The 60,754-nt window shown below is 37.7% G+C and overlaps 3 protein-coding genes across 3 annotated transcripts; all 3 read left to right on the plus strand.

The window, feature by feature from the left end:
• Positions 1-13,491: 13,491 nt before the first annotated feature.
• On the plus strand, positions 13,492-14,076 carry LOC115971712. The gene is made up of 2 exons (XM_031091728.1): positions 13,492-13,813; positions 13,919-14,076. Exons 1-2 carry the CDS (start codon positions 13,492-13,494, stop codon positions 14,074-14,076), a joined length of 480 nt encoding a protein of 159 aa, XP_030947588.1.
• Positions 14,077-28,133: 14,057 nt separating this feature from the next.
• On the plus strand, positions 28,134-47,745 carry LOC115971298 (arabinosyltransferase XEG113). The gene is made up of 13 exons (XM_031091131.1): positions 28,134-28,735; positions 30,156-30,440; positions 30,592-30,797; positions 31,471-31,576; positions 32,404-32,660; positions 33,594-33,729; positions 37,918-38,012; positions 38,175-38,228; positions 42,443-42,556; positions 44,709-44,807; positions 44,899-45,018; positions 47,061-47,147; positions 47,266-47,745. Exons 1-13 carry the CDS (start codon positions 28,543-28,545, stop codon positions 47,431-47,433), a joined length of 1,920 nt encoding a protein of 639 aa, XP_030946991.1. The 5' UTR covers positions 28,134-28,542; the 3' UTR covers positions 47,434-47,745.
• A 3,045-nt stretch (positions 47,746-50,790) lies between these two features.
• Positions 50,791-53,817, plus strand: LOC115970865 (pentatricopeptide repeat-containing protein At4g19220, mitochondrial). Its single transcript, XM_031090484.1, has one exon. The coding sequence runs from the start codon at positions 50,830-50,832 to the stop codon at positions 53,650-53,652; it is 2,823 nt and encodes a 940-aa protein (XP_030946344.1). The 5' UTR covers positions 50,791-50,829; the 3' UTR covers positions 53,653-53,817.
• The last annotated feature ends 6,937 nt before the right edge of the window (positions 53,818-60,754 follow it).

Here is a 60,754-nt window from a genome sequence, read left to right on the forward strand (position 1 = left end):
TCACTCCTCAGAACTATCATTTACTTTAATCTTTTGCAACAATTCTTCTTTTTAGCCCAAGGGGGCAGGATTTGCTTTTAATTACTTTTATTTGAATGCGTGGCAATAAGAGGAGTTTTTCAGAAATTACTGAAGTGTATTTTTTCTACGGTCTAGTAAGTTTGCAACCAAAACCGCTAAGTCCATAACATATGGACCAAAAAGATGTCGAAGACATCAAGGCTAAGGCTGACGGTCCGGATAAGCTAAAAAAAGCCGACGGTCAAAAAAAATGACGGACTAACAAAGGTGTTAAATACATCAAGGCTTAAAAAGCTGACGGGCCAGGAAAGATGTCGAAGACATCAAGGCTAAAGCTGACGGTCCGGATAAGCTAAAAAGCCGACGGTCCAAAAAAAAAAATGACGGACTAACAAAGGTGTTAAATACATCAAGGCTTAAAAAGCTGACGGGCCAAAAAGGGATGTTAAATACATCAAGGCCTAAAAAACTGACGGAGCTTGGAACCTTGGCAAGATGTCAGGCCAACGGGGGCCTCCAACAGTTCAAAGAACTGATGCGGTCCAACAAAACGGAAATATTTACCAAAATTTTCATCTAGGACCACCGTCAACAAAGAGATATAAAGGCTATGGAAATTAAACACAACTGTACATAAACCAAAGCCCGAAGGTAACAAAGAAAGCACTTGAACATTGTTTAAAATTACAAAAAAAAACTGTTCTCCAAAACAACTGTTTTACACATGATCGAAATACAAAACAAAAGTTAAGGGGCAGGAACGTCAGCATCCTTGCCGTCGGTTTTATGGCCTTCAACATCCACAATCACAGCAAGAGAATCAGAAGCGACAGGATTGGCAGCAGGCTGAGCAAGGACCACACTGTCGTCACGTCTCGGAGTAGGCTGACGGAGGCTGTCGTCTCCGTCATCCATGGTGATCCTGGACAAATCCAACTCCGGGTAGGCCAACGCAACTTGCTGGAGGCAGTCTTCAAACCCGGTGCCATAATATTCACCACACGAGTCAAAGAATGACTGCGACACTTTGAAATCTCTAATCGCGTCAGCCCCTGCCGTCTGCAACTTTTCACCCAGACCCGTCACCTCTTCCTGCAGTTTCTCATTCTGACCGCTAACCTCCGCCAATTTCTCCTTAACTTCCTGCAGCTCCTTATTGAGGATGCGGACGGCTTCCTTGTACTGAGCTTGCTAGTTCAACAGGTTCGTATTATGATTGCGAACTCGAGTGACGACTCCCTCCTTCGCCACACAACGGTCTTGAAGGGCTTTGACGCGCACCAAGGCCTAAGAAAACATATCTGTCAGTTGAAAAATATACAAAGCAAAACAAAGCTCCCCAAAACGAAATTGTAGTAAACATACCCTGGTAAGGTCAAAGAGGGCAGACGCCCCTAGATCCTCCGTCCCCACCTGGTCACAAGGTTCGATATCCGTCGGTTTGATCAGGGACCCAACCTCCCCAACGGCATAATCCTTGTGAGTCAGGAGACGGCAGGGGCCCTCGCTGACGGGACCGGTAGAGGTCATCACTCCCTTGCCCGTGCCATGGCTAGGCTTGGGAGGAGACTTCTCCTTCGGTGGCTCGTCCCTAGGAGTGATGGCAACCTTCTTTGTGGGACGGCTATCACCACCGTCAGGCTTCCTCTTCGTCACCTTAGCGACGACCTTTGGAGTTGATGAGGCCTCCCCTGCCGCCTCCTTATTTTTTCTCTCCTCCTTCTGACGGGCCGTAGCAGCCCTTATCCTCTGCTTCGCAGAGTCCATTTCTACAACACAAAGAACACCGTTGGGGCAAGTAACGGAGGAATAAAACTGACGGGATAGGTAAAAGTTTACTCACGTCGGCGTGCAAACTCTTCCAACCTTCGAGTTTCTGCTGACGGATCTGGACCTCCACAGTATAAGTGAAGGGTGTCAAGGGTGATCAAATCCCTGCACTTGCGTTCTTCCAAAGGGATTTCCAGAATCCGTTGGATAAACTCCTCCTGCTCGTCAGTTATGTACGGACGGGTATAAGCTGAAAGAAATAAAAAGTGTTATTAGCGTCGCCTTAAAAGACACACGAGCCTCATAGTTGACGGGATTAACCTGAATCCCTGACGAAGGCCCAGGTGTTGTCAAAATAACCACGGGGCATCGTCGCCCACTCCTCCTGACGGCAAACCCAATCCATCCCCTCAACAAAGAAATACCGACTCTTCCAGTTCCTATTTGAGTCTGGCATATCGGACACTAGACGTAGACCTTTCTCCCGGGCATTAAAGTGATACGTCCCCTTGGACGAGGCGATATGGTGAGGTCTATAGCAATAAAAGAATTCTCCTAACGTGAGCTGACGGTGACCCCCACTGAGACTGCCCCAAAGGATTTCAGCTCCTATAAAAGTCCTCCAGGCGTTTGGGGCAATCTGGGTGACGGATATTCCCAGGAAGTCAGCAAGTTGACGGTGGAGAGCCGTCAACGGCAACCTCAGACCCGCAGCAAACATGGCATCATACATGCCAACGTCAGCTGTCCTCCCGGAATAACACCTCTCCCCCTCTGTAGGGAGACGGAGGGGGATGTGGTCTGGAATTTGATAACAAACCCGTAACTCCCTAAAGACTTTGTCACTCATCCCAGGCGAAAATTTGTTGACGGCCCAATCTTCAGGAAGAATGAAGGGACGATTATCTCCGGGACCCTCCGAGGTCTCTTCACTGGATCTCTCATCCCCGTCACTATCCTCCCCGTCAACATCCCTTCCATCCCCGTCGTTTCCATCCCCTCTTCCCTCTTCCTCATCTCCCTCGGCAAAACTCTCATCACCGTCAGGAGATTGGGCTGACGACCCTCTCTCTGACGGAAGGGAGAAGTCTGACTCATCTCCAGAACCAAGGGTTTCGCCGTAGCCCGCTCCTTCGCGGACTGACGACTCCTCACAAGACGCAGTACTTGACATCTGACTACCTACAAGAGATGGGTTCAGGCTAAGTACCTAGGCTGACGGCCTCACTAACGAGGCAAAGGTAAAAAAGGGGAGAATAGAAGGAAGGAGAGAGAAGGCGAAAACTTACCAGTATGGGGGCCTTCCTGACGACTCTAGAAGACAGCGACGGATAAGCCGACGGAAGTGAAGCTGACGAAAGGAGGGCGACGGACGTTCTCTCTACTAGATCAGCAAGAATGAAATAGTGAAATATGAGGGGGAGTGCTGTTTATATATGGAAAAAATGGCACGGAAGTCGAAGCGACGTCTCGTCGAAAGCAGAACGAATAGGAGCAAGCCACTTGTCCAAGGCATTAATTGCACAGATCCATGAACGATGTCCCTGCAAAATCAACTCCACAACCCGTCAGTATATAGTCTGACGGAGATATGGAGTAGGGGGCAAGTGATGAGGATGAAATTAGTTAGACAAGAGTGACGGGCCAAGCTTGACAAAGGTGACGAGGTGATTTTGCCGTCGGCATCCCCTCAAGGCTGACGGGGTTTCTATGGAAGAGAACCCCACTTGAAACTCGACATCTTGAAGCTGACGGAATACACTTAAGCTGACGGCGTCGTTCTATGTATTGATTAATCTGCATATTTACGTATATAAAATAACTTGCTCCCCGCGCTTCAAGGAATCTACGGACCCCTATATGGAAAGAATCCCGTAAAATACGCCCAAGAAGACTCCTATAAGAAAAGACTTCTACTCCAAGGAAAAGAGGTCAACCATCTACTACTATAAAAACCCAAGCGCCCTCACAAACCAAGGTACGCATAATTTACCCTCTCTAGCACTCTAGAGCAGTGAGAATAGTTTTAACTTGACCTTCGGAGGGTGTTTGGCCGATACCACACCGGTACTCTCTGCTAGGTTATTCCTTTTCGTTGTGCAGGTGCCATTTGATCGTACGAGGAACGTGTGAATCATTGGTGGTACTATTTCCGGCATCATCAATATATATATATATATAAATATATACACAATTTGCCAGCCATTGATAGATTGGGTTCTTGGTGTCTTAAAAAAAATTGAGAGTAGATTTTGTGTTTTTTTTTTTGTATAAATTCCTCGTAGTTTACTGTTGCAATCTTAAAATCCATTGAGTTTACTGTAATATTCAGATTAGATTGGACTCTATTCAGAAGTCCCTTGTAACCAAGAAATCTACTGTTGCAATACTGATGAGTTTCACATGTAACGATATATACAACTTCATAAATCGAAGGCTTTACAATCAAGTTTTGTGAGCTATTAGTTCTACTTGACAACAAAAAAAGAATCATAATACAAAATAGTATTACATTGAAGTTTGTGAACCATCAATTATGGTCCATACATATCGATGCTATGATATAGTTCCGAATCTCTTTCATCTCATCTGAATCCAAGTAAGAGACAACATTTGTCACTCCATCATAATGACCTCCCTCACTACCTCCATATGTGCCCCGTGCAGAACGCGAATGTGGAACGTCATTGTGGTCATGTGCTCTAATAAAGTTGTGAAAAACCATTGTAGCAACAATGATGTAATTTTGAGTGCGTATATGGAATCCTAGCATACATCTCAAAATTTTCCATCTATTCTTCTAAACTCCAAAAGTTCGTTCTATGACCGAACGAAGTGAGGAATGGAGATAATTAAATCTCTCCTCTGGACGATGCAATTGTGAACTTCTTTGAAAATTGGGGATGTGGCACCGCTCCCTCTTATATGGTGTAAGGAACCCTGTCTTCATCGGGTACCCTGAATCAACAAGATAATATTTTCCTACAAACGAACATGTTTATTATATTAGCATTTTCACTACGTAATATATACTTTAATACTGTAATTAAACTACATATTTACAAATCAGGTGGAGGTTTTGGGAAGTTATCACTCTCATTATTGAGGCAATTTAAAAAGATCCTGGTGTCGTGTGCTGACCCTTCCCATTCCACACATGCGAATATGAATTTCATGTCAAAATCACATGCGCACATGCAGTTTACTATTGTGACCCCTTTCCTTCCTCTATATGGGTGTTGCTCCTCTTCTGGTAAGACCATGGGAACGTGAACCCCATCAATCGCACTAATACAACCCTAATAATTGCCACAAAAATACCATGTGAAAATGAAATACGTGGTATGACCATAAAGATAACAAGAATACAATTAAGTCAAGATACCAAATTCATAAAGTACCTTGAAATGTGGCCAATATTGATCTAACCCCTGAATATGTGATGGCACGGTACGAAATGTAGGATCAACAGGCCTAATAATGTCTGGTGCCATAACCGTGGCTAACAAGGTAATTACCGTGGCCACATGTCAATGCACTATCTCATTGGAATGTTGAAATCTATCCTGCATCATTCGGTTACCCATGGCATTACCAAGTACCACCAATGCCATTGCCACTAACTCCTCCAAGCAAACTCTTTTGGTATCGTCATATTTATACCGAGTGCGCAATGTATTACACAATTGTCGAAACACATGACTTGACATTCTAAACACATTGTGACATTTGTTCTCATTTCCATTTAATGTATATTGTACCCATTCATACCCTGTTTGTATATTTGTATGCATTGGTACTTTGGTCATATAGGTCTCTATGTAAGCTATGACACTTGCACACCTAGCTATATATGCTGCAAGTACAATGTCCTCGCTAACCTCAAAGTCTGCATCCCTGCATATGTTACCAACTTTAATTGCATGTACAAAATCTGGAGTGATACTATAATATGTAGGCTAAAAGCAAGTTATTAGTATAGAAACTTACTGGTGCTGGGAATCAGATGAGTCGTTTAGCAAATCCATCCTTTTGAATACCTTGAGACTTCTTTCTTTTTATGTCTGTGGAAAGCCAATACACACATATTCAGCAGTCACCTAGAGAATATAGTCCATACCACAGCAATATCTAATAACCTATCCAAAACTTCTACAATGATCATAGTAATGATATTGATCTCTAGTGCTATCATAATCTCAAAGAAACCTCAAAACCATGCAATTTCTTCATGAAATGTTAGTACACATAAAACACTGAAGGAACTAAATACTACATAAAACCACTAGACAAACTTTGTTGGGCCAACATTCATCATCTAGTGGCAACATTCACTGTTCACGGGTTGTGTGAACAGTACCTATGAACAATACTCGAGAAGGCAATGTGCACAACAGTACCCAAAAATTATGTCTATTTCCTCTCCTGCCTCAAAGCTGGTTATCATATCCTACTTCTGAGTTGACAAACACACAAATGAATATAATTGCTGTGAGTACTTATTCTCTTCTACTTTCATAATGCCTATTGTTATTTTTTGTTTCTAGTCTAAATTCTAAAGAGCCCCAATTTAAGTCTTCCATGCTACATGTCAAATGACAAAGTGGGATTATAAGTGTTATACATATATCAATAGAAAATTAGGTTGGCTGATCCTTTTCTACACATGTTTAGAAGAAAGAAGCACTAAGTTGACATGATTTCATATAGACACTGACACTACACAGGTACAGCTACTTCATTTTGGTAACAAATAAAAGAAGAAAATATTAGCAATAGAATAAATCAATAGCTACACGTGATCCTAATTAATTATCAGCATACCCCTATAATTAATCAACTGTAAGACTCGTTATCATTAATCAATGGCTACATGTGATCTTAAAACACACGTACCATTGTATACCATAAAAAATTAAAAATAAAAAAAAAAATAAAAAAAAGCAACTAATGACAACCCTTGTTCACCTTCACAACATTTAAAACTACTACTATAAAAGATCTACATGCAATTCCTTAAAAAAAAAAAATGACGAAAACAATTAAAAGAAAGGCATGAAAATGAAACCCATCATCTAGTGGCATCTGGTACTGTTCATAGGCTGTGTGAACAATACCAAAGAAGATCTAGGGTGCTTTTGTACCCAAAAAGAAAAGGAAAAAAAAAAAGAAAAAAAAAAGAGGAAAAGTATACATTAAATTTTTTTTGTACCCATTGCTAAAGTTGTCATGTAGTTGTTGGAATTAAATTAGTTTCTTTGTACCCATTGTTATGATGGCCAACAGACTATGCATTCCTTTTCCAAGAACAGCACTTCTAAAAGAAAAAAATTGTGAACCTGTCAGCAATGAGAAGGAATTATTACCCCATTTCTCCTGCACATGCTCAATTTATGAGAAAAGGGATGCCTTTAAAACAATCTAGTTTGTTTGTGGTTTTAGTTTGAAACTTGTCATTCTTATTAGTAAGTTACCACACACTTAATGGGTTTTACATTCATGACCTCACCCTCCATGCAATATTGTGGGAGGAAATCCTATTTGAGCTAGAGCTCATTAGCAGTTTGTTCACATTTTTCATGAATAAAACTCCATCAAAACTGCTACACATACCTCGATAGTTAACAAAACACAAACACACACACACACACACACACACACACAGAGGACTAACAATCCTCAGGCAATAGAAAGCAGTTTTCAGCAAAGAGGGAAAGCTTGATATATAATTATAAACACACACACACACACACAGGACTAACAATCCGCAGGCATCACTATGTATTTGAGTTAATCATCTAATAGGTAGAGGTAAAATTAAGTATGATATATAATTAATTTATTATGATATGACCAATTAGAAGTCCTTCATTTTTACCCAGACATCACATCTTTGGCTTGGGTTTCTCTCAGTCTAGTAGTTAGGATATTGTTTTTTTGGCTATTTGTTTATGGCAGCACAGCAACACTTGCACCTGTTTACTACCCCAATTTCCCCTCTCTATAAACCCTTCCAAAAATATATTTTAAAAACACAAATATCACACAAAGCCAGTAGCAAAGTCTGGATAATTCTTAACACAATATTTTCTAAACAAAGAATTTCATACTTTTGTTCAGATATTCAAACAATCAAGCAGCTCACAATAAATCTATGTGGTTCTTCAAATCCACCTTTTTAGGATTACATAATTGAATCACAAATTTTCTAATGAAACCTGATAGCATCAACCGATCTTGATATTAGAGCAAGAACTAACAATTTTCTGATACCCCTTCCAAGAAACACACAGCACCAGAAAGACACTTTGAAAAGTAAATAAATTTGAAATGATTTCCATCATTAAACAATTGAAATCAAAAACAATTGAAAAAATAAATGAATTCTCACCACCAAGTCTAGCTTTGACGTGAGATTGGAAAGTGCTCACCAGAAATGAATTCTCACCAAAAAATAAAAATAATCCTGTTAACGTAAACAGTAAATATTTCAAAAAATAATGTTAGGCAGTTTTATATTCAAACTATGGAGTAGAAATTGATGCAATTAGAACTATGGTTTAATTAGTGACAAATCTCTTACTTACATATGACAATTATAAACACTAGCATAAGAAAAAGGAACAAGTATGCATACAGAAGATGACAATTAGTAACCATTGTTTTACATACACACCCATGGCAAGCATATAGTTTGTGCCAATACAAAAAAAAAAAAAAAAAAAAAAAAAAAAAAAGGAGTGCTAGAGGTACATAAAAATAATCCGATCACTACAACACTAAGAGGTACATAAAGATAAACAACCCGAGCTATAGACAAGCCCCTTTCCTTCAGAGAACATGAAACTAAGGGTTCATTTCGTACTGCTTCTCTAGCCACCTTAGCTGGACCTCCTTCCTCTGAACATTAGCTGCAAACATGTTCCTACAGTCTACGTTATTCACAAAGAAGAAGATGCTAAACATATGAAGGCGATCACTCACTTGCACCCCAGGAAGACTCAACACCATGTCCATAATTGCTTGCATCTCATTAGCTGCTGTGGTGCGAAATGGTGTATTATGAGTACTTACACTTCTACTTTCAACAATAACATCTGACATGCTCTTCAAAGAGTCAGACATCTCTTGAATGGTTGAACGCTTCTTTCTTGGTTTCTTGCAAATTCTCCTGAAAAGCTGGACACTACTTGCCAAGCCTTTCCCCTTATTCACTGCCGGTCTTGCTCTGGACGATGCTGGGCCTTCAACCTCCATTGGGTCAACTGAGTTCGCAGAGGGTTCACATTGGGGGTCAACAAATTCCTTGCTATCAGTGGAGTCCCCAGACCCTTTGATGCAGTCATTTGGTATTTCACCACTTGTGCAGAATGCATTTTTTCCCATTGCAACCGTGCCTTCAAACATGATTTCCATGGACTTAACATTTGGCAAAGGTTTGTTTTTAAAGGTTAACGCCTTGGGACATGCCTACATGTGGACAACCAGTAGTTAGAACACAATATTAGTTGTAGATAGCTGAGTTTTTCACAATTATGTAAAGTGAACTAACCTGAATCTTTCGGGTCCACCACTTATCAGTGGCTTGAATAACCCCAGTTACAGGATCATAACCTAACCCAGTCTCACCAAAACACTCCTTCCAAGCCTTCCACTATTTTCTCAGATGATCTCATTTGTTTTTAAACTGTGTGTGAGTCACCACTTTTCCCATTTTACCAAATTGCTTAATCACTGCATCAACCCCTTCCTTTCTCAAAAATCCTTGAAGCTTCTTGCCGTCTAGGACTTGAGCAGCAGACAAATCACAATAAGTTTTTAGTTCCTAAGGATCTTTCCACCCAGTTCTCACTTCATTACCATCGGCCTTCGATTTCCCCTTACCCATTTTTGCTACAACTTCCTTCTATACTCATTGAGGCATTTCAACGAACAATTTATATGCATATCATAATTAGTTACGCATGCCCACATGAAAAATGCAAAGTAAACTCACATATATAGTCCAAATACAACATAGGTAGGAAGAGAAACACCCAAAATTACATGAAGGAGAGAGAAATCTATATACTAATGTCATGGAAAACACAAAAACCACACACAAACGTTTAACACAAAACCACAGATTGAAGTGTGTTCATGGAAAACAATATAACTAGACAGCAATAGATCAGAGAGTATGAAAAGTTAGACAGAACAGTACCCGTGAATGCAGAGACCCACAGTGGTGGCAATGACATCCCAAGCGAAGAGAAGGTGAGCTCGAGTGAAGCACGAAGGGATGGGTTCGTTTGTTCCGTGTGGGATTGCAATTACAGTATTTCAGCTCTTGTTTTGATGGTTTATTGCAGGATGGTGGGTAGGTGCATTTCATTGAAGAAGAAGAGGACAAGGCATTAAGGAAAATTGAAGACATCTCTGCACGGTAGTTGAGAGGAAGAAAGGGAATGCAAAAATTTAGCTGTTGGAGAGAATGCAACGTTTTGTCCTTTTGCTTCGTGGGTCAGAGAGTGTTGTGAACAGTACAGATTAGATTCAACGCGTTTTGTGTTTATGCTCACCAAAAAAGTGGAGTACCTACACGCACAAACGTTTTAATGAAATGGTGCGTATTGGAGTTTCATTTTGCGTTTCAGCATGGAGGTTTTGCGCGTTACTTGCTACCACTATAGCTGGGTCCCACGCCTATCAAAAACGCAAACGTGAAACGCTCACAGTAAACACCCAATCCAAACGTAACCTTAGGTTCTCAATAATTCTTAGGTTCTAGATGGTTCTTTTGCTTTTCTTCTTCTTTTTTCTCGCAAACCAAACGAGAGGGGATTGATTTGATATATATTATTTTGGTAGTGGAATTGAAGATCTATTTATTTGTTTGTATGATTGGTTTGTATATTGTTTGCTATGGTTGCTGAGAGAATTAAGAAAAAAGGTATGTGAATGGTAATTTGGATGATTAGATTGTATGTGGATTGCTGCTTAGGTTTTTTAGTTTATATGAATTTTGTAGTTGCAGAGAAAAACCCAAGAAAAGAATAGAAATTGAATTTTAATTTTGTCAGGTCACGATTTTTAAGTTTTCTATAGTTCCAATGTTTAGCTTAATGAAGAAGTTGGTTTAGGATGAAAAACAGTTGTTAAAAACCCAGGAAAAGAATAGAAAATTGAATTTTAATTTTGTCAGGTCACGATTTTTGAGTTTTCTAAAGTTCTACTGTTTAGCTTAATGAAGAAGTCGGTTTAGGATGAAAAACAGTTGTTAGAGTGTTAACTTAGGTACTCAATAATTCTTAGGTTCTAGATGGTTCTTTTGCTTTTCTTCTTCTTTTTTCTCACAAACCAAACGAGAGGAGATTGATTTGATATATATTATTTTGGTAGTGGAATTTGAAGATCTATTTATTTGTTTGTATGATTGGTTTGTATATTGTTTGCTATGGTTACTGAGAGAATTAAGAAAAAATGTATGTAAATGGTAATTTGGATGATTAGATTGTATGTGGATTGCTGCTTAGGTTTTTTAGTTTATTTGAATTTTGTGGTTGCAGAGAAAACCCAAGAAAATAATAGAAAATTGAATTTTTATTTTGTCAGATCACGATTTTTGAGTTTTCTACAGTTCCATTGTTTAGCTTCGTGAAGAAGTTGGTTTAGGATGAAAAACAGTTGTTAGAAACCCAGGAAAAGAATAGAAAATTAAATTTTAATTTTGTCAGGTCATGATTTTTGAGTTTTCTGAAGTTCCATTGTTTAGCTTAGTGGAGAAGTTGGTTTAGGATGAAAAACAGTTGTTAGAGTGTTAACATAGGTACTCAAAAATTCTTAGGTTCTAGATGGTTCTTTTGCTTTTCTTCTTTTTTCTAGCAGACCAAACAAGAGGGGATTGATTTGAAATATATTATTTTGGTAGTGGAATTTGAAGATCTATTTATTTGTTTGTATGATTGGTTTGTATATTGTATGCTATGGTTACTGAGAGAATTAAGAAAAAAGGTATGTAAATGTTAATTTGGATGATTAGATTGTATGTGGATTGCTACTTAGGTTTTTTAGTTTATTTGAATTTTGTGGTTGCAGAGAAAAACCCAGGAAAAGAATAGAAAATTGAATTTTAATTTTGTCAGGTCAAAATTTTTGAGTTTTCTAAAGTTCCACTGTTTAGTTTAGTGAAGAAGTTAGTTTAGGATGAAAAACAGTTATTAGAAACCCAGGAAAATTGAATTTTAATTTTGTCAGGTCACAATTTTTGAGTTTTCTGAAGTTCCACTGTTTAGCTTAGCGAAGAAATTGGTTTAGGATGAAAAATAGTTGTAAGAGTGTTAACTTAGGTACTAAAAAATTCTTAGGTTCTAGATGGTTCTTTTGCTTTTTTTTTTTTCTTTCCTCGCAAAACCAAACGAGAGGGGATTGATTTGATATATATTATTTTGGTAGTGGAACTTGAAGATCTATTTATTTGTCTGTATGATTGGTTTTGTAGGGATAAGGGCCCAAAATTGTATATTGGGTTTTGGGCTTTGGCCGAGGGTGTTGATTAGTCCGAGGACAAATAAATAATAGTAAGGCTGTTAAGTTCAGAGTCCCATAAGTAACATGCAAGTGAAAAGGTTGGGGAAGGTGGTCCGAGAAGGATTATCTCATCGGATAAACGATGCACAGATCAAACGTATATTCTACCACTTAGAGTGACCTTCCAGGAGATTTCACTGAGAATGACGTGCGTTATGAACATATTAGAAGAAGGGGAGCTAGGAAATATCTAAGGAAAAGTTGCTGCCACCGCGTTGAATGCCTTGCAGCTAACTTTTTGGCCGCATTTATGTGAAGAAGACTCCTGAATAGTGCTGCCTTAGTTACCACAACTCATAGAATGCCAAAAAGGGTGTCTGATGGGACAAGCACTCAAGTAGTGGCTCAAATGATCAACAAGTGTAGAATCAAGATCGTCGAAAGGGAACTATATAATGTAAGAGATACTCCATGGATAGGGGATCCAAAAATAACAAGAGAAACACTATAGTAATTAAGAACCAACTCTGTAACCAAACTTATAAGGAATTTATAAGAACTGATCTCCTCGAACTGTGCCGAGGACGATTTTCTCTAATTTAATTCAATCTGTGTCTTTGTTTTTGTCTACTGAGCTCACTTTATTCGTGATCCAACTCATTTTAACCCAGTTTTTCAACCCACTCTCTACAAATTCATTGTTTTGGACTTTTTGGACTTTGGTCCATCCATTGTTTGGGCTCGAGACTTAAATCTGGTCCTTATAATTGGCGCCGTCTATGGGAATTTCTAGTGTTATAGTGAGTTTAATGTTTAGATATGGTAGGTTTAGGTCTACACCAGACAGAATCTATGGGGTCTCAACGTGTAAACCATTTTGTCAATCTTGAGTGAAGAAGGGACTGGAAAGGGAGTGTGCATACTACATAAACCAATAGGAGCCAGTCTCGGGGGAAGAGCCATCTCTCTTATGAGGAAGATACCAGAGCCTTGCAACTAGAGATTAACCATCTAAAGAGAAAGCTGCGCCACAAACGACAAAAGCGAACTCCTTCCAGTTTTAACTCTTCTTCTGACAATGAGAGGGATGGTAGCTATAGGCGCAGATCGAGAACCCCTCCCAGTGAGTCTTTCTCATACGTCGAAGATCACCACCCTAAGCACAGAAACAGGAGTTCATTCTCTAAAAACATGGGGAATGATGCGATGAGTAAGGCGCTCAACCAGATCTCTAGGTCACCCTTCACACACAAAATAAAGGAAGGGGTGCTTCTTCGGCGGTTCACCCAGCCCACATTCACCATGTACAATGGTCAAACTGACCCTGTGGAAAATGTGAGCCACTTCAATCAGAGGATGGCTGTGTACTCCAAAAATGAGGCCTTAATGTGTAAGATGTTCCTTTTCAGTCTGAGGTCTGTGGCGATGAGGTGGTTCAATGGCCTAGCTGTAGGTTCCGTTAATTCCTTTAGAGAGCTCACCCAAGCATTTGGGTCTTATTTCATCACCTGCAGTAGGTTCCTTCAGCCTCTAGATTCCCTATTGTCCATGTCCATGCAAGAAGGGGAGACCCTGAAAGTGTACTCAGACAGATACTAGGAAATGTTCAATAAGATAGACGGTGACTTTGATGATGTGGCCATCAAAACCTTCAAGGTCGGCCTGCCTACAGAGCATGGGTTGAGGAAGTCCTTGATTGAGAAGCCTACCACCAATGTACGCAAGCTTATGGAGCAGATTGATAAGTATAAGAGGGTCGAGGAGGACCAACAGTAAGGTAAGGGGAAAGGTAAGGTTATCCCTTAAGAGAGGGGGGGATTTCAGGTGGGACCGATACAACCATAACAGACCCCAGAAGGATTTTGCTAGGCAGTCTGGGTCCACGGCTCCCAGGTGGTTAACATGGTGTTTCGAGAACTAGTGCATAAAATCTTGGAGAAGGTCAAGAACTAGCCATACTTCAAATGGCCGAACAAAATGGGAGGAGACCTCTCGAGGTGCAACCAGAGCCTCCACTGCCAATATCACCAGGAGCGGGGACATACCACCGAGAACTGCAGAACTCTGTGGAATCATCTGGAGTAGCTTGTCAAAGAATGAAGATTACAACAGTTTCTGTACCGGCCCAATGGGCAGGGGGACCAATCAAGGTCAGGGGCTTAAGTGAACACTTCTTTAAGGCCCTCGTTAGGCACAATCAACGTCATCTTCACTGCTCCCGGGAGAACTGGGTCATAGCTCTCTAGGGTGATGTCTGTAACTTAGCTACCTGTCGAGGAATCTAACAAAATACCGAAGAGGGCAAGAATGGAGGCCCGACCATCGATAAGATTTTCGAATGAGGACAAGGTGAGAACCATACAGCCACACAATGATGCTCTAGTGATCACCCTCAGGATAGGAGGGTACGATGTGAAGAAAGTGATGGTGGACCAAGTCAGTGGGGCAGAGATCATGTACCCTGACTTGTACAAAAGGCTGAACCTAAGGTCCGAGGATTTAGCAGCCTATGATTCGCCCTTGGTAAGCTTTGATAGAAAGGTTATCATTCCAAAGGGTCAAATTAGACTACCCATGCAGGCAGGGTCAAAAGTGGTGGAGGTGAATTTTTATTGTGATGAATGCCTATTCCCCCTACATGGCCATCGTGGGAAAACCTTGGCTTCTCGCCTTGGGGGCTGTTTCCTCCACTCTGCATCAGAAGGTGAAATACTTGTCTGGGTACCAGATCGGAGAGCTCGTTGGGAATCAATTCATGGCTAGGCAATGCCTAGTGGTCGCCATTTTGCATCAACTTGGGGCCGAGTCCTCAGCCTCTGCTGAGGGGGGCTCATAGTAATCAAAGACCTCGATCCTGTCTATTGATGGGCTAACCGAGGAAGCGAAATGTGAAGATTTAGAAAAGATTGTTGTAGGGGATGATCCTAATAAGTTTTTTCAGATTGGGGCCCAGTTGCCTCCTTAGGAGAAGGCAGAGTTGTTAGTGTTTCTTAGGGGGAACATAGACGTGTTTGCATGGAGTGCTTACGAAGCTCCTAGGGTGGATCCGAGCTTCATATGTCACCACTTGAATGTCAACCCCTCTGTCATCCCCAAAAAGCAACCGCCTCGGCGTTTATCTAAGGACCACTCTGATACTGTAAGAGATGAGGTGGTGAAGCTTAAGTAGGCTAGGGCTATCAAGGAGGTGTTCTACTCTGAGTGGCTAGCCAACATAATGGTAGTGAAGAAAAAAAGCAGAAAATGGTGAATGTGCGTGGATTTCACAGATCTAAATAAGGCTTGTCCAAAGGACCCTTTCCCTATGTCTCGGATAGACCAACTGGTGGATGCAACTGTAGACCATCCTCGGATGAGTTTCTTGGATGCCTTCCAAGGCTACCACCAAATACCGCTAGCCTTGGACGATCGGGAAAAGACAGCTTTCGTCACTCCTATCGGGAATTACCATTACAAAGTGATGCCTTTTGGTTTAAAAAATGCAGGAGCTACCTACCAAAGGATGATGACCAGGATGTCTGAGTCACAATTAGGAAAGAACATTAAAGTCTACATAAACGACATGGTGGCAAGAGTAAGCTGGAGTCCGAGCACTTTAATGACCTCAGAAGTATCTTTGAAATCTTATGGAGGCACAAGCTGCGACTTAATGCTTTCAAGTGTTCATTTGGTGTCGGATCAGGGAAGTTCTTAGGCTACATGGTCACACACCACGAAATTGAAGTCAACCCTGACCAGATTAAAGCAATAAAACAACCTGTAACCACCACGGAATCCTAAAGAGGTTTAGAAGCTAACAGGGATGATCGCTGCTTTAAACCGATTCATCTCTCGGTCAGCAAACATGTGCCGACCTTTCTTCCAGTCATTAAACAAGTGGAAGGGATTTGAATGGACCGAGGAGTGCGCCTGACCTTTCGACAATTAAAGGAATACCTTTCTCGGTCGCCCATTATGTCAAGGCCCGAGGTGGATGAAGTTTTGTTTGCCTATGTTGTTGTGGCCTCTCATGCGGTGAGCTTAGTGCTAATACGGGTTGATAATGGGGTATAGAGGCTGGTTTATTATGTAAGCAAGTCACTACATGAGGCCAAGGTCCACTACCTATCACTGGAGAAAGCCATTTTGGTAGTGGTGCATGGCCGGGATGACCATGGTTCAGAAGATGGGTGGAAAAGCTGTGCAAATGTTCTCAAATTCAAGACTGGTTGTAGGCCAAGTTCAAGGAGAGTTAAAAGCAAAAGATCTCAGAAAGTAGGAGTATTTGAGCCAGGTTAGACATTTACAGTCAAAATTTGAATCTTTTAACTTGTCACAAATCCCTAGAAGTAGGAATACATATTCTGACTCTCTTGCCATGTTGGCAACCTCCTTAGCACAAAGTTTGCCTCGGGTGATTCTTATGGAAGACTTGTATAAGCCTACTGAGGTAGGGAGCAATGTCGTTCACATTCAGCAAGTTAGGGTAGGACCTAGCTGGATGGATTCCATAGTACTGTTCCTTAAGGAGAATGTCCTACTCAAGGAGAAGACCGAGGCTGAAAAAGTACGAAAGAAGGCTCCTCGGTTTTGGTTGTCTAAGGACCAAAAGCTGTACAAGAAATCATTTTCTAACCCATACCTGCTATGCATACACCCTGAAGCAGTTGAGTTACTCCTAGAAAAATTACACGAAGGGATTTATAGGACCCATACAAGGGGTAGGTCTTTGTCTTACAGGGCCCTCACACAAGGCTATTGGTGACTAAATATGTAGAAAGAAGCACAAGAATATATGAAGAAATGTGACCAGTACCAAAGATTTGCACCAAACATTCATCAACCAAGAGGAGTTCTTAACCCACTGTCCAGCCCTTGGCCTTTTACCCAGTGGGGATTGGACATTGTAGGCCCTTTCCCTAAAGCAGCAAGGAATAAGAGATACTTGTTAATCGGCACAGATTACTTTACCAAATGAGTTGAAACTGAACATTTGGCAAATATCAAGAATGCAGATGCTAAGAAATTCATTTAGAAGAATATTGTCACTCGGTTTGAAATCCCTTATACACTCATCTCAGACAACGGATTGTAATTTGATAGCAAGGCTTTCAGGAGGTATTGCTGTGACCTGGGCATAACAAATAGATATTCCACCCTGGCATATCCACAGAGGAATAGGCAGGCCAAAGCTGTCAACAAGGCCATAGTTAATGGGCTTAAAAAGAGGCTGGACGACACAAAGAGAAAATGGGTGGAAGAACTACCACACGTCCTTTGGACGTACCGAACTACGCCTCGTAGATCCATAGGGGAGACCCCCTTTTCAATGACCTATGGAATCGAGGTTGTTATTCCTCTAGAAATTGGATTCCCCACACTGAGAACAAGTTCTTTCACGCCAAGCAGTAATGATGGGCTATTGGAGAAGAGCTTGGACTTAATTGAAGAACGAAGGGAAAATACCATGGTCCAACTAGCCTACTATCAACACAAGCTCAAGCAAGGGTATGATGCCAACGTAAAACTAAGGCCACTAATAGTTGGAGACTTGGTCTTAAGAAAGGTCTTGGGAACTACAAAGAACCCAGCATGGGGAAAATTGGGACCCAACTAGGAAGGGTCATATCATATCACATCAGTGATTGGAATAGGTGCATATTATCTTGTGGACCTAGAGGAAAAGGCTGTACCACACCCCTGGAATGTAAATTACCTCAAAAGATATTGTTATTAATAAAAGTCTTCTTTGTCACATTCTCGCATATTACATTACCTGTCGAGCTTCATGTGATTATTTTCCTAAGTGTTAGACATAACCTTAGCTACGTCAGGTTCCTTGGACCACCTACTTTGGGTAAATTAACACTTCCAATTATTTTCCTAAGTGTTAAACAGAATATTAGCTACGTCTGGTTCCTCGGACCATCTGCTTTGGGTAAATTAATACTTCCACTTATTTTCCTAAGTGTTAAACAGAATCTTAGCTACGTCTAGTTCCTCGGACCATCTGCTTTGGGTAAATTAACACTTCCAATTATTTTCCTAAATGTTAAACAGAACCCTAGCTACGTCTAGTTCCTCGAACCACCAACTTTGGATAAATTAATACTTAGTGACATCTTTTCATTTTTTCCCAAGTGTCAAAGCATATCCTAGGTTACACTCAACTCCTCGGATCACTGGCCTTAGGTAATTTAATGTTCTTTGATACTTATCTAAGGGTTGAACAAAGTGAAAGTTGTCTGCCTCTAATATAAGTAAATGATAATGCTCTCTATTGCTAGTACTTGTTCAAATTATTTAAAATACCAATGATGTATTGCTATTAGCTTTTGTTAAATATATAGCAACAGTTCACTGCTGTTTGCAACATTGTGAAAGCTAAGAACACGTAAAGTAAAGATACATAGTATAAAAAGAAAAGTCTTTTCATTGATCAAAAGGATAATCTATTACAAATAGTGGTCAAACACCACAACAACAAAAAATATATACATGCAGGAAGACCACAACAAAATAAAATTTTCTATAGCTAGGCCTATACTTGTGGAGGGCCCTTCTTGGGATCGGTTGTCTTGGATTGGGAATCCCCAGCCTTGGACTTGAGCTCTGCATCCTTAGCCTAAGAGACCACATCCCTATTTGTGAGGGCATCCTCTGAGTGTTTGGCATTCGTCAGTGGCTGAGCCTCCTTACCCTTCCTAGCCCCTTTGGAGACTTCAACATCAGGAGTAACGACTTGGGTGGTGGGGAGCTGCTCAGGAGAAGGGAGCGTAGCTGGAATTTCTCTGATGTCCTCTGGGAAAAAGATATTCCCAGTGCTCCTCAGTTCAGAAGTGACAGGAACCCTAGCCTAATTGAGTGCTTCCACCTACGTCTCGGTGCAATAATCCATGCACACCCCAGCCACCTCTTTGGCTAGCCTCGTCTCCATGTCCAACACCCCACGTTCATAGGATGCTGTCTTCTTGGCCTTAACAGCTTCACTAGCCACCCGAGCTATCTCCTTAACTTTTTCCAACTCGGCCTTAAGATCCAGGATCGGCCGTCTCTAAGTGGCTAGTTCAATCTCGGTTATGTGGAGCTGCTTGCGCTAGTCCTCGGCTTGGGCCTCCGCACTCTTCAAGAAAGCTTCAGCACTCATACACGCCCTCTTTGAGGCAGTCAGCTCATTGGCCAGCTCAGTATGCTCCTGCTTGAGAGCCCCCAAGGACTTCTCAGCCTCGGCGCGGGAGTGGGCCTCAGCCCTAACCTGGTTATGGGTGTCCTTGACCCACTCCTCAGCCATGAAAATTTTTTGGGTAACCTGCATAAAAATAACAGAGAAACCCAATGTAAAAAAAAAAAAAAAAAAAAAAAAAGGAATGAAAGGGCGACTAAGTATTTAATTCTAAGATACATCAGATCACTTACCATTGCAAGGTCCCTTTTCAGGGACAAAAAGAAGTTGAGTTGCTTGAAGCGCCTGAGAGCATCCATATCTCTGGAGAGGAGAAGAGGTTGCTCTAGGGTTTAGCAATGTAACCAGAATGCCCCCCTGGAAGTTTCAAACTGAAGCGTCCTAGGGGATGGTAGTGCTATCCAGCTCCAGTCGAGGGGCCCAAGTGCGCTGTGTTCAGCACACCTCAGCCTTAAGGGAGTCCTCCCTGCTTTCTATAGAAAAGCCCCTTCTATTTCAGGCAGTCTTTTGCTGCTTCGGGTCCTTTGGGGGGACGATTTCCCCCTCCTCAATTTCCTTCCCCTTCCCCTTCCTATTCTTCTTTTGCAAGTTAGGATCTGGGTGCAGGCCGAGAGGAGAAGGAAGAGGGGGGAGGGGTGGAACGGGAGGAAGCTGAGTCTATGGGGCATCCTTGGATGATGCCCCCTTTCTTCCAGCCACAGGATCTCTAAGGCCTCTCATAGGGTTCAAGGTCATCTCCTCCTTTTCCTCAGAATTGGCGTCAACCTGAGCGACCAAGAGTCTGGGAAAGTGGGCCGCAGATAGTTTGTCCAACTCAGCTTTGGAATCTAAAAGCACCACAAGCCTCTCTGGCACTTTTTTTTCTTCTTCAAAATGAAACCGGTCGATCTTGGCTTCAAGGGTTTGTGAAGAGGCAGTTTCCTCCCTCGGAGCGGCTACTTCCCGTGGGGAACATTGAATAGGAAGTTCAACCAGTGGAAGGTCCTCCCGAGCCAAGGAACCGGGGCGTAAGACATCTATCCGGTTAATTCTCGGATCACCTGCCCTTATTGCTTGGCCTACATCCTGGAATGCGTTTGACAAAGGCTCAAAGTCCAGTACTAAGTGGATGGCTTGCAGTTGTCTGTCTTCGCTCACAAAGATCTCGGACCGCAGCACCTTGTTAAAAGCTGCTACATTGACAAGACTGAGTCTGGGAGCAACATGTGCTTTATCTACAAAAACATCCGAGGAGTAAACCATGGTCAATTGATGAAATCCGTCGTTGAAGTAAAACAAAGTGTTAGAAAGAAAAGATGGTAAGGCTAAAGGAGCTAAATCCCATGCCGAGGGACCTAAACCTAGGGTACCCCACCTGGATCTCCCTCTAGAGTTAGGCAGTGAAAACCATCGTGCCATTCCCCAGAGGCGATCAGGTAAAGGATTTGGGAAGACACGATATTAGTCTAACAACGTCGGACCAAGACTTGAGGTAATATTAGGCGCCAGAGAGCTTGTGGCACTTATACATATGAACTACATCATGCCACGTGAGTCTCAAGCCCATCTGCTCGTTGAGAGCGTCTACATTACCAAAGATCCTAAATAGGTTAGGGGCGCACTAATAAGGGATCAACCTATGGTTGATCAAATAGTCCCAAGTCACCCTATCCATAGGAAGGGTCATTCCTTCTATGAAAGCGATCATTGGAATGACAACCTCTCTTTCCTTCCTATCTGTTACTATTTGGTCAAGAGCATAATACCGTAGGGCTACTCCTCGTGGAATGTGATATCTAGCTCTAAAACCTTCCATACCAACATCAGAATCTACGAGGTGCTTGAACCTATTCATTTGGTTGAGCTAAAGGGAAAGGTATGAAGTCTCTAAGAAAAGATAACACAGAATAAAAGGCCGAGGAGATTGGTCGAGGAGAAAAAAGCTTAATGATGTAGAAATTTACAAGAATAATTACAGTAGTTGCTTCTGGTACTTCTTAAAGGTTTAAGATTTTCGGGAAAAAAGACTTGGAGACCTTAGAAATTTGGGAAGCTTTGAGGGTTTGAGAGTTATGGATTTCTGGAGAGCTTGAAGACTTGTGAAATCGGGAGAAATGATTTCCCCGAATGCTTTATATAGAGGGGGGAGTTGAGTGGGAGTTATCCTGCCCAAAAATTCAAGGAGAATTATCCACCATAGGATTTGCGTCTCACTGTTGGATGCGGGGAACAAAGCGCCACTTGGAGCAATTAATGACGCATCGCAGGCTCCAAAATGCCAGTAGCAATTATGGGGCGCGCAAAACGGTAATCCCACATGTGTGAATCGGAGAAATGAATGGTTTTAATTCTTAAAAATCAAAACCCCACTTTTTCTCCTCGGATAAGAGGGAAAAACCGGAGTTTTAAGGGGCCATTATAGGGATAAGGGCCCAAAATTGTATATTGGGCTTTGGCCGAGGGCGTTGATTGGTTCGAGGACGAATAAGCAATAGTAAGGGTGTTAAGTTTAGAGTCCTATAAGTAGCATGCAAGTGGAAAGCTTAGGGAAGGTGGTCTGAGGAGACTTGTCTTATTGGATAAACGATGCACAGATCAAACGTATATTCTACCACTCAGAGTGACCTTCCAGGAGATTCCACTAAGAAGGACGTGCATTATGAACGTACTAGAAGAAGGGGAGCTAGGAAATATCTAAGGAAAAACTGCTATCACCGCATTGAATGCCCTGCAGCCAACTTTCTGGCCGCATTTATGTGGAGAAGATCCTTAAACAGTGCTGCCTTGGCTACCACAACTCACAGAAGGCCAGAGAGGGTGTCTGATGGGACAAGCACTCAAGTAGTGACTCAAATGATCAACAAGTGTAGGATCAAGATCATCAAAAGGGAACTATATAATGTAAGAGATACTCCATGGATAAAGGATCCGAAAATAACAAGAGAAACACTGTAGTAATTAAGAACCAACTCTGTAACTAAACTCGTAAGGAATATATAAGAACCGATCTCCTCAGACTGTGTCGATGACGATTTTCTCTAATTTAATTCAATCCGTGTCTCTGTTCTTGTCTATTGAGCCCACTTTATTTGTGATCCAACACATTTTAACCCAGTTTTCCAACTCACTCTCTACAAATTCATTATTTTGGGCTTTTTGGGCCTTGGTCCATCCATCATTTGGGCTCGAGACTCAAATCTGGTCCTTACAAGTTTGTATATTGTTTGCTATGGTTGCTGAGAGAATTAAGAAAAAAGGTATGTAAATGGTAATTTGGATGATTAGATTGTATGTGGATTGCTGCTTAGGCTTTTTAGTTTATTTGAATTTTGTGGTTGTAGAGAAAACCCCAGGAAAAGAATGAAAAATTGAATTTTAATTTTGTGAGTTCACGATTTTTGAGTTTTCTAAAGTTTCACTGTTTAGCTCAGTGAAGAAGTTGGTTTAGGATTAAAAATAGCTATTAGAGTGTTAACTTAAGTACTCAAAAATTCTTGGGTTCTAGATGGTTTTTTTGCTTTTCTTCTTCGTTTTTCTCGCAAACCAAATGAGAGGGGATTGATTTGATATATATTATTTTGGTAGTGGAATTTGAAGATCTATTTATTTGTTTGTACGATTGGTTTGTATATTGTTTGCTATGGTTGCTGAGAGAATTAAGAAAAAAAGTATGTAAATGGCAATTTGGATGATTAGATTGTATTTGGATTCCTGCTTAGGTTTTTTAGTTTATTTGAATTTTGTGGTGAATATTTCTAGTAATTTGAAAAGACAACAAAAAGAATAAAAACTTAAAATGAAGTTTTGTAACAATCTCACTTGACTATAAAATCACATAAATGCATTGTTTTTAAAGGCTAATTGTGTTGCCCCGGGTAAAACTCTGTGTGAAAAGATTCTTTGACCAAACAACACCCATAACTAGACTATAGTGTTGACTTTCATATTGGACGCAGTTCTACTTACAAGGTTAAAAAAACAACATTTTACAAAAACGAGCTTTTCGATGCCTTTACTGCCTAAGCTATTTTATCTATCCCCAATCTTGTCTTACCTAAAGCTGAAAAGTTGTGCTAGGTACTAGAATCTAAGGGTGAGTTCTTCGTTAAGTCGGCATATCGTGCTCTGCTTCCCCCTGCAGCTCCCTCTACATCTCTAAATGTCAACTGGAATAGGTTATGGAAGCTCAAAGCTCCTCAGAGAACAAAAATGTTCATGTGGCGTCTCGGATGCAACGTCCTCCCTACCAAAGATAATCTCTCATGTCTGCTAGGTACATCAAAAATGTGTTGTGTGCTCTATAACAATGAGGTGGAATCCCCTCCCCACCTTTTCTTCAACTGTCATCACGCAAAGGCTCTTTGGTTTACAACCTGTTAGGGTTTCAAAGCAGACTCCAATTATCCTTCAACCTGATCCTCAACCCCCCTGAAGCCCAATGCTTCTTCGAAGATCTCTGGGTTATATCTCTTAACTTGGCATTTACCTTAGAGAAGATTTGGGCCATCAGAAACAATGTTATCTTCAGCAATATTTATGTTGACATGCATCGCTTGGTATCCAATATCCGCTTTAAATTTAGGGAAGCTTTGCTCACTCTTAGTGGACCTTCTCCTACTTTTTCTCTACCTTCGCTGGCTTAGATCCCCTCCCCCTAGTTGGATCAAGATCAATGTTGACGTTGCCTTTCCTCCTCCAAAGCTTGCCTTGCTGTTTTTGTCAGGGACCATTTGGAGAGCTTATCAAAGCCTGGGCCAGAATCACAAAAGCTTAATCCCCTCTCCAGGTTGAAGTTGAAGCTCTCATTTAGGCCGTAAAGCTAGCAAGAATGGATGCCTGGACCAAGGTTATCTTTGAAGGTGACACTAAATGTGTGTTCGACCCTATCCCTGAGGGTAGGCCTCCCCTTGACTGATCTATTAATGCTACTATCTTAGACATCCAAGCTTTATCCAATTTCTTCGTCTTCTCTTCCTTTGTTTGGGTTCATAGGTCCTGTAATGCAGTAGCTCACGCTATAGCAAATTTTGCTTTAATGTTTTTATATTCCTGCTTTTTCAATAAGGACAATCTTCCCTTGGCATTGACTGCCATATGTAAGGAAGATTTTCCCTCTGTTTCTGTTTCCTAGTTTAATACATTGCAGATTATCAAAAATAAAAGTCTTTCCTTTGAAGATGGAGAAAGAACAAAATGATTTTTTCTTACTCAAGCGAGATGAGCAATCTATGTAGGATAAAAACTAAGGTCTAATGGGATTGTTTGAGTAGAGAATAAGCTAAAGAGTTAGAGCACTAGCATCAGGTGTGCTAAATGCTAAATTTTAGTATTTATCACACTAAACTCCAAAAACCATGCTCCATCAAGTGTGCCAAAAGCCAAAAAAAAAAATTTGGCGTGAGCTTTAATACCCTTCTATTAGTAGAAAGATACAATAGAAAATGCTAATATTTGGGTTTTTTTTATTCAACTTTCTCTCTCTCCTAATAATAAAATATTCATTCTCTTCTACCTCACCCATTTGGTCTCTCTCCTCTTTTATCTCTTCTCTCATCCAGCACTCTTTGATCTCTCGGTTTTTCTCCTCTTCTTCTCTTCTCTACCTCTCTTATTTGAAAGCTTGGGTATTGCTCTCTCTCTCTATCTCATTTATCTTTTCACTCTCTCTCTCTCTCTCTCTCTCTCTCTCTCTCTCATTTATCTTTTCACTCTCTCTCCTTTATGTTCCCCTTCTTCTCCCTTCTGATCTCTCAGTATCTTTAGCGGTTGTTTTTATGTTTCTTATCTCAGAACCAAAGCTTTACTTTGGGTCAATTGACGGCGATGACTCTCTCTCTCTCTCTCTCTCTCTCTCTCTCTCTCTCTCTCTCTCTCTCTCTCTCTCTCTCTCTCTCTCTCTCTCAATTGGGTTGTGGTCATTGTGAATGAGAAGCTTGGGTTGATTTTGGGTTTCGCTTGATCTAGTGTTGATCACAGTGATTGGGTTTAGTGGTTATTGGTTGAGTTTGGCCTAGGGTGATAAAGAACAAGTATGGTTTTTTTTTTTTTTTTTCATTCTTACAATGGTGGTGGTGTTTTTTTCCTTGGGATTGAAGAGAGAGAGAGAGAAGGCTTTAAAGTTCAGATGTAAAAAGTCGAGGCTTTAAATGAATGCATATTTTTATTGGGTTATTTATATTATTTTAATGGATTGGTTATATTATTTTAATGTGATGAATGTTAAAATAGAAAATGTGATGTAAGGTGTATTATTAAAATCTATAATAAAATAGATAAAGTAGGTTTTGATGTGTTAAAATTGCATTTGGCTTAACATAGTTGATGTTGGTGCTTTTATTTTGGTTTGGTTGTTGGTAAGTAAGACCCTGACTTGGTAAGAAATTAATGAAATAACTTTTTAGCTTATAAAGAAAGCAAACTACCCAATAGTTACAAATAACTATATAAGCCCAAGAATTGCAGGCACAACAACAAAAGGTCTTGAAAAGAAGGAAAAATAAATTTACCAAAGCAAAGTTGAACCTAGAATTCACATTAGTTACACCCGAGATTAGTCTAACTATTAACAACCCCTTTCATATAAATAGTTTTTTATTTATTTGACATATAGATACAATATAATTTCAACTTATGATATTATTTCCATAATGATTACTTTTCATTATCTAACTATTAACAAATCCTTTTTTTATATAGGTAAACTATTAACAAACCCTTTCATATAAATAGATAGTTTTTTTTTTTTTTTTTTTTTTTTTTTTTTTTTTTTATATATAGACAATATAATTATAATTTCATGGGTATTTATTCCATAATGATTACTTTTCATTATCAGCCTAAATATACCAACTGGTTTTCGGTGTAGGTAGAGTTTGAATTCCGAATCTCCTATTTGACAACAAAAAACTTTACTAGTTTAGCTAATTAGAACTTACTAGTAAATGAATTTTTTTTTTTTTTTTTATAGGAGTAAGTGGAATCTTGATTTTTTTTTTTTTTTAAAAAAATTCACAAAATGACTTATACAGTTATACTTGTATACACAACCTCTAATCAATAGTTTCTCCACACACAAAATCTAACTAATAAGCACAAAACCGTTTTTTAATATAAAAAATATTGTTTATTATTCAAATAAATTGTTTTTTATTATTTAGATTGATCATAAGTGTCAAATCCTAGATCTGCACGCTGTAACACTACTCTTAGCACAAATTGCTGATTATTTATTTATTTTTATTTCAAAGATGGCTACCTACCCATGGTGGGTGAGTGTTGCTCTTTAAACCCAAGGGCGAGGGTATTGCTGATCTGTTGTTGCCTTGTTGGGGAGGACACAAACCACAACAGCCAATCGCATCCAACCCTTGGCAATATTCCAAACACAAATTCAACCACTCTCAATGCCCCTAACTATTAACTAGATTGGTGTATGTCCTATTAAATCATAATAATAATCTCTTATTCATTTGCTCTTAATTAATTTATTTTATTTTAAATCAAAATGAGAAAAAGCAACTTTAAAAAAAAAAAAAAATAAGTTAATTGAGTATTTAAGCATAAATTTTTTTTTATAAAGAGTTTTAAACTGTCTTCCATTACTGATGAGAGAGACTTTACCGATTGTAAGAGTCATCAAATAGCCCATGACCCATGGGCTGGTCCAGTAGCCCGCTAGCCCACCAGGCTAATGAGCAGCCCAACCCGTCAATATTGAATCCCGTGGGCAGCCCAGTAGCCCAATGGGACAAGTTATGGGTTGGTTTCTTTACCCATGGGCGCCTAGTGGACCGGCCCGTTAGCCCAGCCCAGTAGCCCGACCCATTAGCCTGACTTATTGTCCAAAATTTATAACAAAATAATTTGGGGGTTGGGTGGCTGAGGGATTAAACTTTAGACATTATAAAAACTTTAAGACCACACACCTAACCACTAAATACTTGGAATGATTGTGATATAATATGCATAATAAATATATATTTTGGTATTAGTCTAGTAGTTTTGATTTTTAAAACAAAGTTACTAAGATGACTGTTGCCCTACTTCTGTGCCTCTGAAAAGAAAGTCATTCTTTCCTTTGATAAATTCCAATTCTTTCCTTACAAGTTACAATTATAAAAGAAATTCCTTAAAAAAAATAATAAAAAAAGCTTACCGTTGGTTGGAAGAAATTCTTTCCTTAATGAGTTGATATTTGATTCTTCATATATTTCCTTTAAGAATTGATATTTTATTTTTCAAATATTTCCTTTAAGAGTTGATATTTAATTCAATGTACTTATTTATTCTTATCAATAAAAGTTAATTAATCTTATTTTAGTACCTTTTTAAGAGGTATGGCTTAGTATTTTTTTTTAATAGAATCTTTTTAGTAGATTTAATTGTTCAATTTGATAGTTTGTAATAATATATAATTATAATTTTTTTGGTTAAATTTTTATAACCCCATTGAAGACCTGTTAAAAATACCCATGGGTAGTCCATTAAACCCACCTCACTAGCCCAACCCGCTAAAAGTCCAAATGGGCATTGCCCATGGGTAGGGCCATAGGTTAGGGTTTTTCCATCCAAACTGGTCCGACCCAGTCCATTGACTAGTCAACAGCCCATTAAGCCCAGCCCATTAGACTCATGGGCTAAGTAAAAATGGGTCGGCCCAGCCCGGCCCATTGATGAGGCCTAACCGATTGAGCTAACTTTACCTTATTATTTAAGCATAACTTCATTATTTAAAAAAAAGAAGAAAGCCCAAACACTGAAACACAAGACAAATTTTCGTTCATTTCCGATCTCTCAACCTTTTTCCATATATATGTACTAAAAACCCGTTCCACAGAAGATTGGGCCTTCTTTATTATTGCAACGAAATTAAGATTTAAGACAAACATGGAGGGGTTGACCTTTGGCGGCTTCGGCATGTGACTTAAGTGTCAGAAGAGGAATACAAAAACTTTTAACTGATCTGAATTCGAATCTTAAACATTAAAGAAATCAAAGCGAAGAAACAACCAAACTCAACCAATTAAAATGGCCATGGGCCATGGGGTCTTGTTATTAGTTCGATAGACGCATAGATTGGTTGAGAAGAGAAAAGAGGAAACATGGGTTGGAATTGGAGAAATGGGTTTCAGGAAGTGGCGAATACAAGGCCTCTGTTCTTGACAATTTACGCCACTGTCGTCATTGGTGTAATCTTCTCTTCTTTCTATGTCTTCTCGGCTATATATTCCAAGCCTTTAGTTGACTCCTCCATCTCATGGCTCTCCTCTCCACCTTCAGCTATTTCCTCTCACAGTATGTTTTCTCTTTTCTAATCTCTATATGAATTTTATTTTGCCTTCACTTTTATGCACACCCATTTGGGTTTTAGGACAATTGGAGGGTTAATCTCGTTTGCATTTTACTTGGGCTGTGATGGGTTTTCCATATTATTATGTTTTTGTTTGTTAAAATTTTTGCTGATTTGGTTGGTATAAACTAAACCCATTTGAGTTCTGTGTGTTGGAAGTGTTAAGGTAGAGAATTCTTTTTAGAACCTCAATGTTGTGTACATTTCAAGTAGGAACTATGGTAATCAAGTTTGGTGCTTGTTTGTGTTTTGCGCTTTTTATGTCATTACTTACCAATCTCTATGTATATCTATTTTGCTTTCACTTTTAAGCACACCCATTTGGGTTTTAGGACGACTGGAGGGTTAATCTCGTTTATGTTTTATTTGGGCTGTGATGGGTTTTTCATATTATTAAGCTTTGCTATTAAACATTTTTGCTGATTTGATTGGTAAGAACTAAACCCATTTGAGTTGTGTGTTGGAGTGTTGGGGTAAAAGATTTCTCTTTAGAACTTATGCGTTTTGTGCATTTCAATAGGAACTATGATAATCGAGTTTCGTGCTTTGTTTGTGTTTTGTATCTATTTATGCACACGCTTTGGGTTTTAAGACGACTGTGGAGTTAATCTCATTTATATTTTACTTGGGCTATGATGGGTTTTTCATTTTAAATTTTGTTGTTAAACAATTTTGCTGATTTGGTTGGTAAAAAAAAAAAAAAAAAACCTTATTTCAGTCACTTGTTGGATATTTCTAATTGATCTAATTATTTAGAATTAGAATTATTTCAAATTAGAATCTATCTAGAATTAGAATAAATAAGTAAAATTAGAATGTGTAGAATATGATTCTAATGTAATTAGATTCCATTTCTAATATTAATCAGTATGTTCCTCCTCCCTTCTTCCACTCCGCCTCGAAGAGTAACTAGGACTGATTCAGTCACGTTTTCATTCATTTGGAATTTGGGCTCTTCTACTTCATTTTTTTTGGTTTGGGCATTGGCCTCTTTGGTATCATCTGCACCTTTTTACTTTTTCTCCAAAATTTTTGTTATAAGTGTTGCATATAAGCTCAGATCTTTGGACTGACTAGTTAACATGGGACCTATTTTGGAATGAGCTAATAATAGACTTCTTAAGAGGACTGTTTCCTTGATTATTAGTTTCAAGGGGGAACTGGAGAAGTTTTTTGAACTGTTTCCCTTCTGTTAATGATGCAATATTGCATGAATTGCTAGGATAGATTTGAAAAGCTCATGTTCCTGAGCATTATTATTAATACTAGTTCCCTAGAATTTCTATTCTCAGTGGTTCATCAAGTTCTCTATACTCTATGTTTGAGTATGCAATTCACTTTTCTTGATGCACATGCTCTCTCCAGATGTGGATTCTCATCCAACAGAGCCAGCACTCAATTTTTCTCGATCAGCAACAGTGGGTCTAACTACAGGGCCTCAAAGTGTGTTGATGCCTCCTATTTGGCAAGTTCCCTCACAAACCAAAAAAATGCCACCCTTGAAGGCTTTTCAACTGACTAAAGAACTGGTTCAGCAAAGGGTGAAAGATAACGTCATAATAGTGACCTTTGGTAACTACGCATTCATGGATTTTATCCTGACTTGGGTTAAACACTTGACAGATTTGGGGCTCTCTAACCTTCTTGTTGGTAAGCTAAATCTAAATTTTAGCTTCATAGCTTTTTTGCAGTTGCACTCACTTTCCTTAGATATTTGATTTTTTTTTTCTTGAAAAATCATATCCATGTATATTATACTTAAGTGTACACCTCTTAAAGGAGTTCAAAATTGTTGTTTTAGGTGCGATGGATACCAAATTGTTGGAGGCTTTGTATTGGAAAGGTATTCCTGTTTTTGATATGGGCAGCCATATGAGCACAGTTGATGTTGGCTGGGGCTCTCCAACATTTCATAAGATGGGGAGACAAAAAGTTGTTATGATAGATTCATTCCTTCCCTATGGTTTCGAACTGTTGATGTGTGATACAGACATGGTTTGGTTGAAGGTACGGTTTCAGCTCAAGTCCTATTTGATCTTCTGCACGATCAGAGTATTGTTTTTTATTTTTTATTATTATTTTTTTGTGTGTGTATTTTTACTAAATAAATAAATATCTACTTATGAGTATTTTAATCCATATTGGGCAGGCTAGGGTCTGGTGGGAAGGGGGGATAACGGTTAGAACTTGATATTTAATAATAAATAGAATTAGAATTCCCTACCCCCCCCCCCCCCCCCCAAATTATCTATATTATATTCTTTTGCTTTCCTTGGTTATAGATTTGTTGATTAGAAGCGCTGAGCAGCAAAAGCATTTATTATGTTTTTGTTCCAACGGTATGATTTGTGACCCCAGAACTATTCCACTTTCCTGGTGAACCTGTTCAGTAGTGATTTCTGTCTTTATTGTTTAATTTTCTTTAACTTTTTCTATTCCCAGTAAGATATCCTGTATATTTTCCCTTATTTATTTTATTTCTTTCCTGTTTGTCTTTCTCACTCTCATATTTTGTTTGTTGTGCGATCAATGCTATTTCATCAAGGATGCTCTAAGATCAGTATTTATTTGTTATAATCAGTATCTTTAAGGTTTTTTTCTTTTATACATCTATTATATTCCTTCTGAAGATTACTATTAATCAAACTCACTTTACCTTATCTGCTATGTCTTGAAACAGAACCCGCTGCCATATTTTGCTCGTTTTCCTGAAGCAGATGTCTTAACTTCTAGTGATCAAGTCATACCAACAGTTGTTGATGACAGGCTAGACATTTGGCAACAAGGTGAAGTTTGTAGTAAAACAAGATTTACTGTTCGTGTTTGTCTTTCCTTCGTTTACTTTATTGTTCATAATAACCTCATTTATCTCTGTGCAAGCATGCGTTGTTTCCCCTTTCGCATTAAGAGTTCTCTTAATGATTGGTGTGTGAAATACTAGTTGAAATCTCATGAACTGATGTGAAAATGTGTCTGTCAGAGAATGGATACTTGGAAAGGGTCAACATTTTTTAATGTACTAGCTTGGAACCAAAACACAATAAAAATTTAATACTATGCTGCAATGGATTGGCAAGAATGTTAATTTTGATTACATTAAGAAGTACAGAACTAGTGCAGTATGTTTTTTTGCTATAGAACCCATTACAGTTTGTTACTTTTTTTCAATTTTCTTCCACATGGTGCTTCACGTATGTGTACAAGTAGTCTCAATTATAAAAAAGGTGAACTTAGGAAAATGTTTAAAGTACAAACTCTTACCAGGAACCTCTTAGGATGACCTTATTTGCACCCTTTCTCATTCTTTGATGTTTAGAAAGTCCCAGATGCTTTGTTTTCTAGGACAAGTCCCAGTCACTCTTTCTAGTTATAGGCTCATTATCAAATCATTACTTTTTAATTATCAACTTGGAACTTTATAAACTTTTATCCTTTTGAACTCCATGGTTTAATAAGCACTTTTAAATTTAAACTCAAGATCTCCTGCTCTAATATCATATTAAATTACCAATTCTCTCTAAAGCTTAAGCTATTAGGAAATTGTGAATTTAATCATTTAATCATAATTCTAACAAGCACTGCACTCACAATTTTACTTCTTCATCTTCAACAGTTAGTGGAGCCTACAATATAGGAATATTCCACTGGCGGCCAACAGATTCTGCAAAAAAACTGGCAAAGGCATGGAAAGAAATGCTTATAGCTGATGACAAAATATGGGATCAAAATGGGTTTAATGATCTTTTACACAAGCAGTTAGGACCACCTGTGGACGAGGAGAGTGGACTTGTATATGCTTTTGATGGAAATCTCAAGCTGGGAATCCTGCCAGCTAGTATATTTTGTAGTGGACATACTTATTTTGTCCAGGTAGGATATGTGGAATTGCTCTTTGTAGAATGAGCAGTCTTCCTCTCTCTCTCTCTCTCTACATTAATGTGATGTGGGAAGTTTGTAGACAATTTCATTTCAATTTTGTTTTATTTAATTTTAGAAGTCAACTGTATTTTTGCTTAATGAGATTTATTTTAGGTCTTATTAGTTAATTAAGTGAGCGTTTGGTTTCAGCTGAAATCAACGTTCACGTTTTCATTTCACGTTTCCGTCTCTTTTTTTTTTTCCTTTTTTCAGCGCATGAACAGTGAATTTACTGTGCAGAGACAAAAATAACTGTTCATGCACTGTAGCAGTACTGTTCATGTACTATAGCAGCACTGTTCATGCATTAAAAATATTAAAAATGGGTCCCACGGTATTTTTCACACATTTAAAAATTATTTTGCTACAGTGTTTTCAGTTTTCAGTTTCAGCAACAATAAGTTCAATCCAAACAGACCCTAAATGATTAGTATTTTATTTATTTTCCTAAAGTCGAGGTTATATTTGTAATTCAATAAATGCTTTCCTTAAGTCAACTAGAATTAGGGTTTTAGTTTTAGTAGTCTATATAATTGTGTTATTTTTCTCCTATGGAGACAAGCTAAGATGAATAAATTTCAGTTGGAACCTTTTCAAATGGCTTGGTGTTGATTCCAGCCAACCATAGGTGATTTTCTATCCCACTTGGTGTTATTTCCAAGCAACTCTAGGTGCTGATTTCTAGGGTATTTTTATTTTTCTATTCAGTTTTCATGTTGCATCAAATTTTTGTTCTACCTCAAAATGCTAGACATTCACTTACTTTGCTAATTTTATTTTAGGCAACTATTGCCGCTGCGCTTGTAAGAATTTTAATTGACTCGGTTAATATAGCTGAACAAACTGCATATCAAGCATGCCCTAAACCCTATGCTATAATCGCAGGCCACGTATCAGCAATTCAGATTGGAGCCATATGCAGTGCATACCACATTTCAGTTTGCAGGTACTGAAGGAAAGCGGCACCGGCTTCGGGAAGCCATGGTTTTCTATGATCCACCAGAATACTATGATTCACCAGGTAATTCTGTGCCACACGTTGCATGTCTCGCCAATTTATCTTAGATTGCATATGCTTATTCAATATCATAATTCGTTATTCTGTAGACATGAGTCTCTCAAGGTGTTGCAGGGTCTTTGATTCAGTGATCTGCATGGCTTGTTGATTTTCTTTTATCCTTTGTATCTGCATCTCAGACCAAGTTTAAAAAAAGGACCCTTCACCTTTGCAGATTATCCTTGATGAAGGGGCCTAAAAATCTACAAATATGCCTTCTTTAAACATTAGTTTTTTAGCCTTTGAGGAATGCACTACTGCATAGTATAATTACTACTATCAGAATGGAATGAGTTATGGTGTTTCAATTAATAATCTTGACAACTTGACCATTATCAGAATGGAATGAGTTCATGCATAAACTGCCCTTCCCTGCTGGAACAGGTTTGGTAGTACACCCTTAACTTAAGCAGGGTGCAGGGATGGGAATTTCAGGGCTGATCCATGTTGGATTTGGGAGATTGTGGGACTTTTTGTATCACCACTGCCCATGTTGTTTGTCCATCTTAATTCCATCATTGAAGTAGTAGGATAGAACAATATACTATATCTCTTAAGGTGAGGGAGCTACAATGAGATGCAAAATGCCAAAATGAAGAGCATTTTGTATTTGCTCCGTTCTTGATATTTCTCATATGGTAATGCATGATTCCATTCTGCAAGGGGTGGGTAATGTAGAACAGGTTTGTGAGAATAAGAAAGAAATGGAAAAGCAGAGAACCTCAGGCTTCACCACCTAAGGGTGCTTGGAATCACCAGCAAGATGTAGAGAAAACTGTTAACCCAAAATGTTTTTATTCAAATTGTTTTGCAAGAATACGAAAGAAAAGGAAAAACAGAAAACCATAGGCTTCACAAATAGGGTGCTTGGAATCACCACAAAGGTTTAGAGAAAACTGACTCAGAAAGTTTTTAATTCTAATTGCACTGTTCAAACTATTGCCATAGCCTCTTTTAAATAGGCTTAAGGATTACATCAATAAGCACCATTACATCACATGAAATCCTTAACGACAAATGAAATCTGTTATCTCAAACCAAATAAAGTCTGCCAACATTAACTCTGGTTGCACTCTTGGCATCACAGAGCATAGTTTTTTTTTTTTTTTTTTTTTTTTTTTTTTTTTGGGATAGGTAAGAAAAATGTATATTCAAAAAACTGCTTAACACAAAGTAGCACCAACATATCAAAAGTACAAAAAAAGATGGAAAAGCAAAAACATAAAAAAGCACTAATTACAAAGAAGAAGAGAGCTAAGGAATAAAGGAGGAGAATCACTAGATGTGAGTCCCCAAGCCCTAGCCAGTCAAAAGGGAACTAGAAAAGAGAGCAAGCAGTTGGTCATCGGATCTATCCAAATCCTCAAACGTCTACCGATTTCGTTCCCTCCAAATACACCACATCAAACCCTATGTAACTAAATTCCAAATGTGAGATGAATGCTTCCCCAACCAATGAAGTAATGAGAGAGGGAGAGGGAGAATGTGACACTATGTATTAACCATATTCAGTGGAATGAAATTGAACAAATTTATCTAGTCTGATTCATCATTGTGTTTTGAACATCTATAAATGATTCTCAACCCTTAGTCCCTTGTGGGTTTTGGGAGGCCATTTTTCTATCCCAAGGCGAAATGAGGAATGACATAGGGTTAATGGGATACAGGATTGTGAATTTGTTTGTTAGAGAAGACTCTCTCTCTCTCTCTCTCTCTCTCTCTCTCTCTCGTGTGCACGCGTGCACACACACACGAACTATTGTAGATGTCATCAATTGCTTTTCCTTTGCTCTTTGCCTGGGGCACAATTGCTAACCAATGATAATATTCTTCTAAAAATATCATAATATGTTTGATTGCTAAGAATCTTTGGGATGGAATTTAAGGTTTGACAAACACTTTTCTTGCTTTATGATGTTAACCAATGTCTATTTTCAGTGTACTTAAGTTGTTGTAAGACAAAAATAGGCAAAAAGTCCACCTCCCACTAGGTTCTAATCTTCCTGAACTTTGAAAACTCAAATTGTGCTCCTAGAGTCATTAACTTTAACCCCAAGTTTCTAGAAAATCCTGTTTTATATTGTATTTTTTATGCAGTCGTGGAAGATTAATTTGCTATTACTTTACAAATTCACCTATTCAAAAATTATTTTATGGGGTCCATTTGTGAAGTCCAATTGAAGTGAAAGTCATGTAGTTTTAATGTTCTAAGTATGAGTCTTTTAGGGTTAAGACAATTTTTATTTGGATGTTTATTTTATTAGTTATGGTCAATTTTATTTGCAGGGGAAAATCTGTAATTTTTTAAGCAATTTATGCAAATTAAGGTAATTGGTACTTTAATTGAGTCTAGAATCTTCTATGGGATCCTATATATCTTAGGTTTTATTTTCCTTGGGTCCAAGTTAGTCTTTTGTTAGGTTTTTAGTTTACTATTCATTAAGAGTCCTAACACTACTAGGACAAGGAAGAGTCTTTATCTATCATTGTGCTCAATGGATTCAAAGGAGAGAGTTGAATAATAAAGTTTATGAATGTTTTAAGCCTTTGTGGGTTCTTTTCTTCCTCCTTTCCTGTTCTTTCTTTCTTCTTCTTCTTCTTCTTCTTCTCCTTTCCTGTTCTTTCTTTCTTCTTCTTCTTTCCTGTTCTTCTTCTTCTTCTTCTTCTTCTTCTTCTCTCTCTCTCTCTCTCTCTCTCTCTCTCTCTCTCACTGTTGTTGTTCAGAGGTACTGTTCATACAACCCCTAAACATCATAAAACATGTCATTTTCTTCTTCCTTACAACCACAAATCAACCCCCTTTCCTTTACCTATTGAAACCCGATATCCCCACATACTTTCTTCTACCAAATAACCATCAAATAACTCATTAAACCACCTTTTAATTCCTATCAAAACCTCATAACACTTCAATAATTTTAAACCTAGATCTATGAGTTCTCCTAACCTTAACCAACCACAACCACATTTAGAAAAATTCCCCCAATTTGCCCTTTGTCTATTTTGGATATGAACTTTGATAACCTTGTGTCCCTACGTGTGGCCATACTCTATGTTTTGGTTTTAACAATCTGCAACTTACCCTTTCGGACAGTCAAAACCTTAAAAACCTTAACTGGGAAGTGGGATCTGCAAATGTTAAGCCATTTCTCTTGCTTACCTATCAGCTGGGAGTCTATTGTCAAAATATCCATGCAAGAATTCTCCAAATGGTTCTATTATATTCAAATTCCTGTTTTTATAATTATGAAGCTATTGACTTAATTGTTTAAGTTGTTGTCATTGGGCTGATATATTTTATGGGTCAAAATAGCTTTCTTCAACATTTAATTGTTAATATTTTGGGTATTTTAGACTTAGAGGTCAAACTGTCAAAGTTTACACTACTTTTTTATTTATATTGAGAGACTGTAAATCTGTAATATCATAACTTGGTTAATGGAAGTATGTGTTATTTATATTTGTCCTGGCCTGACTGTTTTGAGTGTTTTAGAATAGTTCCAAGAACTTTTTTCTCCCTTATTTTCTGTATGTAGGTAAATTTTTGGAGTTGTAAACATGCATTTGAACTTATTTTCATTCATTTCTAATCTATCTTCATTATTTTTAATTTCAAAATTTTATTGCTTTCTTTGCTACAGGCTTGTTTTGAACTTAAAAAAGTATAATTAGTTAGACTACATGGTTACATGTTTTTCAACTTTTAATTAGTCCCCATGATTATGTGATCCCTTGCTTCTTATGTGCTTTTGGCTTGAATTAATTTGTATGAGACTGCTAGAGAGTTTAAAAAGTGCAAGTTTGTTTAATGATCTGTCCCTTTTCTTGTGATCCAATATCATGAGAGTTGAAAGTTACACATGGGATGCAAGATTGGGCAATTTTATTGTCTTTTCCTTAGAACCACATTTTTCAATTTTTATTATTTCTCCCATCCTAACCAAATGGAGCTCATTTCCCTTAGATATATCTGCCTCATCAGGAACCTAAATTGCACCAAACTGAAGACAGGAAAAGCAAACTTTGAATATATGGGCGCATGCTCTATGGTGTCTACTTATAGTTAATGAAGTGCTGCATGGGTCCTTTATCTTTGGTGAATATGACATTATCACTAATTCACTGTAGCATAACTTCTTTGTGGTTATGCAGGAGGATTCTTATCATTTAAGCCATCTATTCCCAAGAGCTTGTTACTAGATGGGCAACATACTATTGAATCACACTTTTCTCTAGTTAATTACCAAGTATGTGTGTATGTACTAACCTAATCCAGCTAACACCTTCGATTTTTGGATATTGCAATATTGCATCTCATGAATTATTTATTTATTTATTTTATTCATCGAAAATAGAATTGTATTCTTTTGACTTCATCTCATGAAGTATTTTGTGAATAATTCTTTCAGATGAAACAAATAAGGACAGCACTTGCGATAGCTTCATTGTTGGATCGTACACTGGTGAGGATAGCTAAATTTCTACGTTTTGTGGTAGTTTATAGTAATATATATATATTCCTACATTAGTGCATTTGGAAGTATTTGTCCCTCATAACCACTACCATAGTGTATCTTTTTTCTTTTTTGGCACAAATGTGCTATCACATATCAAATCTGCAATAATAATATATTAGAGAGGAAGGCATACTGAATGTCACAATGTTAAATTTGCTGATATGTAATTTTGAACTTGGATGAAGTGAGTATCAAAATTAGGTGCAGCGTGCAGAATATACTTATCTTGTTTTATCAACAGAATGTTATTTAATACTGTCACATCATTGTTGCTATTATTATTAATTACAACTTTGTTAAGCAGGCAACAAGCCAGATTTATGTAACTTTTGTAATTGATTGTTTGTCCCCATATACTTCCCGTATACTTGGGTGACTCTTTTTGATACCAAAATTTATTACTTATCCAAAAAAAAAAAAAAAAAAAAAAGAGCAGGCAGCAAGAAGCCAATTTTTTTTTTTTTTTTAATTTTGTTTTAATTGTAAGGGGATATTCTGTAATTGTCTAGGGTTTTTTTTTAAAAAAAAATTATTATTATTATTTATTTATTTATTATCATGGGCTGTGCTATTGGACTATTGGGTTTTATTTGAGTTTAGTTATTTAGCTTGGGCTTAACAGTGAAAGCCTGAGTCCAACTCTTATTATTATTAGGTTTTTGATAATGAGATTTTATTGAAAAAAGACTAAAGATTTACAAAATATAAGTTGTCATGTACAAAATTAGAAATGCTAGTGGTAAAACCTCACACGTGGGACTGGTCAAACAAAACTCTAAGCAACAATGTTTGCAATTGAGTCACCGAACTTTCTCTATCTTCATAAGTATGCCGATTTTGTTCTCTCCCCCAAGTTTACATCAAGGGACAAGATTTCTAATATCCGAAGAGTGTTTTCTAAACCAATACCTCCTCCCAAACAAAAGATCCATGATCGTCTTTGGTAACACCCATTGAATCCCGAAGGAATTAAAAATATAACCCCACAAAGCATGAGCTATAGAGCAATTTACCAATAGTCCAATAGATGATCCACTGTTTTCCTGCTGTGTCGGCACATACAAGAGTCCAACTTTTATTATTTATTATGGTATCAAAGTACGTGGTTCTAAGTTTGAACCCTATCTCTAGTGTACCTCCTATGAAGACATTTAAAAGTTCCACATGATCGGTCCCATTCTTTTTTTTTCTTTTTCGTTTTTTTAAATAAGTCTTTTAAAACCCTTATCTCTACTCTACCTCTTATATATTGAGGGGATGATGCAGCATAAGTGTGTAGAAGTAGAATCTATAATACACAAATACTACAACTCTTCCACTATACCTAAGTTCTACACGAACACTAGGCTAATAGACAAAATAATAGAGAAAACCTCTCTAGCAAACTTTTATTCAAAAACACACATAACATCAATAATCAACCCCTCTATAAAGAGTATTTATAAGAATAGTATTTCTCCTACTCCTTTTAGGAAAAGAAATAATAAACCTACTTCTACTTGAGAAATGAAAAACAATTTAACTAGGAAAAGAAAAACAATTAGAATCCTAATTCAACTAGAAAAAAGAAAACAACATAAAATATTAAAATATTTTATTCTTCCTTAACCAATTTGCATCATTATCTCGAGGTTGGGGAAAACTCGTCCTCGAGTTTTGTGGCAATCTTCTACAATCAATTGGAACCCCGAATAATCCTTTCCATCCTATTCTTCTATGCAAGACAAGACAAATCAGTATGCTACTTATCAATCTTTTCTCACTCATAATAAATCTTGATGTACGGATTTTTATTCTTGATCTCTTTTGCCACGACAGGATATATGAAGCAAGTACTAAAAAAAAATCCATACACACATTCAAAAACTTCATATTTCCTCCTCAACAAAGATTACTTAAAATCATTCATTCACACCTCTTGTTGACCTCTATCAATTCTTGTTCAATAAAATCCTCCCAGAAGGGATCAATAACCTTTTGTTTTTGAATGTCGAAAGTCTCATCAACGATGTGAGTTATGGGCTCATCCCGTATGTATATGACTTTATTTTTATCAAGCTCAATCTTTTCTCCTTGACTAAAATCTTCAGGATAGTCATCATAAATTGGTGGAGAATCCCAATCTACTACACAAACTCTTTCAATATATCCATCATCCTCTTTGATATCGCAGCCCTCCTGCTCGATATCAAGATCCTCCTCCTTCACAAAACATAGATTTGGATGGTAGTTTTGAGGTTGACTTCCAACAGCTAAGGTGGTGAGTTGCTTTGAAAGCGCATCAAACCACTCCTATATTGTTGAAAGAACGCCTCTAATTGCCCATTGTGTGCAACCTTATCGCATTCATACACGTCATCTATGGCAACAAGTTTTCCCCCATGTACTCCTCTTTGCACCATAGTAGGAACCTAGCCTGGCTCTGATACCAACTAATGCAGCATAGGCGTGTAGAAGCAGAATCTATAACACACAAATACTACAACTCTTCCACTATACCTAAGTTCTACAAGAACACTAGGCTAATAGGCAAAATAATAGAGAAAACCTCTCTAGCAAACTTTTATTCAAAAACACACATAACATCAATAATCAACCCCTCTATAAAGAGTATTTATAAGAATAAAATTTCTCCTACTCCTTTTAGGAAAAGAAATAATAAACCTACTTCTACTTGAGAAAGGAAAAACAATTTAACTAGGAAAAAAAAACAATTAGAAGCCTAATTCAACTAGAAAAAAGAAAACAATATAAAATATTAAAATATTTTATTCTTCCTTAACCAATCTGCATCAGGGGATATCTAGGTCCACATGTGAGGGAAGTGTTAATGGTCAAGATGATTAAATTCACCATTTTATTACAATTTAAACTTTTGAGATTAGTGTTAATTTATCAGTTATGCATGTCTAGTGTATTTGCATAAGGATGCACGGACGCGGCTCCCAGGCCAGCGCACCCGCGTCCGACGCGGCGGGACGCGGCGACGCGGGAGGGACGCCGCAGACCGCGCGTACACCCGACTCGGGCCGACACGGCGCCGACGCGGCCGATCGTCCAAATCGGGCCGACACACATAAGATACGGCCGATACGGCCGAAACAGGCCGGAATCGGCCGAAACAGGCCGAAATCGGCCGTGAAAATCGCCGGAGAGGCCGAAATTCTGGCCTCAGATGCGTTTCTTGCCTTATTCTTTCTTTGTTTTGTGAATCAAGTATATTAATGTGTTTTTTAAGAATATTTTAATAGTAAAAATATATAGAAAATATAAATAAAAATATTTTTAATAATTTTTTAATCGCCGAGTCCCGCCGCACCCGCACCCTACTTTTTCAAAAATTGCCGAGTCCCGCACCCGCACCCGCACCCGCACCCGAGTCCCGAAACGCACCCGTGCTTCATAGATTTGCATACATGTCTACACACACACCACATGTCCAACACACACATAAGATATTAGATAGTGTCTTTACTACACAGAATTATGCTACACACACACCACATGTCCAACACACACATAAGATATTAGATAGTGTCTTTACTACACAGAATTATGCGGCTGGCAGCTGGAGTTTACAAGCTTCAATTTATATGTTAGGGTCACCAATACTGAATTTCTTTTACTTTGTTTTTATTAGTAACACATGCAACTGATGGGTCTTGAACCTACAACCTTGCCCTCTGCTGTGGACTTAAGGGGAGGAGGTGCCAATTGAGTTAGAGCTAATTTGCAAATTTTATTTACTTTTTAACCGTGGCACTGAAACCCAAAAAAAATAAAGTCAAAAGGAATCTTAAATGTGGTGGTCAGCGAGCTCATTCTGTTGAGGAGTGTTAACGTGAATTATGAAGCTGATTGCTCTTTAAATTGTAACTGTAATGGCTGACAATTCAAAAATCCTTGATCTAGAAATCTTTTTCAGAGTGAGCCACTGAAAAAATCTTTCCTTTTAAATTGACCTACCAATATTGTGCCAAATGATTTGGTCTGTTTAAATATCTACTTACGTTGAAAATATCGTGAAACTAAGGAGACAAGTTTGTTTGGTTGAGTTTTTAGAACATAAATATCAAATTGCTAAAATTAGAAATTGCATTTGCTGGTAATATTAAAGTGTATATTTTGATCTCTTTTGTGTTTTTATTGTGTGATTTTAGGTCATGCCTCCACTATGGTGCAGGTTGGATAGGCTGTGGTTTGCGCACCCGGGAGTTTTGGAAGGCTCTGTGACTAGACAACCTTTTATTTGTCCTCTGGACCATGTATTTGAGGTATTTCCTTTTTGTTGCAGCTTAAGGTTTTTGTTGTGATCTGTTGGAAGATTCTATTGGCATTCTTTGATATTGATTGTTGAAGCAGCTCATGGTGGTAAAATCAAATAGATTTTACATGCCCTCTTTTGAATTAGAAACCAGTGGAGCCATGACCTTTCTGACTAGAGTTTCTCTTTAGAAGTAATCACCTAATAGTATTTTGTTAGACACACTTAGTCATTACATTATCAAGTTACCCTTGATAATACTATTTTATCAGACACAAGTAGTGACCAGATTTTTAAGTTTCGCATTCTTGCAATGGTTATATCAATTCTCGCCGTCTAAGTGGGCCTTTATATTCTCTTTAATTTTCAATTTGTGAATGTAAACCTATATGTACAAATAAATTTTTTATAATCAGCCCTAAGCCTGCCCAAAACCCATCATGACCCACCAAGACCAGCCCAGCAGTGTACAATATGTGTGGGGAACCAGGGATAAGACTAGGCAAGAACCCTGTGAAGTCTAACCAAGAATAGTTACTTAGTTTGTACAAGGAGTTGTACAAGTTGTTAGTTGGTTAAAGAACCAATCTTGAGCTTTTCTTGATGCTAGCTTTGTAAAAGTCCTAATATAAATACTAGGCTACCATGTACTCATCCTCATTATGAAAGTTTATGCAAATTTTTTACTTCTCTTTCTAAGGTCTTTTCTTAATCCTCATTCTTCTCTTGGAGTATGACTACCTCAAACCAAGCCAATTCACTTACATTCCCTATTGCACTCAACCATTATTTTTCCCCAAACCTTTAGACCATGATTTTTTTTTTTTTTTTGACCTTCAGACCACAACTAGGTTCATTACAATTGGTATCAAAGCCTTGATCCAGAATGGCTGAAGGTACAAGATTCTCTTGATTGGCAGTCTTTTGCTGGATGGAACAGTAGCAGGAGCACCATCAAAGGTCCATGGAGGTTTTGTCTCAGCAGATTGATAAGTTTGGAGGTTTCCGAGTTGGTTTTAGAATCCCATTAAAAGTGTTAGTCTCACATTGATAAGAAAAGAAAAATGGGTTTAATAGTCCCTAATAAGTAGAGTGGTGGTGTAGCCTTTGTGTGAGAGAGTGCGAAGAAAAAGTTGTCTATTTTGTCTTTTGTAGTTGTGTTAGAGCAGCTTCAGCTGTATTGGAGATTTGGGTTAGTTTATGTTTGTGAGTATTGTTATCGTTAACATTGATAGTCGATTTTATGGTAGGCATTGCCCATGGATGTAGTTTTAGAGTTTATTGAACTGCATAAATTTTGTGTCTCATGTTGCTTGCCATTATTATTTTGGGTGTTTTTCACAGCACTTAGTGTGAACTGTCACAAACCAGTAGTCTCAATGAGAGGATCATGTTTTTCACAATGCTTAATGTGAAGTGTCACAAACTAGGTGTCCAGATGAGTAAATAATGTCCAGAATCTCTTTGTTTTGGTGAAGAATTAGAGGATTTTGGGGGAATTCACGTTTACATTGGGCAGCGTAGGAAATTATGCCTATGTAAACGTGAATTCCCCCAAAATCCTCTAATTCTTCACCAAAACAAAGAGATTCTGGACATTATTTACTCATCTGGACATTATTTACTCATCCGCGCATAAGTGGTGGAAGAGGAGAATAATCACTTGGAAACAAGGATAAATCTTAAATTTGGTTAAACTTAAAGTTTCTTTGGGTTCACCTTAGGTGACCTTATCAGTACTTGTTGACTTTATCTTCTTTATAATTATTGATTGATAACAAAGACAGCCAAGCCTTAATCCCAATATTTTGGGGTCAGCTATGGATCTTCAACAAATTGATTAGGGTCACATGCATGTATTCTTTTTTGCCTATAATTATCGAGTGATAGAAAGTGAAAAGTTGCAAAGAAACTTCCTTGTGTTGGGAAATGTGAGAAGTTGGAATATATTATAGTTGGAGTGAATAAAGGGTTTTGGATGGTTCAGAAATCTATTCTGATCCATAGTGTATTACAAAATGTATTTGCTTAGTTGCAAGTTTCCAACAGATTATTTAAATTGAAGATAGGGTTGTTAAATGATCTCATTGTTCATGTCAACTTTGTTGTATTTCCTGTCAGCTTTATCATTTATGGTACTAAGTAATATGCACTGCCTGCAGGTAAATGTAATGTTGAAAGAACTGCCAGAGGAGGAGTTTGGCCCCCAGATCGATATTAAGGAGTACTCTTTCTTTGACAATCCATCATTACCAAGACAGGTAAATGAGTATGAGCTGCATTAGATCACAGAGTCACTTTTCTTGACCTGTAACTTACTAGAAACATATTCTCTTTTGCTGCTTGTGACAGGTGAAAGATTCATGGCTTGATGTTAAGCTTTGTCAAGAAGGAAGTAAAGATTGTCATGCATCTAATGGTACCAGTCCACAAGGCATACTCAGATTTCCAAAGCGCAGCAATGAAGAAACGGTATCTAGATTTTTATTTTTTAATCAGTAAATAATTTTTTTTTAATTGAAAATATGAAGAAAAGTACCCCAAAAAAAAAAAAAAAAATCCTTGATAGACGGAGTGTACAAGGAAGCAAAAGTCTACCCAAAGTTACATAAATCTAAGAAATCTAAAACAGAGGGTATGACAAGACCACTCAATGCAGTCCTCCATTCAAATAAAGACAGAAGGAAATGTCTCTTCAACTCGATGATAGAATGCTCCTCCCCTTCAAAGATTCAATTGAAGACCTCCAAACCAACAAGCAAGCAACTCAACCACTTGTTTAGGGATTCATATCCTCTAGATTTCTTAGGGTACTGTACTAATAGATTTCCTTAAATCCGAATAATTTTTTATTATTTAAGGGTCTAGATTCTGTCATGTCAGCATTTACTAACAATACTCTTAAAATAATAAAACAATGCTCCAAACAAAACAATTAAGATTATTGTTAGTGGAATGCTGACACAACAAAATCTAGACCATTAAATCATTAAAAAATGGTTAGATTTAAGGAAATCTATTTCTAAGAGTACCTTAGGAAATCTAGAGGATCTAAATCCTTTGTTTAGGCATACCCAGGAGATACCAAACAAGATAAACACAAAGGACCATAAATCAGAGGCATAAGGACAATGAATGAGCAGGTGTTCCACCGATTCCCAATCATTTTTACACATCAACACCTGTTAGCAACACAAATATTTCTATTCCTCATATTACCCAAATGTTAAAATCCTCCCCTTCACTGCTGTCCAAGTGAAAAAAGCTACTTTAGAAGGAGCTTTCACTTCAAAAGAACCACTCCATAAAGGCCTCCAGGTTGCAAAGGTTATCCAGGGTCACTAACCACAAAACTTCATCTTCCTCATTCTGACCCACCTTATTAGATTAGAGAAGAGCAAAGAAAGAAGCCCCAAAACTTCATCTTCCTCATTCTGACCCACCTTATTAGATTAGAAAAGAGCAAAGAAAGAGTCCAAGCTCTCCAATTCCCAATCTTGTATCAGTCTAACAAAAAGCGCATCCCAGTGCACAATCCCATTTTGCCAACACAAATGCTATGCCACAAACACATCCTTATTCCTTGATATGTGATACAATATTGGAAACGCTTCCTTGAGAGGTAACTCCCCACACCACAAATTGTCCCAAAAACAGATTCGAAAACCCGTTCCCACCTCGAATATGATATTTTGAGAAAACCTTCCCCAACCACCTCTAATGTACTTCCACAAAGAAACCCCATGAGGTTTATTTGAAACTCTAGAGCACCAACCACCCCATCATTGCCATATTTGCTAGCTATTACAATTCTCCACAGCAAATTTCAAATACCCAAATCACTTGATTGTAATGGCAGACATACAGACTTCCAATTAACCAAATGCATTTGAACTTCATCACCATAACCACCCCACAAAAAGTCGTGCTGTAATTTTTCCAAATGGTGAGCCAAAGTAGTTCATTAAATAAATTCAAACCAACTCGAAATTCTTAAATGATAAACAGACGTAGCTTCTATGCTGGCTTTTACATCATAATGTTGCCAATTTGCTATTTCTCTCTTCTTTTTAGTGAGGGTTTAGTTTCTAGTGACATTGTCATGGCTAAATTGAGAAAAGGATTTTCAATGGAATTTCTAGGTAAATTCAATAACACTTTCAAAAAAAGTTTCTTGTGTTTGAGTACTTTTGAATTATTTAGAAGTGAAATTTTGGGTGTGATAATGTATGAGCAGTGCACATTTCATATGTGTTTTTGTTTGAAAGTCATTGAACACTAAGTGGCATTTCTCACTTTAAGGACTGGAAGGTAAGGTCCTGTTCAAGACCCATTTGGTTTGTGAAACTTAAAAACTAAAATAAATATATAGTTATTTGAAAAACCTTCGTTAAATAAATTGTAGATTCTTACAGTAACTTCTATTGGACTGGTGTGTGCCCATCAGCTGAATATTTTGAGATGCTCATTTACCCATAAAATTCACTGAACATGTTGGATATTTACTTGTACAGTTCAAGACAGTATTCTCTTCATTCAAGGACGTTAAGGTCATTCAATTCTCTACGATGCAAGATGCTTTCCTAGGTTTTAGTGATAAGGCAAGTATTTTTTAAATATTTTTCCTCGTGTAATATTTTAAATCTCCAATGTTGCATTAAAAAAGAAAACTTGCACTTGATTATGTTTCGCTGAGAGAATGTTAATTTTTATGTTTAGACAAGGGAACAGAAATTCAGGAACCGTGTGAAGCGGTATGTTGGTATATGGTGTTGTGTGACTGATCACACTCCTGGACACATATATTATGATATGTATTGGGATGAGAAACCTGGTTGGAAACCGAAAGCACCTCAAACTCCAGCAGATGATCACCCACCTTTGTGAGGCACAACCTTAGGCTTATGTTGGTCACAATACTACAAGAGCAAGGGAGAAAGGCATAAGAAGAAAAGAAAAATTCCAGCGCTGGATTACTTCCTGACTCATTGTTGAAACTAAGCTGGCCCGTATGCACATTTTTAGAAGAAGAGATGTTGTATCCAAATAGAAAAACTAATTAAACATAGAGATGAGATGAGCTGTATCTTATGTAACAATAGATGATTTATATTCACTTTTTCACAGTGCAAATAAAAGAAACAGGAGCAAATGATTCGAAGGAGGGGAGAGCGATAATTTGTTTGCTTCTTCACAACATTATGATAATTCGTTTGCTTTTGATTAAGTGTCCACCAACTTTCGGGTTTTGTTCCACATTCGTAAAGAGTAAAATGAGTGAGTTTATAAATGCCCATTGCTATCTTAGAGTGAAGAGCATTCACATTGAGAATAACATATGTCATATGTAGAGAAAATTTAGCAAGAAAGTCCAAAACCCCATATATCTGGACTTGTAAAAACCAACTACTGCAAAAAAAATTGCAATAGTGCTATAGTGCAATTCTAAAGGTTGAATTGCACTATAGCTCAATTCTTAAAAAAAAAAAAACAAATATTTTATTTACTTTATCACTTCCTCTCTCTCTCTCTCTCTCCGGGTTTTTGTTTTTATTTGGGTTTTGGGATATGTTATTTTATTGTGTAAAAATATTATTTTAATATGTTTTATTGTAAAATAAAAGTTAGGATGTTGAGAATATTGTAAAATGGTATGGTATAATTGATAAAGTAATTTTTTGAGATGGTAAAATAGAGTGGAATAGAATTTTGGAATATGAATGCTCTAAAAAAGTACTCTTTTCTTATGGTTGTGTAGGTTGATTATGTCAATAAACACAATCCTTGTTTTGCCAAAAAAGAAAAAGTTGTCTTTTTCTTTTGTCTGGAAAAGTAAACCCAATGCAAATATGTCAAATACTGAAAAGTTGTCTCTTATTGCAAGATCCAATGATAAGCTGCATGATACGGGTCTTCATTGGAAAGTGGTTTTTCCTTTTGCTATTTGGAACTTTTGGAAGAGTAGGAATGATTTCATTTTCAATGGGAAAGCTAGGAGTCCAAATCTGGCTGTGGATATTGAATACCAAGCTAAGGAGTTTCTTCACTGTGTGGCAACTCCAAGGTTGGAAAATCGTAGAGTTATTTGGTGTATTCAGTGGGAGAGACCTGAGCAAGGGTGGAAGAAGTTGAACATGGATGGGTCATGCATGGGGCTTCACGGGCTAGCTAGGTGTGGGGGATTGGTAAGGAGTGCTAATGGGCAGTGGGTTGTTGGGTTCAGCAAGTGGATTGGGGTCACTTCCAGTTTTGCTGTTGAGCTGTGGGTGCTACGTGAAGGCCTTTAGCTTTGCTGCAATTTAAATATTAATTTACTTGAAGTTGAGATGGATGCCAAGGCCATTGTTGATGTTGTAGGGAATCTAGACTATGTTAATAACATAATCTCCCCTATTTTGGATGATTGCAGACAGTTGATAACCAGGTTTCACCAAGTTTGTGTAAAGCACTGCTTTTGGCAAGCAAATCAATGTGCTGATGGTTTAGGTAGGAAGAGCTTTAAGATGACTGTTGATTTCTTTATTTATGATAGTCCTCCTATGGACATTTTAGATGTTTTTGAGGGAGACCTCAATGGAATATATTCCTATAGGATATGTCTTGATCCTTGTTTTGTTAGTTAGTTTTTAATGTTATGTCTCTTCACCCAAGAAAAAAAAAAAGTAGTGCAAATTCTTAGGTGTAACAATGCACACAACAATGGAAAAAGGTAGAAGTCTACTAGATAAAGTTACCCTTGGTAAAAGCATGAAAATTTTACTATTTATCAGGTGCACGCGAACATTTTTAAGCTCATTGAGCTTGAATTTCAATGTTTCATTTCCACGTTTCGGCCTTAAAAAAATGGATTTCGGGTGGAAGTCTACCAACTTAACATAGGAAGTGAGTGAATCCTAAAGTGTTGGTCTAGAGGTTATTTGCTTGATGAGATCTTTGGGTATTCCTAGATAGCATTTCAGAGTGCCATTTCCAAGAGATTCCTTCTTGTAAATTGCAATTATTTAGTACGTGTAGGATAAATTTATTTACTAGTAATTAGTTATATATTTATTTAGTTTGTTTTTTCAATTTTTTTATTACATAGAAGTGTTGACATGGACAAAAACAAAGAAAGCGAAGGTGAAATTTTTCTCTTTTTTTAAAAAAAAAAAAAAATTAAAAACTAAGAGCTAAGTTTCAAGAATAAAACAAATGGAAAAGTAAAGCAAGAACTAGAGGTTTTATAGAATTGTCAAAACTAAAATGAAGGAGTAGACTCATTGCAATGCAGAAGATGGTTTCAAGTACAATTAAGTAGCTTAAAAAAATCACTTTTCGGCTTTTTATTTTTTATTTAAGAGAGAGTCAAAGAGAGTGATACTTCAGCATTTGTGGGTGGGTGGGAGATTAATGAGTTCTATGCTCTAGTTTTTCTTTGATAAAAAAATTACTTTTTATTTATTAACTAAAAAAATATTTGGGACTTAATTAATACTCCCATTAATTCATAAATATCTCGATTGGATAAAATTTTGGATTCTTTTTTCATTAAGAGGCCTTAGATGGTTGCCCATTTGCCTCATACCTTTAGCTGGCCCTACTCACAAAAAAAATGAGTTTTTGTAACACATCTTAAACAACCATTTCAAGACCCATTTATTTGACAAGTATCAATTTTAGTATAAATCAAATTTCAATTAGTTCAATTAGTAAGCTTTTTGTACTCAAATAAGATATTTAACTTTGAATTCTACTTAAAAAGTAATTTCATAAATAAACACTGTAAATTCAAAGTTTCAAACCCTATGATCCTTTGTATTTGTCAATTGATTAAAAAAATGATGTCGTAATTTTCATAAATAGACACCGTAATTTCATAAATAGACACCGTAAATTTAAAATTTCAAACCCTATGACCCTATGTATTTTTCAATTGATTAAAAAAATAAACATCATTTTAAATAAAAATGTCCACTAGATGCTTCCAAAGGAAAATCGTGTTTTAGGTCTTCCAAAAATAAAAGATCACATTGCACATGATGTATATATTACTTTCTAGCAAACCAATAAATCTATAAAGGCCAAAAGGTGTTGCTCAACTAACACCTCATATTTTCAACAGGACATCTTGATTCAAATCTCTCTCTCCCCCCTTTGTAAATCTCAAATTATGAAAAAAAAAATCCATAAAGCAGTATATTTTCCCATTATTTTATAAAAATAAAAAAGTAAATTTATTTATTTAAGTTTAGTTTTATTCCACTCCACTAGTCCACTGTAACAACGGTAAGCTAAACAAAGGGCATGCAAGCGGGGTGGGCAGTGAAGGCTAAAATAAGAGGAACAGTTGAACAAATATCAAACACCTCCTTCGCCTTGCGACTTAGACTTTCATCATCAGCTTCCTCTGCTTTGTTTCCTCACTTCCATTTCCATACTTACAATGTTCTTATCCCAAAAACTAGCCCCCTATTACATTCTTCTTATTTTTCCACGGCTTTGCAACTGTTCGATGAAATGTCACAGAGAGATCACCATGCACATGATAACCGATTTTACCATGCTCTTCATCTCGTCAAATCCTGCACCGTAAGACCCAACATTGTAAATGCCAGTATTGGCCATTGCATTGCTCTCAAGATAGGTGGTCTAGCTCACTTGCCCACTTCCACATCTCTTCTCACTGTGTACTCTAGAGCTAGACATTTTGGTTCTTCATTCGCCTTGTTTGATGAAATTCATAATAGAGATGTGATCATTTGGAATGCTATGATTACTGCATCTGTTGAAAATGGATACTTTAGTGCGGCAATGAAACTTTTTGTGGCGATGACTGAAGAAGGAACTGGGTTTGATTCAACGACTCTTTTGGTGGTCGTGTCGGCTTCATCTCATGCAAATCACTTGAAACAAGGAAAAGTAATACATGGGTTGAGTTTGAAATCTGGGTTGCTTTTTGATTCTATTCTATGCAATGCTCTCTTGGACATGTACTCAAAATGCGGGGATTTGAGCTCTTCGGAGCTTATGTTTGCAGGGATGGAATGGAGAGACATTGTTTCGTGGAATTCAATGATCAGTGGATGTGTCTATAACAGTTACCCCGAGAAGTCCTTAAGGTACTTCAAAGAGATGGCTTTTTTTGGAGAACAAGCGGATAATGTAACTCTGTCTAGTGTTATTTCAGCATCTACTAGTCTGGGAGAGCTGATTTTTGGTGAAGTCATTCACGGTTGCGGTATTAAACTGGGTTATGAGGACAGCTCTCACATTTCGGTTTCCAACTCTCTCATTTCTTTGTATTCACAATGTGGAGACACTAAGGCTGCAGAAAGCATATTCAAAGAAATGAAACACAAGGATGCTGTTTCATGGAATGCAATGATTGAAGGATTTTCCTCGAGTGGAAAGATTTCTGAAGCATTTGATCTACTGCATGAAATGCAAATAACATGGTCTGTTCAACCTGATAAAGTGACCATAGTTACCATAATTCCATCATGTGCAGAAAATATGTTGTTGAGAGAAGGAAGAGCCATTCATGGATTCACCATTCGCAGGCAAATGGAATCAGATTTATCAGTAAAAAACTGCCTCATGGACATGTATTCAAAATGCTATAGACTAACAAAGGCTGAACTCTTGTTCAATACTATGCTAGATAGAGACCTGGTGTCATGGAATATAATGATATCTGGATATTCTCAGAATGGGCATTCTGAAGAAGCTCAAAATTTATTTAGGGAACTACTCCATTTATACTCAAAATGCAACTTGTCAACGCTTTTAGCTATACTTCCTTCCTGTGATTCCCATGAGTCTCTCCAGTTTGGTAAATCCATTCACTCTTGGCAGTTGAAATTGGGACTTTCAAATGAAATTCTTGCAGTTAATTCCCTCATGTACATGTATATTAATTGTGGAGACTTGAAAGCTGCTTTCTCATTGCTGCAGAGAATTGATGTTGTGGCGGATATTACTAGTTGGAACACGGTAATTGCAGGCTGCTCACAGAAAGGCCATTTTCATGAGGCTATAAACACTTTCAATTTAATGAGGCAGGAACCCAATATCAGCCATGATTCTGTTACTCTTGTTAATGCCATATCAGCTTGTGGGAATCTAGAGTTAGTTTCCGAAGGAAAATCTCTTCATGGGCTTGCTTTTAAAACTTTAATGGGATCAGATACCCGTGTGCAGAATGCATTGATTAGTATGTATGGCAGATGTGGGGATACTGAGAGTGCAAGATCAGTATTTGATTCCTGTTCAAATCGCAATTTATGTTCATGGAATTGCATGATCTCTGTTTTTTCTCAGAATAAGGATGCTAGAAAAGCACTAGAACTATTTCGTTGTCTTCAATATGGACCTAACGAGATCACCTTTAATGGCATCCTCTCGGCTTGTACTCAACTTGGACTTCTAAGATATGGAAGGGAGATTCATGGTCATGTATTTCGGCTTGGATTTCAGGAAAATCCTTTTATATCTGCAGCTCTTCTGGATATGTATAGCAATTGTGGAAGATTGGACATTGCTATCCAAATATTTAGAAATACACAGGAAAAGTCTGTAGCAGCTTGGAATTCTATGATTTCTGCATATGGGTATCATGGCAATGGTAAGAAAGCAATTGAACTATTCCATGAAATGTACAAGGCTGGAACTATGGCAACTAAAAGTACATTTATAAGCCTTTTATCGGCTTGCAGTCACTCTGGGCTTGTCAATGAAGGTATCTGGTATTATGATCATATGTTTAAGGAATATGGAGTGGAGCCTGTCACTGAGCATCACGTCTGCATGGTTGATATGCTGGGTCGATGTGGTAAGCTCAATGAGGCTTATGAATTTATCAAGCAAATGCAGAGCCAACCTGAACCAGGTGTTTGGGGGGCACTGCTTAGTGCTTGCAACTATCATGGAGACCTTGAGATGGGAAGAAAAGTGGCAAAACTTCTTTTTGAATTGGAACCTGACAATGCTGCATATTACATTTCACTGTCCAATATGTACGTTTTTTCTGGAAGATGGAAAGAAGCTGTGGAGTTAAGAAAAACAATTCAGGATCAAAGGTTGACAAAGCCAGCAGGTTACAGCCTAATTGATGTTGGTTTCGGGTGAGTGAGAGTTCATCAATGTGTTGAGTTTGGCAACATAGTGTCTTTTCTTTTTTTTTCTTTTTTTCTTTTTTGTAAATGAAGAAAATATCATGGATGAATTATCTAATGTAATTATATTCTTTGATTATTTCTATCCACCAATCTCACTGCGTCAAATTCAATAAGAAGAAGCTATGTAAAATAACTTAAAAATTGATATCAATGAGACCAGAGTTTTTTTGGGACTATGGATTTGTTATTGCTATTGTTGTTCAAATATGAAATATTTGGCATTATATAGTTTAGAAAATGACATGAAATATTGAAATCTCTGAAACTTACACTTTTTCATTTTTGGTAAACCCTGTAGTCTTTGAAAAATTATGGGAGAGTAGTTAATAAGATGACATCTTCATGAATTTGTGAATTCTTGAATAAAATATTAAGTACATTGCTAAAGAAATTTATGCTCAGTTTGAACATTGAAAGGAAAAAGTTGAAGACATGCTCTGTTTGCTTGGAGATACATTTTTTATTTTGGGATAAGTGTTTGCTTGGAGAGACAGTTAGGAGAAGAAAGAAAAGTTGAAAGGTGAAATAAAATTTTCTTCACATTGACGATTTTGTTGGTACTTTTTGCTAAAGGAAAATATTTATTGAACAACAAGAGGAGATTAAACAGAAACATAAGAGCTTTCAGCACCCCCTAACCTATTGACCACCCCATTCCTCTTTGATAAGGCCTTATTGCTATTCTCCATAGAAATACCTTCAGTCTTTTTATGAATTTTACTGCCCCAAAGAAGCTTCCGTAAAAATTTTCCCATTGTTCCACCCAAAACCTTGATTTGGTAATAAACTTCCTAGACTTTTCGTACATCCTTAGAATCTTGTATGTAGTTCGTCTATTTGGAATATGAATTTTTAAATAGCCGAATTTTTTTTTTTAATCAAAAGAACATATGTAGCTTTGGATGGGAAAAATGGACATTAACTATGCAGCAAAATGCCCTTGTTTTTTAACAAAATTGAGTTACAGGTGAAACTTGACATTTATGCATATTTTAACAAAATCGAGTTTTATGCATATTTTGCCATTTGAAAATTTAAGTGAAACTCAACATTAGCAATGTCAAGTTTTACTTAAAAATATACATATAGTTCGATTTTGAGGATATCGAGTTTTACATAGAACTCGATTTTGTCAAAATCATGTTTCAAAAATAGGAACATTATGTTAAATAGTTTCAAAACATGGGCATTTTGTTGTATAGTTTATAAATTAAGGGCAAATGCCCATTTTCCCTACTTCTGGATATCCAATTTGCTTGTTTCTTGGTTTTTAAATTTACCACTACAAAGAGCATGTTGCCTTATTTTCCTTGATTCTTTGTCTACATCAGGTATGCACTTGTGAATGAAGTTATGCATGAGTAATAATAATAATAGTGAGTGGTAAATATAAAATAGGTTGGCTTAAATTCATAGGTCTTATAATTTGGATTTAAGTGGTGTCCCTATATGGTGGTGTGCGGCAAATTGTTAAAGATTTTTAGGGTCCCTTTTGTAGTTACCAATTGTGCCGGATCAAGAAAATCTGATTTTTAGGGAGAGTTCATTCACAGTTTTTTCTTTTGTAATACCTCAACGTGAAATGAGCATGAAAGGGGTTTAAGAATTAATTTTCTTTTTATAAAGGCTAAAATATTTTTACTTTTTGATCCCATAGTGTAATAAGACTATCCTTGATTTTCCTAAATCCCAACCAGAAAAAGATCCCCTCCAATTCCCTAATCTAATGTGCAACACGTAGCATTTATTTGATTTTTTAAAATGTCACATGTCTTACATCTAAATAAAATAAAAGGGAATTAGAGATCTTATCCTGTTCATATCCTTCATACTGAAATATTTTTTATTCTAACCATTTAGATGGACCAAAATGTGATCAATATTGCATATAATTCATTAGTGCTTGAACCATTGATTTTATTAATGTTGCCCTACCAAGTACCAACCTAGCATAGATATCTAACTCTAGACGGCATGAAAATTCTTTTAATTTCACAGGTTTTTTATAATAAAAAAAATTATGATAATTCGATAGTTAGGAGAAAAGGGATTTGAACCTAAACGTCAAAACATCAAGAAATGTTACTTAAGCTACAAATAAATTTCTCAATTTGGTTTCATATATATATATATATATATATATTGTGGGGCCTAAGAATTTGTAGTCCTGGCCCATTTTTACATTGGGCCCAAAGCCTGAGCCGAGGAGGGGTATAGCCGAGGACGTGTAATAAAAGTCCAAGTAGTCTTGAGACATAACCGAGGATAATTCTGTCCTCGGTATATCCGAGGTCCCCCTGAAAGAAAGGGCAAGAACGGTATAGGAACAGTTTTGGAAAAAAATCTAAAATATCTATGTCAATAGAGAAGGGGACGCTGGATAGTATAATGACCAAGGACAAAGGGAAAGCTGCCATTACTGCCATTGAATACTCTGCACTTGACAGAGTCATGCTCTTCAGCTTTTACAACCACCCCCAACCACTTTGGGTATGGGCTGATGGGACAAGTATCAGTCCTGGAAAGTCGATCCTACACGTGGACGTAGGATAAGGGATACAGGCTAATATAAAAGGAGAAGCAAGTAATCCGGAGAAGGGGCTAGGAAAAAAGGCCAAGAACTAGAGCCTCCCAGACCGCCTCAAGGAGAAAGACTCCTCGAACGAACACGGTTTAATTCTGTATGAACACCACGACTAACCACCGTCCGGTGACCAAGGCCTAGCCTTTCAAATCCACGCTTTACAAATGATATTGTTTGGACCTTTTTACGTGCGAACCCAATATCATTTTGGGTTGTTACAAATTGAGTCCTTACAATTGTCGCCGTCTATGGGGAAGGCTTGTGTGTTGGCACAGGCGGTGGGTTGAGACAGTCCCCCCGTCATTTCCAACAGCCAGTTGTAGTGTTCTAGCATAAAGTTCCACTAGGGGTTACGTTTCTTCACTAGGGGCTATGCTTCGAAGCGTCAGTAGCGCGGATGGTTCTAAGGGCTTAGCCGAGGAGCTAGTCCCCCTAAACCAATGTCCCACACCATAGCCGAGGGGTTAATTCCCCCAACTACTTAAAAAAGCTAAGTTTTGGACAGAACCAAGGTATTGCATGGTCCTCGGACTCAAACCTATGGGGAAACTAACTACTTAAAAATCAAGTTTTTGACAGAACCAAGGTATTGCATGGTCCTCGGACTCAAACCTATGGGGAAACCAACAACTTAAAAATCAAGTTTTGGACAGAACCAAGGTATTGCATGGTCCTCGGACTCAAACCTATGGGGAAACCAACTACTTGAAAAAGCTAAGTTTTGGACAGAATCAAGGTATTGCATGGTCCTTGGACTAAAACCTATGGGAAAACCAACAACTTAAAAATCAAGTTTTGGACAGAACCAAGGTATTGCATGGTCCTCAGACTCAAACCTATGGGGAAACCAACTACTTGAAAAAGCAAAGTTTTGGACAGAACCAAGGTATTGCATGGTCCTCGGACTCAAACCTATGGGGAAACCAACTACTTAAAAATCAAGTTTTGGACAGAACCAAGGTATTGCATGGTCCTCGGACTCAAACCTATGGGGAAACCAACTACTTAAAAATCAAGTTTTGGACAGAACCAAGGTATTGCAAGGTCCTCAGACTCAAACCTATGGGGAAACCAACTACTTAAAAATCAAGTTTTGGACAGAACCAAGGTATTGCATGGTCCTCGGACTCAAACCTATGGGGAAACCAACTATTTGAAAATCAAGTTTTGGACAGAACCAAGGTATTGCATGGTCCTCCGACTCAAACCTATGGAAAAATCAGTTACTTAAGGAGAATTCTAAATCGCTTAGTCCTCGGACCAAATACCAGAAAAGACTAAGGCTATGAAGGTCATTAGGAAGATGGCGAAACGCCTTATTACTCAGCGACCCGCAGGGGCTATTCATTTTGGGTTACATATCCTCGGATGATTACTTCCTACACAGCACCGAGCATTCAGCCATCATCTCGTTCAGTTTGGGGTATACAACCCTTTTTCAGGTCGGTCTTATTGTGCAAGATAACTTCAATAAGTTCATAATAACATCTTTTTTCTTAGTAAGGGTTTCGGCCCTAAGTATCGTTTTCTCAGGTCGGCATTATTATGCCGGACAGCTCTAATAAGCTCATAATAACATCTTTTTTCTTAGTAAAAGTTTCGGCCCTAAGTATCGTTTTCTCAGGTCGGCATTATTATGCCGGACAGCTCTAATAAGCTCATAATAACATTTTTTTTCTTAGTAAGGGTTTCGGCCCTAAGTATCGTTTTCTCAGGTCAGCATTATTATGCCAGACAATTCTAATAAGTTCATAATAACATCTTTTTCTTTTTCTTAGTAAAGGTTTCGGCCCTAAGTATCGTTTTCTCAGGTCGACATTATTATGCCAGACAGCTCTAATAAGCTCATAATAATATCTTTTTTTTCTTAGTAAGGGTTTCAACCCTAAGTATCGTTTTCTCAAGTCGGCATTATTATGCCGGACAGCTCTAATAAGCTCATAATAATATCTTTTTTCTTAGTAAAGGTTTCAGCCCTAAGTATCGTTTTCTCAGGTCAGCATTATTATGCCAGACAACTCTAATAAGCTCATAATAACATCTTTTTCTTTTTTCTTAGTAAGGGTTTCTGCCCTAAGTATCATTTGTTCAAATCGGCATTATTATGCTGGATAGTTTCAATAAGCGCAGAGTAAGATCTTTTTATTAACAGGGATTTCGGCCCTAAGCATCGTTCAGAGTATAAAAATGAAAAGAAGTCATACGGTAGTACGTCCATTCACGGCATAACCATTGCAGGAAAGAAAGAATACATAGAATAAAACAATGGCAACTTTTATTAATGTAAAGAAGTAGTACAGCGTACAATGAAGGGCTTAAACAAGCCTATGTAGGAAACAAATTACAAGAACTAGAATAAAAAATTAAAAATAAAAAGCAACAAAAGTAAGAAGTCTTGCTAAATTCTGCTCTAGTAGCTACCATATTGAGAGGAGGACCTTTTTTGATGGATGAGGAGAAGAAGAGGAAGAAGGAAAAGCACCAGGATAGATCTGGTGATGGGAAAGAAAAAGAAAGGGAGGCAAAAGGAGGCATCAATGAAGGAACAGAGGAAGAAGCAAGGATACTTAGTCCCTACGTCAGCCCTGATTCCTAACACGCTGGTGCCATATTAGCTATGCTTATAAAAGAGCGGCCGGTACTGATAATGGATAACCCCAGCTCAATCGCACCAAAAACTTGATGCGACTAGCACCTGTTTCGGATTTTGGCTGAAGGAGGATGGGAAGCATTTTGAGTCTCTACCAACCCTGCCCTGACTGAGTCATCTTAAACTTCGGAGGGACATAACGCTTCTGAGAAAGATGTGATCTTTTCATCCCCGCTTCTACTTTAAACGTGTCACACTATAAGCTTTGGCTATGCTGATAAGGAAGACTTTGAGCACAGCTTGAGGTTTGAGGCTTTAGGAAGGTTAAAGAGTCTTTACACGAAAGGAATACCCTCTCGTCTGGCTTCTTATATGGAAGGTAAATTCAGTGGCATTTAATCTGTACAGATTTCCAAGAAGATCTGCAAATAAGGTAGCGTCTGTTCAACTCCCCAATGTCATCTATAACCGTCAGATTTAATCGGTCTCGTAGTGTAAATCTATTAAAGATGCACCTCGTACACTGAAACGGCAGGAGCGCCCAGTGTGAAAATCCAGACAAATGTCTCATAACCCAGCGCATTTACTAAATAGATGAAGGGACACCAACACTAATAAAGGTTAGAGCTGAACGAACTGTAATAAAGACTAGGCATCACCAAAACCCTCATCTCCGACTAAGAGGTCGGACAGCAGGATTTTGAGGGGCTATTGTGGGGCCTAAGAATTTGTGGTCCTGGCCCATTTTTACATTGGGGCCTAAGGCCCGAGCCAAGGAGGGGTATAGCCGAGGACATGTAATAAAAATTTAAGTAGTCTTGAGACATAACCGAGGATAATTCTGTCCTCAGCATATTCGAGGTCCCCCTAAGAGAAAAGACAAGAACGGTATAGGAACAGTTTTGGAAAAAAATCTAAAATATCTATGTCAATAGAGAAGTGGACGCTGGATAGTATAACAACTAAGGACAAAGGGAAAGCTGCCATTACAGCCATTGAATACTCTGCACCTGACAGAGCCATGCTCTTCAGCTTTTACAACCACCCCCAACCACTTTGGGTATGGGCTGATGAGATAAGTATCAGTCCTGGAAAGTCGATCCTACACGTGGACGTAGGATAAGGGATACAGGCTAATATAAAAGGAGAAGCAAGTAATCCGGAGAAGGGGCTGAGAAAAAAGGCCAAGAACCAGAGCCTCCCAGACCGCCTCAAGGAGAAAGACTTCTCGAGCGAACATGGTTTAATTCTGTATGAACACCACGACTAACCACCGTCCGGTGACCAAGGCTTAACCTTTCAAACCCACACTCTACAAATGATATTGTTTGGGCATTTTTACGTGCGAACCCAATATCATTTTGGGTCGTTACAAATTGAGTCCTTACATATATATATATATATATATATATATTACAAAATAAATATTCATAATCTTCATTGCATAATGTTTTATCATATCAAATTATTAATTTAATACTTCCGTAACATTTTCACAATAATGTCACAACAAATTTTAGGTGACAAGCTGTTATTAGTGGGTAAAAAAGTGATGTCAATAGTAGGTCTAGATTAGAACAAGTAACAACTTACAAGTTAACATGTTATATATGAGTAAATTAAAAAAATAAACATATTCTTAATGTTAAAAAAAATTCATGTGAGTAAACTGATGAAAAAAAAAGGGTTAAAAAAAACATATTCTTTGTTTATATACCAGTCAAATCATTACTATATATATTAATGTATAATTGAGCATCTATCAAAAAAAAAAAAAAATATTAATGTATAACTTAGTTGAAATATTAGTTCATATATTAATGTATATTTTGTTTATTAACTCAGGTAGCATATGTGATATATTTTTTTTACTCAATT

The sequence above is a fragment of the Quercus lobata genome, chromosome 12, assembly GCF_001633185.2.
Source record: "Quercus lobata isolate SW786 chromosome 12, ValleyOak3.0 Primary Assembly, whole genome shotgun sequence".
NCBI lineage: Eukaryota > Viridiplantae > Streptophyta > Magnoliopsida > Fagales > Fagaceae > Quercus > Quercus lobata.

What these genes read in the sequence shown, in the direction of transcription:
- LOC115971712 (XM_031091728.1), top strand. Translation starts at nt 13,492, where the DNA reads ATGGGGAATGATGCGATGAGTAAGGCGCTCAACCAGATCTCTAGGTCA. An exon ending in GTCTTATTTCATCACCTGCA is followed by an intron (nt 13,814 to 13,918) that starts GTAGGTTCCTTC and finishes TCAATAAGATAG; the next exon opens with ACGGTGACTTTGATGATGTG.
- LOC115971298 (XM_031091131.1), top strand. Translation starts at nt 28,543, where the DNA reads ATGGGTTGGAATTGGAGAAATGGGTTTCAGGAAGTGGCGAATACAAGG. An exon ending in GCTAGACATTTGGCAACAAG is followed by an intron (nt 31,577 to 32,403) that starts GTGAAGTTTGTA and finishes CATCTTCAACAG; the next exon opens with TTAGTGGAGCCTACAATATA. An exon ending in ATCCATCATTACCAAGACAG is followed by an intron (nt 44,808 to 44,898) that starts GTAAATGAGTAT and finishes TGCTTGTGACAG; the next exon opens with GTGAAAGATTCATGGCTTGA.
- LOC115970865 (XM_031090484.1), top strand. Translation starts at nt 50,830, where the DNA reads ATGCAAGCGGGGTGGGCAGTGAAGGCTAAAATAAGAGGAACAGTTGAA.